Source organism: Gavia stellata, chromosome 9 (assembly GCF_030936135.1).
Source record: "Gavia stellata isolate bGavSte3 chromosome 9, bGavSte3.hap2, whole genome shotgun sequence".
In the NCBI taxonomy this organism is placed as follows: Eukaryota; Metazoa; Chordata; class Aves; order Gaviiformes; family Gaviidae; genus Gavia; species Gavia stellata.
The window spans coordinates 33,939,657-34,011,745 of NC_082602.1; the positions used below are offsets into that span (position 1 = coordinate 33,939,657).

At 37.8% G+C, this 72,089-nt stretch overlaps 1 protein-coding gene across 1 annotated transcript; it reads right to left on the bottom strand.

Annotated features, from left to right (window-relative positions):
- Positions 1 to 15,537: 15,537 nt before the first annotated feature.
- RAB11FIP2 (RAB11 family interacting protein 2) lies at positions 15,538 to 46,562 on the bottom strand. The gene is made up of 5 exons (XM_009818441.2): positions 46,086 to 46,562; positions 34,512 to 34,954; positions 33,341 to 33,803; positions 21,004 to 21,049; positions 15,538 to 17,142 (listed from the first exon to the last, which is right to left on the bottom strand). The coding sequence occupies exons 1-5, from the start codon at positions 46,436 to 46,438 to the stop codon at positions 16,915 to 16,917; spliced, it is 1,533 nt and encodes a 510-aa protein (XP_009816743.2). The 5' UTR covers positions 46,439 to 46,562; the 3' UTR covers positions 15,538 to 16,914.
- Between the last annotated feature and the right edge of the window lie 25,527 nt (positions 46,563 to 72,089).

The window sequence follows — 72,089 nt, forward strand, 5'->3', positions numbered from 1 at the left end:
TTTTTTATGAGTACTGTGGCCAAATTCCATTCTTTTAAACCAAGATAAAATGCTTTTTACTTATCTTCATTCAGTATTAAGAAAACCGGGATTTTGCTTAGATGGAAATCAGAATACAGTTCATGTCCTCCTCATGCTTGGTTTATGTATCTTCCCATTTAGCTTTTGTTGTGCTCAATCTTCTGGTTTCAGCTTGAGCAGACTTTGCACTGGACTCTTTAACAATTAAGGAAGTCTCCAACAGCTGGATTAGATATTTTAAGTTTCATGTTCTTTGTTTTGTTTTCTACTTATCCACTATAAACTGGGATGACTCACAGAAACAATTTTAAAAAGTTAGATTTAAAAAAATCTTTCAAAAATAATTGCATTTCAGTAAATTCACAATAATTTTTGTTAGTTCTAATCTTACTATAATCTATTCACCTATTTAAAATTAAGAAATATTCATACAAGTTTTCTCTAAATTCTGAAGAAAGTCAAGCTACTGAGCTAGTTGAAGTCCTGGCTAAACATCTGTATCAGTTTGTTGAAGTCTTAAGCCAGGTTTTGTCAACACCATCCTTTTCTACTGAATAAGAATACTTTTTTTTGCCTCAGTTTATTTCACTAGTTCTGATCAGTAATTAGTTCATTCACAGCTGAAAAAAAATCAAACAGGAGTTGAAAAGTGGAAGAGAGATTATTCTCTTCTTTCTGTCTGTGTATAACAATACAATGTAAGAGGAAGAGATCTATCATCTCTAAAATTATGAGGGATAAGGATGAATGTAAATAAATGGATTCAATTTTCCCATTAAATACAATATTCCCTTTGTTTAATAATTGAATTTAGATGAATTTATATTGTTTCTTATATATATAGTCTACTTAGGGAAATTTATTTCAGCAGCATCAACAAGATTAATTCCTAGATTTTTTATCCATTGGAATTGTAATTTCCACACAAATGAGGATACAATCATTATCCAACCCATAATAAATGCAAATATAAAAAATTCTATACAAGTGCCTAAATAATAGATACAAGATATAGTGTGCCCTACATATAAGCAAACTTAAGACAAAGTTATAGCAGCCTTAAAGGTGTTCTGCTTACTTATTAATATTATTTAAATTACTTTTTTACTATTTTGGTTTAAATCAGCTCAGCTTGGCTCACAGAAACATTTTCTGTGGCTTGTAGCTTTGGTCTAATCTTGTGGTAGGTTTTTCTTGATCTTTAGGTAAAAAAGATTAATTTCATAGACTTTTTCTTTTTAGAAAAAATGAGTATTTCGTTACCTTGGATGAGCTTGATGAGCACAGTCAAAATATTTGTTTGTAAAAGGTTTATATTTCCTTGGATCTCTTCATTCCATTGAAAAAATCCCCAAAACTACCATGTGTTTTCAACCTCTGTACTCATTTAATAGAGCCATTTATTTATCCATACTGCACTTCTGTCTGTATTGTTTTATGGCAAGCTTGAATTTGCCTTCAGAGCAAAGGACGTCTCTTAGTACGCTGTCCTGAAACAGGTAGTTTCTTGAAGTGGTGACCATGCACAGAAAAAGGTGCTTTCTTCTAACACTGAACTGAACTGAAAGCTGCAGAGAATAAGAAAAAGATATATTATCTTTGAACTGCTTGCTTGGTCTTTCCAGGCTTTATTACAAGCCTCTAATAGTACGTCTTCATTCTCACCAGAAAATTGGGCTAGAGAAACCTTGGTCCTCTCAGTGTGCTTAGCTCTTGATTTTGCTTCTGCTCCTGTTGCAATAATTTCCATTTTTACCTCCTTAACCTCATTAGCTGTCATACCTTAACTATACTGTACAGATTTTGTTAATGAGTATTTGGTACATCAAATTTGGGGTTTTGGTTCATAAAAGTTCAGTAATATTATTTTGATATAAATTTTATTTGATGGTGATTTTTCCCCGTTTAAGGAATGCATTGCTTAACTTTTACATTATATCCAGAGCTTTACAGGATACAAGAATATGATTGTCTAACTTGGTTCCTGAATTTACTTATTCACTTATGTTCAAATAGATGTTATCTCAGTTCTGTCAGCCCAACTCCCTTTACCTCCTCTGACTTTTGGGTAGATACCCATTTAATGGTAACCTCACAGCATTGTAAATTCTTTGCCAAATTCTAGATCATCGTAATTTTTCTCTCTCTAATATCAGTAGATAAATCAATAGACTGAATATTCCATGTTTTATTCTACATCTAAATCTGTTTATAGGCCCTAAGTCGTTTTTAATTTTGTCTCCCTCATTGTCAATGGGAATGTTATTTGAGAGTATATTTAGATACAGTTTTATCCTTTTTACAAGCTGGTGCTTTCTAACATGGCCCTTGGAGAATACATCATCATACAGTATTATAATAATTTTTTATAAAGCTTGTGGTTGTTCTTATTCCTTCAGTAATAGTTTTGCTGCTAATATAGCTTGAATAGCTTTTGTTTTATCAGAATAAACCCATAAATTTTAATATTACCTATTATTATAGTCCATATTAGTTTTTATAAAAGGTTGCTCTTGGATTCCTAGAAGTAGCATTCACTTTTAACGTCAGCATAGAGACCATACTTACCTTCACACATCTCCAGGGAGTTCTGCAAAGTCAGTTGAAATTCATTATTATCGGACCACTGAGCTGACGAGAAGATGACCTAATCCCATACCCATTACTCACAAATGTAGTCCTGTTAACATAAATAGGACAACATAGAAGAATAATGGATTGCAAGGGGGTTTTTTTGTTTTTGCATCTTAAAAGATGTTACCCAGTTCAATTCGTCATTTCGAGATACAAAACCATGAGAGTTGGTTAGATTCCTGTGCAGAAACTACTTAATTACCACAGATTTCCTGGAAAGGGGATGTTGCCTGAAGATATGTAAAGCTGGACTAGATCATCCAATCTGAGGTCCCTTCCAACCTGAGTTATTCTATGATAAAAATGTCCCTATAGCACTTGGTGAAAAGAGATGTCCCACTCCAGTGAGTTATTAGGTACTTTAAAAATTGACTGGGAATTTCTTTCCTGCTAGTGCTTTGGTCGTGAAGAAATAATTCAGCCTTCTTGGTTAGACTTGCTAATAGCCTTATTGCACAGACTGTTTCTTCCAGAGTGGACATGAAGAAGATAGATGTTTGAATTCAACTTTTTCTCCTCTTTAAGGCTGTACCACTATCTTCTCAGTGGCAGCTTTTCCTAATGCCTCACCAGACGGTCTCCTGACTGCACACGGGTACTGACGGCTGAGCAGGTAGTAGAGGTAAGTGCTGTTGATGTGGCAGATCCTGGAGGGGAAGGAAAAGCTACCGATGGGAGGAAGAGCTTAAAACAGGATTTCACCTGCAAGCTGTGGAAGGCAGAATAGATGTCTTGGGGGCTAAACAACATCAAAGGATGAGAGCAGATCCCGGAGGGTGACAGAAGTAGTTAGGGTTTAGAATTTACTTCCTTCACTCAGTGGAATTTGAGTAAGATCTACAAATACATACGCTTTCCTCACATAAGAAAAGAATAGGCTGTTTGGCTCAGTAGAACTGTTACAGAGTTAATTGGACAGCAAATTCCCACGTACTCGGCTAATTACACAGAGAGATGCACAATTCTCCTTCCAGGTGCCTTAGCCCTGCCTAGTAGGAAGCGTCACTCTGTCAAAAACATTTGAACAATTATCGTAGTAAATTTGTCAGTTTAGAAACTCAATTTCTGGGGTGCTTGAAAAAGAAATGCTTTGCAGAAGCAACACATGTTTTTTTCCTCCTATTACAAGAAGATATTTACAATAACTTAACATTTGTTCAAATGGTGAAAATCCCTTTTAATTATATAAATTTTCTGAAAAGCTTCATAGCTACAATAGTTTTATGAGTCATTTATTAGAAAAGATTGAGGTTTGTAAGAGGATCCAGCTGTAACTTGCCCTGAGCACTGTAAAATTCTTCAGTAAGTACTGATGACTTTTTTTGTGTCTGCATGATTGAAAAAAATACCCAGTCGTTTTGTTTACCAATGCAAAAACTTGTTTAAACATATTCAGAACTGTGTTTCTGCTTTTATCGAACATAATCTGTTTTTCTTATTAAGAATGCTTTCATACAAATGATCAAAATTATGAAACCGTATACCTCAGATTCACATAGAAGTTGAGAAAATGTAATGGTGGTAAGTTTTGAAGTTTTCTGAAGTAGGAAGACTCCAGTGTTTTGGCTTGGGGTTAAGTACTTTAAAAGCATAGCACAAAATGTTTTCCTTTCACCCAGAAATGAGAAGTAAAGCAGATTTTTTTTGCAAATTAATTATCCTAACTTCCACACAAATCATCCAAGTAAACCGAGTCTGACCTCTCCATTCCAGCCTTTCTGGGAGCCACCGTTTGGCACCACTGCATGCTCGTGCTTTCCAATTATCTGAAAGAAAAGATAAACTAAGGCTAAGGAAAAGTTAAGATCTTGGGAAAAAAACACTCAGATGTGACGGCATTTGGTTTAACTATTAAGAATACAATCAGTAAAATCTGCTCTGCCTTAGTGGGTCACTTGCTGTCCCTCAACTGATTTATTTCTAGATTCAGAGGTGTTGCCTCAATGTTCTACCTGTGCAAACCAACAAAATGCAACAAGGTGCCAACTGCCTCCGAAGTCTCGTGCTGGGTCTGCTGCCTTCACCGAAGTGATGCGTCTACTACACATTCCTGGAATAAGAGTTTTCCTTTTGAGTTACTGATGTAAAACTGATGAGTACTGCCAGAATTGCACCATTCTCTGTCAAGATCAAGGGAGAAGCAAAAGAAAAACCCTCCCGAAATTCCTCTGATATTTTTACCTCGGCAACCTCACAGATCCCAACGGAGACTTGAGGCTGTAACTCAACACATGATTTTGCGTAATTGGATGCATCTTAAATTGCAGTCTTCTAGTGTTGCTAACCCTGGAGTCTGACCTTGGCTTTAATTTTTAAAAGTTTACTTTGCTGAAGCTTTTCTTTCTCAACTTCAGTGATATTCAAAACAATGACAGAGCAGCTAATAACTACAAAGCGGGCAAATAACAGAGCGCTCATCAAACTTTTTGTACTCAGATACCATTTTAAACACGAGCGATATTAGGAACAGAGCATGATTTAAATGTGCTTTGACATGGGAGATGATACCGGGGAAGATAAATGTTTTAAATCAAACTCTATTTAAGATAAGCACGGCATACAAAGTAGCTACTTGACTCTTGAATTTAAAAGTGCAGTTATTCAGATACATACTTAAATATACAGAACTGTATCTGGAAAATATGTTCAATGAGCAATTATATTAGTAAAGAAAATACAACGTGCTCGGGCAGTATGCCATTTTATTTATTATTATTCTTCAACTAATTTTTACAACTTGCCAAAGTGCATGCTCTATACTGATTTGAAGCCAAATTGAAAGTACAGGTGCACCAACATGTGAGAAAGCATTTCAATAGCTGAAGAAAAAGCTTATATTCAGAACTGAAGCTGTGTAAATCAATGTCTTCAACTGCTTAGCTGTGTGCCAGAGGAAGAAAAGGTCTCAGAAACAGACTGATGCTACTGCTGTCTCACAAAAATCCTGGGCTACCAGCACGCTATTTTTTGTGTAACTTTACCATAAGACAACCCAAAGTATTTCCTTCCTAGGGACCAGGATTTATACTCAAACATAATTTTTCTCTGTGTCAGCAGAGCTAATTGCTACTTTGAAAGCAGGTGTGGTAAGGGTCCACTGCCCTGGATGTGAGATAGGCAGTAAAACCAGTGCAAAGTGGGAATAACTGTTAATATTGAAATTTAGTGGCCTTTTAAGCTCATTTTGAGCTGATATAACGCCAAATTTTGGCATTAATTTCAAAGTTAAAAAAAAATTATTAAGAATTCCACAACTATCTACTTAGTAAGAGTCTAGAGACAAAAAAAGGGAAAAAAAGTTTTAAACAGGGGTGAGCCTCATGAGTTCTGCTGCTCACGAGAAGTGGTCTGAGAACAAGAGATTCATGTTTTTTTAGCAGATATGCTGCCAGCTTTTCTCACAGGCAGCACAGACAGTGTAAACTCCAGGGTCACATCTAAAATAAACACATTTTATACCTGTGGGAAGCAGGGGAGGTTGTTTTCCAATGGTCTAAATAATTAATATCCAGCAGTTGAGAGATACAAGCTGATATAATATATGGTGGTTCCATTGGGTACCGCAGCAAAAGGATGACAATAATCCAAATTTCAGGCTGAGATCTGCTACTGCGCAAACTGCAATGGCTACTGCCAACTTGCTCAAAGGTTTTCAGACACTGACTCAGCTGTGCAAGCACCAGTCCTAGGTTAGCAATGAGAAAAAGATGAAATCCTGGAAATTTTATAATAAGTGATGTTCTTATCCCTCAGTGTGTTTTTAAGTGCTCTAAAGAGAAAGCATTGCCTTCTAAAATACTTGAGAAAAAGCATCACTTTGTATTTGGGATTGCAGTGAGTGGTTATTTCAACTGTTACTTCAACTATTTCAACAGTCTTATGCTAGTAACTCTTCCCAAGCTAGAACAGCGGCTACTTTGTATGGGGATTTATTGAGGGAAGGATGTTTCCCAGGACATCGCAACAAGTGCTCCTGCCAGAAGACCACCATTTCACTGAAAGATTTTGTTTGTAAAAAGAACTCTACTAGCCTAATATATATCCTTTATAACTGCATCACTCCTTGTTTATATGTCAATCTTTGAACAAAGCATGGACTTCATTAGTCTTTGTCAGACTAAAAGCTGCAATTTTTCTTTCAAAGACAAGTCAAAGGAGGAATCAAATAAAGCAGTGAAAGATTTATTATTTTGTGTATTTGCTAATTGTCCTGTGGGTAATAAATAAACAAGATCAGAGGCTTGTGATTCAAGCAATTTACTTTGTGGGAAAATTTGTGTACTTTTTTCCAGGCACTAGGAAAATCTGAGAAATCTGTTACTATTTGTGTTCACAGCATCTAGCACACTCCTGAAGTGTGATGCTTACTGTAGCTAGTCAGTTATTGCTTCCTGTAAGGAATCAGTTATTGCTTCTCATGCCTACCACAGGAAAATTCAACAAGCTCATTCTTCACCTTTTATATTCCGAGTGAGATGCTGTTCCCTTCTACAGCTACCTTATATATTAGCATTTGATCAATCTTCAGTACAGTGACTATCCAAAAACTGCCTTCCTATCCTTCTAAAATTAACATTTCACTTTTTACTGAAACGCACAACTCCCAATCGCTGAAGACCATCATTGCTGAATGGTTTTCTCCTACTTCTTTATTTCTGAACACCTTAAAATATTGAAACATTGAGAGATACTGTGATTGTGAGAGGGGCTTTGGTTAGGTTTTTCACAGAACTCTCTTTTCTCCAATGCTAACTTTTTTTTAACACACATATTCAACCGCAAAGTACACCTATCTACTTACTCAGTTACAGCAGCTGTCTTTTGCAAGGCTCCACGTTTCTTAGAGGGATACAGGGAAAAATGTGGTCTCCTCTTTATTCAGATGAACTGGCTGTAACTAATGAATCAAAGCTGAATATCCTATTTTTAAGGTAGAGGAGAAAGACACTGAACGTATATAACAGAAACCATCTCCAAAGTTGGCAGCTTTTCAGACAAGTTAATGATGTCCCACAGGACATTATCAACACATGCTACCTTTTATTTTGAATGCTCTTTGGCTAACACACTTTTGTGTAGTAAGCCCAAACAGGAACTGCAAAGCTTTGTGGGCTTGCAGATGAAAACCACCCTGACCAACCCATCCTGATTGATAAGCATTTGGAAATTTGTCTGCTTATTTGCTTCCTTTCCCCCAAGACTAAAGTGGCTGTCCAGTCTTAGGGGGACACCCCACCCCACCCGTATTCAAGAACTCTGTTCCCACCTTGACGTTTATTTCACTATGTTTTGCTCTATTTAGACTGTGGCTTTGAGTCATCCTTCCAAAGTTCAAGATAGTTTTCCAATGAGCCCTTCAGAAACTTGCTTTGATCCCAGTTTTGGCAGTCATCTCTCGTCACATACTTCATTTGTTACTTTAGACGTAAGTCCCCATCCAAAACAGTCCAAGAGCAAAGAAGAGGAACAGCCTCCAAATATGGTGAGAGCTCAGCTGGTTTCTGGAGTAGTTTAGCACATCGGCGTGGGTAAGAATGAAGAGAACTGGAACGAATTTTAAATAATGCTCTAAATAGACTGTGGTGAAATGTTCAGGACTTAAAACTACACAGAAAATCATGAAACAGATAAAAGAATAGCTAAGTCCCCATTAGTAAATATAACTCTGTCATGATCAACTCCAGCAATAAAATGTTGCTTCAACGCTCTGAAATCATGTCTGATGAAACAAAGGTTAAGCACAAGTCCTTAACTTAATATTTGGTTTATGAAGAGCTAGTAAAATTTACACCATCAACTATGAAGGATGAGGTTTTTTCCAAAGCAATTATACTGGACAGTTATAATAAAAATACTTTCCAGAAAAAATACTCTTCAGTATTCACCAACCGAATCTTAATTCAGACCACACAATTCTTTTGCTTTTAATTAGGATTATTTTATTTCTCCGCACTGCTGTTGGGTGTTCCTTTCATTTAGTGTCTCAACTTAAAATTCACACTATTTTACAGTATTCTGTGTGCGGATTAGGAGGAGGCCAATTACGAGAGGGTTTCAAATGCCAGTAACGTTAATCAAGTGAACTGTTATATATATTGTAGCCAACAATAATCTGGCCCTTAACAATAAAGCAATAGTTACTTGTACAAGTTTTTAAATGTGAAAATATAAGAAATAGGAAGTTTTCTATATCTGATCCTGGAAACACATAAACCTGGTATTGACGCTTCTCACACACAAAGAAGTCAAGACCACATCTCACAAACTGTCAAGTATTTTTTCCCTTGGTCCGTAAGAGCAGTACCTAGCATCTGTTGTAATCTGATTCCTATTCTCTTGTCCTCCACTTTATAAAGAAAAGAAAGCAAATTTGATGCTAGTCTGTTGCATAAAGGAGTGCCTGAGGCTACACACCTAAGTTTAATTGCACTGCACTGCACTGCACTGCACAAGCACACAGGCTTGTACAATTCTTTAGGAAACCCTTAATTCTCCCAGAGCTCATTTTTAACTTCTACAATAGAGTATATCAGATACTTTGGCTCTGTATATTTTGGAAAAAAATAATGTGGGATATCACAATATTACCTTACAATTTAAAATACATAATTGTGGTAGCTTTTGAATCTTTAACTATAAAATATTTGAGCACATATCTATAAAGGAATTAAAACTATAAATTGCATGAACACTTTAAATTATTTCTTGTTATACATGTTTAATAGTTTAGTTTAAAACAGCACGTAAAAACTGCTTAAAAATAGCGTATTGAAAAATGCTTATCCAAATGCAATAGCTATGCACAAGACTTTTCTCTTAAAAAAACCTGACATTTTGCAGTCTATGGTTCAGTGTTCCTTAAAAATAAGTACTAAGTAATCCACAATTAGGAAAATATAAGCACATTTAAACTATGAATTATAAGTTAATGAAATAAGCTGCTTTAATGGGGAAAACATTTTATTAGGAAACAGAAAATACTCATAGCTGGAGAGTCAGCAGCTGCTTTTAAAAGATGCCATTAAGCTGCCACTATTTTGACAAAGCTCTAGCCTCAGAGAGGCAGGTTTTCTTAATGCATTGTAGAAGTCTGGCAAATTACATAATATTCATTAAATTTAAATGGGGACCCTTGATGCCTCCTGTAAAGATGTCCCAGGGAGTCAATTTTCAAGGAATTCATAATGTAAGCAGCAAGTTATCGGAGAAGGAGACATTCATCACCTAAGAAGTCCCTGAATGAATCATTTAGAGAATGAGGTGATATGACACATTTTGTGGTTTATTTGTTAAGACTCCACAAAAGCCTGAGCCAGACACCTACTTCAAGTAACAACAAAGGCAAACTGGCCAGCCATGTGCTGCATACACCAAATTTCCTCAGACATTTCCTAACTTTCATAGGAAAGTGGTTCATTTAATCCCCCAAGTTAATACTACAATGTCAGAGGGACTAAAAAAGCAGAGGTGACAGCTGGCTAAAGCACTCTGCTTCTGCCTGGCATCTGCCTCGCACCTAACACCCAGGGAACTAATCCTTCTGTTAAACTCCCACTTCTTTTTTGGGTTTTCACCCTGACACTGATCCTGCTAGTGAAGGAGGCTGTGTTAACTTTTCCTATTACAAAAAGAAACTGGCACATGCTGGGCAAATAGATCCCTTAAAATCCGAATCCTAGTCCTACTAACTTTTTGTCATCGGGTTTTTTTGATTCCCAACAGTGGAATCTCCCCAATGTTGCTTTTACTCATTCCATCTATGTCACACGGCAGATACTGTTAAGGCTGAAACAAAAGACCATCCCAGGAAGTTCTTCCCCTTTTTAATATTTGGCTTAATTTAAATGCTGCATGCCCCCAAAACCTTCTTAAACTGCTTACTTTTAATATACAAACATGTCAGTATTTAGCCACGGAGGGTACTTTTCTGTCCTAAATCACCATCCATTTATCAAAGCCTAATCTATGTTGCCAAATGCTGTAAAAACACATTATAAATATATTGCAATAATCTCCATGTAATAGCCATTGGCTTCCAGCATTAAATATACTGATATTTATATAAAGATTACACAGACAATGCCACACGGTTTTCAAATCGGGCTGTACTTAGTGTGGTAGCCTGCTATCATCATTACTCAGTAAGTAGTACAGGCAAGAGAAAACAGCTTCCTTTAGCAGATAGTCATATTCCTATCTCTCATAAAATGACACTATTACAAAATAATTCAACAAAATAATCCAACATGTAATTTATTAATGTAGAATAAGAGTCGGGATTTGTTTTTCATCATCATAATTTATAACTTTACTAACGTGCCCAGTGCTACACAAAAGGCCAACGTATCCCAAGTGAGCTGCAGCCACAGCTTGCACAACACTCCCATAAAAGCAAATTACACAACTTAAAATATTGAAATCAAATCCTGATTTTTACTCTGTATGGTTCCATAAAGAATTAACTTCAACAAATGTAACTGGAGAGAGAATTGTCCTTAATGATCCTTCTAGTTTACATCTAAATATTTCAATAGCTCTGTAACTGCTAAACTATATTTAAAACACCCTTGAAAACCTTTATTAGGTGGTTGAGATGTTAAATAATGAAAACTCAAAACCCAACTTCATGCTGGGGCAAGTGGAAGCTATTTAATCAAGCTGGGCTCTTAGATTGTCAATAGAATTATGGTTGGTATCAACTAACAAACATTATGCCGCTGAGGAAGGGAAATTGCACTGGCTCCATTTTCAAATGGGCACAGGAACCGAGATTAGTTACCAGATGTGAATTACAGACAGAAACTGGTATGTAATATGCAGCACAGTGCTTTCAGAAACCTGCCTTCCTCCTCTGTCCTCATTCCTCATCTACACACCCATCCAGACAGCTGCAGCCAGTGAGACATGGGGTGAAACAGCTGATGGAAACCTGCATAACAAAGCATGTGTAAGTACACGTACCTCTCAAAAATTGACTATGATTTCCCGTAACCACCACATTTCATGGATACCTCAAGGAAAAGAACCCTTTCTAAACCTCACAAGTCCATAGCCATATAATGAATGACCTAGTCACAGAGCAAGTTAACTGCAAGGAAAGGAATCGCATCCCAGTGAAATTCAAGCCTCCAAGTAACCAGGTGAACTACTCACAACATTCTTCTCCTGAGCCAGGACCACTCTTCATATCTCATTAGCATCCAGAAAAACTACTATTGTCAGGGGGCAGACTTCGCTGTCTTGCTGCCTCAAGGAAGAGGAAAAGATGACAGGCAAAAGCATTTTTTTCCTGAAAAAAGCGTGGTGAAAAACTTGTGGGAGCATTGAAAAAAATACCTGTGGGGCAGGGAGGTGGGGGAGAATGCTCCAGCTTTCTGTCATTCTGGCTGGGTTTTATTCTGTCAAGCATGAAGAGAGAAATATGCATCATGTTTTCCGTATCAAAATTTGCACAGTGTTTGTCCTTGTGCTAAACGCAGTTTTGGCCTGCAGTGCCAAACACCTCCTAGTAATATTTACACAACCACAGAATCAGAAGAATGGTGCATTTAAAGGCTGTCATATAAAAAAAAGACATACATTAAGAACATGTCGTTTTTTTCACTAAGTTTTGGATACTACTGAAGAGACTTCCCTTAATGGCTACCCTGCAAACAGCTGTGATATCATTGAGTTCTGTTCTTAAGGAAGTACACCTCTGTGGTCTGACAGTCTTAACAGCATGGTTCTTACAAACACACACTTAAGCGGAGCTTAGGAGTTACATGCTTTGCATAACACAGATTAATATCACAATTCACGAAATACTGCGGTAGTGCATTGTGGTGCTTTATTAGTGTTAGACATGCAATATTTATTTAATGAACAGAAATTAAAATATTAAGATAACATTTTAATCAAATTAAAGGCGTTGAAGTTGCAATAATGAAACAAAAATAGTCTTTCATGCATTCTAAATTTATAGTTCTCACATGTGCATATAGTTGTGATTCTGTACCATTATTAAATGTAGACAAACTACCATTGATTGCACGAGACAAAAATCAACCCTTAAGTTTAAGTAATGTTCATATCTTTTACAGACTTCCTATATAACCTGGATCTTCAGCTTTTTATAGTACATTGTAATACAAGACATCTGGAAGCTTCTAAGATGAATAGGAATGGCTCTACCATTTGTAACATACAGTGGCTTCTTCAATGTACAAATTATGAAAGATGAAGCAAATGCCCACCATGCTTTAGGAGAACATGACTTTTTCAACAGAAACAAATCTCAAAACCCTTCATAAACAGATTAAAGTGCTACCTATTGCATATTAAATACTTCCAGTGACTGTATCTACATTTAGAAGTTATAAATCCCTGAAAATAGGGTTTCATACCACAAGTGCTGACAGACCCTTAAGTCTAGCATCATCAACACAGCAGCGCTATAATCCTTCACCACGTACTTCAAAGAGAGGAAGTTAGTCAACATGCTTTAAATATCACCATTTTAAAAGCCCACAGCTAACGCCTCTATCATATCTACAACAGTAACGGATATATAAAGAGCAAAAAAGCATGAGCTTACTTTACATACTTGATGTAGGACAATAATTTTTCTTTAAAGCTGGAAGTGTAAATAAACCTCCAGTGCAGCAGTAAACATATTAAGACAGCAGTTCTGTTTGTTTTAAGATGCATCTAAGAAAGGGCATCCTGTACAGAAAGAAATGCAAACTAGTACCTAATGAGGACGAGTTTCATCAGGTCCCCAAATCATGAAACCTTTCTCATTTCCAGGCAACATTTTCACAGCTGGAAAATTACAACTAATTCTTGATACAGAGCCAACAGCAATAAATGTAGTTATGTATAATCTAGGGAGAATGCTACATTCATTTCTAGGTGGAAAACCAAGCTAAACGTAAAATACAGCAGCAAGAGATAACATATATAAATATTAAACATCCTTCTTGAATGGCAGAAAGTTTAAATTTGTTGCTTACAACATTAAAGTATGGCCTTGATATTTGTTCTTTAAAGCAAGTAAAGTACACGGCTATGAGCAGAGCTGTTTCAAAGGATAATTTCAAAATATAGCATGTGCATGGATGAACTCTTACACTAATTTTTGAGAGAAAAAAATCAAAATAATGTGGAGATGTCCAAAATTTTCATCCCTACTTTTTAAAGGGCAAGAAAGACTGACTGTAAGTGGCAAGCTATTACGGTTTAAAAATGATCTGCACGAAAGTTTACAATTTTATCCTACGGGAGAAACAGAACTTTTTTTGTTTTCAACATACAAATTACTCTGTATGAAATGTTTTCATTCAAAAACTGCATGGTTCAAAAAAATACAAGTGGGGTGAAGATGCTTTTCAAAAATAATCTCAAAATATAGCAAAATGTTAAAATTTTCTTTCTAAGCAGAAAATGACGTGCATGTAATCTTTCCAGAATTACTCCAAAAGCAGACTATATCTTTAGCTATAAGAACTCCATAAAAATATTTTCATAGTTATAAACCTCCCATTCTGCCTCTCCTAGTAACTTTACCTTTTCCTAAATTGCATTTGTCATTCTCCCCTCTTTCTTGACAAACTGTTAGAAAGTAAAGGTGCTTTTATTCACTTACAGATCAGATAGACTAGATAGCACATCCAAAGCTTCACTAAATGTCTTCACTAATGCACAAAAATTGATCTTTTCGCTACCTTTAATCTGCTTATCGTTCTTGGTATGCAAATATGTCAAATGATCTGCTTTTAGTCAATTATGCAGTTTGATATTCTACATTTACATTCTAAAAGAAGTGATTTCAGAGGTGCTAAATATAGTAGAGTTTCATTTTAATAATTATAAGTTGGCTTGCAAGTGAAAAGTCATTGGAGCATATTCTCTGGTTAGTTTACTTGTTAAACCCCATTGGTGTGTATGATTTAATCACTGTAGATACTACAGATGGTCTCATACCAGTTAGTTTGAAAATGACTGTGGAATTCAAAACAATTGCACAACACTTCCCCATTAACGATATGAGAAAACCACTTGCTTCAGCCAAACATTTGAAAATGTTTAAGAACTTTTATGGAAATACTGAGTAACTGAAATACATCTTGGTGTAATTAGGAAATTAAAATCTAATTGAGTGCAAAACCTATCTTCCAACAGTAAACGTACCATAACTTAGTACATAACCTTTGGCACTTCAAATATATTACAACAAATTTACAGTCATTTAGTTCTTAAGTGGGTCAAAAGAACATTCATGTGGTTTATGAGGTACCGAACTTGATAAACCATCCTTAGGTTGTCAAAAGAGAGACTACCTGATGAAGTGGGCCCGTTCCTGTGCTAGAAACATCTAAATGCAGACCACTAGAATTAGGTAGGGCTTGAATCACTCAGGCTCCATGCAGGCACAATGATCTATGCTAATGGATCCCAACGGTGGGTTGGGAACACTCAAACTGCGTAAGTTTTAGGACATAGCGCTAGGGGGATGGGAGATAGTTGCTAAAAAGAAGGAAGAAAATAAAAACAAGAACAAATTAAGAGAAAGCCAAAAATAAGTAAATGAAATCTGAGAACAATTGTACCAAGTATTTTTTTCTAACAAGAATAATTCTGTGCTGTCATACAATACTAACATTGTCAAAAGCATTCAGACAGTAGAACTTTTTCAACTTTTCCAGATCATAATTATGCAAGATATTACTAATTTTTGCAGTTTTAAAAATGAAAACATATTTACATCTTTTACAACAACAAAATATTGGAATTTAATGTCAAGCTTTTTTCCTTCCTCAACGACAGCTGTTATATGGTGCTGTAAGAAAAAAAAACAGATCAGGTGTAGAAAAAGAAGAGAAGGAGGAAAAGACAGCCAGTTTTCTTTAATTCAAATTTAAAATATTCTCTGTACTTTTTTTTAATACCATCTTACTGTTTCACAGCAACAGACAATCCAAGTGAGACTCTTATGAAGAAAAATAAATTAAATTCTATTTATGTTAATATTGTGAGGATTCTTCTCCTACAGTGTTTCCCCATTATAAGTTCATCACTATATTTCGCCAATTTATTGAATAACAGATATCTTTTTCATATATAATTTAATAATTGTAAAATGATCAGGAGGACTTTTACTACATTCTTCTTTCATTTGCCTCAATGAAAACTGACTTTTAGAAGTACTTACAAGGAAAACAGATTTTTTTTTAATGAAAAGCCTTTCTAAGTACTCTATATGTGTTTAAGCAACATAGCCTATATCTAAAGGCATATACCTTGTTGTCATACGATGTAAAAAACCTAAGACAGATATATATCATGTAAAAATCTTAAACTGAGTCAGTTTTATATTTTTTGAATTATCATGTCTGTTTAAGTCAGTCTGTTCATTTCTCCTACATTTTCACCGTAGTAGACTTTGACTGAACAAAGTATTTATATCTTTATTCCATACTTTTCTCCAGTCCTACCTCTGACTCTATTAACACTGTTCAAAGTACTTTAACATATAAAAAAGGCATGCAATAACTTCATACAAAAAGATCCTCAAAACAACTTTATGTCATGAGCTCATACCAAAGTTCAATCATTACACACAAAATTCAGCATTTAAGTGTAAAATAACTGATTCCGGCATGTGCCATTACTGAAATGGCATGGTATTTTTTACATTGTTATACAAAAAGCACATTGTATAGAATACAGCATTTACTCTGCAAAGATTGTGCATCACTGTTTTCCTTTAATATGTGTAGAACAAACTACATTCCATTGCAACAAACCACACTTAGGTTTAGTAAAGCGTACTACACTGGCTTGAAAACAGTGGTCTTGATGGCATGCTGTAATACCAGAATCGATATATTTGCATAATACCAATAATCATTCAAGAAAACATTCATAACGGCACAGCCTTCCCAGTTGAAACTGCCACATGGTGAACGCTAAGCTATTATATAAACTGCGTGGACATATTTAACGTGTATTATTAACTCTACCATAAGTATTCTGTACCTAAAGGTGTTTTTAAAAAGAAAAAAATGTTATTTAGGTAATCTAACAGAATATTACTTTTGGCAGTCCCTGCTAGTGTTTGGAGTAAAAAACAAACGAAAAAACCCCATGCGATAGTTCCATCCTCTGCTGATTCCTGGAATTTCTTAGGAGAAAAGGAATGAAGAGAAGTCAAAATGTTTAAGTGTGATTGCCTTCCACTAATGGATTCAGCAGAAAGTACCGTCAAGTATCGCTATCTTAGCTTTTGGAAAATTTGCCAGCTTTGCGAGAAGGTTCGTATGGCACTCTGAGAATACTAGGTGTTTCTTCCATTACTCGTACAAGAAGATTGTCAATGTAATCCTCAAGTTCACGAATATGGGTATCCTTCTTCTTAAGTTGCTCTTTATGTTTCACCAGCTCCTGCAAAACCTCTTCATAAGTAAGGTTACGGTATCCTGCAGTGGCGTCAAATGGATTTCCATCCTACAGATAAGTTTAAAAAAAACACCAGATTTTATTAAATAGTTCAGTGTTCTGAACAAGTTGATGGGTTATTGCTTTTTGTGTCTCTCGTGCACCTCTTGACAGAAGCAACATCTCTTAGACAGCATACCTCCATTTGCTCTAGAGTTTTTCCCTCCAATACCTCCACTGGAGCAGACAACTGGAGATAGGTTGCTCAGTTTAAAATAAGTTTCCCACACTGTCATCTCAGAAAAAAATATTGTTCTCAGAGAGATGTATACACAGTTAATGACCATACGAACAGCAATCACAAGAACAGCGAGCAGGTCCATTCTGGGAAACCAACTATGTGGTAACTGTAATTGTAGAACAACAAGAGAAAGCCCTAAGAATTCAAGTCCTACTGTAACTTTCCTGAGTTCTCACCTTTTAAGTGTATCATAGGAAAACATTTACTTAGCTCTAAATGATATCAACCGTCATCTGTCTTTCATATTCCATTTTTAGGCGTTAGTGGTTGTCCAGGCCTTGGCTTCTGAATCATATAATAAAACTTTCAATTTTAAATTTCAGGTGAAGCTAAAAGGCTATATCTTATTTGCACCAGAGCACTTAAGAGAGAAATGTGTACTACTAAAAGATTTTGCTTACCTGCTTGCTTGCTTTAAAGGAGGAGGGGTCCAGAATTAAGCGGTAGGGAAAACAGAATTGTTTCTGTAATGATTTCTGATGACTCAGTAAGTGCAGGTATTAGCAGAGATGGACAAATCAGTCCCCTTAACAAAGGGCAACACACGATCCAAAATTCTGTGAACTTGAATGTCTTATTCTGTGTCAAGAAGAATTAGCTGTGACCTTAAGTAACCAGATTATGAAAAATTTGGAAATGTATAACTGAGAAAAAGATTGTGAGAGTTGGTTTATAAAAGTATTAGCACTGCTAGACATGCTAAGCAGTAAGTTTTACCTGATTCAGAAATGGAAACATTTAAAAGATATGGAACCTCTAATTAAGTAAAATAATCTAACCTCTCAAATCCTGCACTTCTAACAGGGCAGAAGAACAACACAAGATAACTTTTGTTTACAGTAGAAACTTGTCTTTAAAAATGATAAAGCTTGCATAGCTAAGAAGCATACCACATAATAAAGTCATATTCATTCCTTCTCCATGCTCCATTCCTTTCCATACAGCTCCATATTTGCACATTGGCATATGTCAAATCATTGGCATGTCGACAGGACAAGAGGAAATGGCCTTACATTGCACCAGGGGAGGTTTAGACTGGATATTAGGAAAAATTTCTTTACTGAGAGAGTGGTCAGGCATTGGAATGGGCTGCCCAGGGAGATGATGGAGTCACCATCACTGGAGGTGTTCAAAAAACGTGTGGACAAGGCATTGCGGGACATGGTTTAGTGGGCATGGTGGGGTTGGGTTGATGGTTGGACTTGATGATCATACAGGTCTCTTCCAACCTTAATGATTCTGTGATTCTGTGATTAAAATATGCAGGTGGCCAAAGTTTTCAAATAAGCCTAATGAAAATTGATGGTGCACTGCAAATAGGCTGAAGTATGACAGATCAATCAGCCTCTCTGCATCAATTATATTCTAACAGTAGCTCTCGAAAATATGTGCTTTTAAGGGTTTCTCACTAAATTTGAGATATTTACTGTCACGTTTATGTATGTGTATTCAGTATTTTAAACTTACCAAGTTACAAGATTGTAAGTGATCAATAGCTCTCACTTGATTAAAATGGCTAACTTGATAAAATTTATAAATTGGTTAGTAATTGATTTCCAGCAAGTGTAGAAGAGAAAATAACTTCACTTTGTGGTCATTATATTTTTAGCACGTTTTCTTCTACAAGAAGGTATTAAAATTTTCTCTTTATGGTACTAAATTTCTGAACACATTGGAAAAGACATCATTAACACTTCCACATCTAAAAAATAGGGTTTGCCTAATTTTCTGATTTGGCAAAGGAACAGGAATTAAGATGCAATGATGTCTTTAATTATTCTGTAAAGTTTACTGGAAAATTATGTGTAATACAGATGCTTTAAAGATGTTTTGTCATACACATGCTCCACATAGATCTTTGGGGAGAATAACCTATCACATTAATTGCACAAGAAAATTCTAGTTAAAGGATGTTAGTACTTGGAAAAAGATTCTAAATAACAAGCTATGCAACAAACGATTGTCTCAGCTACAAAATACTGTTGGGGTACACACTGAGAGCCAGAGGAAATGGAGTTAGATAAAATGAAGGCCTGGCAATCTCTGATCATCTCTTTATTGTTCTAATGAGGAATTCTGCTCTGGGAATATCATCTAAGCTACTTTCACATCTTTTGTCCTACTTACTTCATTTTCCTTTCAGTTCTTAATTAGGCTTTAAAGAGCTCACGCTGCCCTTTCAACTGGCTACTGCTCCCATTTAAACACTGCTTTCAGAGACAGGTGTTGGCACCAGAGTAGAAGACATACAAACATAATTACTAAATGTGATGCACAAGGAAGAAATATAATAACCTGGTGAGGGCTATTATTGCAGAACCTAATAATAAATTACTTCAAACACCTTAGAAAGCAATCTTGAATATTTAAAAAAAAATTCAAATGGTTTCATTCAAAACTATGGTTGAGATATAGTTTGTTCTCCTCCTAATTTGTATTTTTTATTAAATGAGCACCACCTCATAATCCTACAACTGACATTTAGGATAGCTGCTATTCCAAAAGAAAAAATCATCAAGGATTTCTTTTATCACCTTTAAATCCTTTAAATAAAACAATTCACATCTTATTTCTTAAAAGAATTAAACCGATGCTTTTACCAGCAATAAATTACATGATTTGCAGTAGTGCATTTGCAAGCACATAGAACTGTAATTATGGTTACTTTACAGACAATAGCTGCTAAGTTAAATCAATTTTTTTGATGTTGCTTTTTGTCAGAGATTAAGTAACCGCCTAGTAGAATTCAGTTTACTATCTGATCAAAAGCAGCCTTCATATACTCCAACATCTCCCACCAGTTACTTACATTATAAAAACTTGGGCATTTACAATAACATCAAATATTATTACAAATAATTTACATAAATCAGCAAAAAACAAACAGTACAAAGCCATATTTGCTTGTGAAACTTGTGTTCAACATGTTTTAAAGACTGAAAACAACAAATCCACTTTTAAAGATTTCATCTATCCACAGAACAAATTCTAGTATGACCACATTTTCCTTCAAACAAAGACACTTTTGGATTTTTTTGGTCTTTTCTTAGTACACAATTTATTCTAGGTACTTTTAGAGTCAAAAGAGTATTTTGAATAATAACTTCTAGCATTTCTATTTTTAGTGTTTTCTGAGAGGCTGTTCCTTTATTATTTGTATTATTAATCCTATCATACATCCGTTGATTACTTCCATTTTGATTTGCCATCTAAAGACTGTCCTCAAGTCTTCGACTATAGTGATAGGAAACTCCTATTAGGTCAATTAATACATCACTGCCTCATGCAGAATTCCTCACCTGACTATTACTTCTCCAGAGCCATCTGAAATACCCCAAAGCAACAGTTTTATTTTAACTTTCTGTGCAAAGATCTAGTTTCTTCCCTTCTTCTCTACATCATCATACCAGAATTACACTGCCTATTGAGTGTAAAAAACTCTTCTTTATTTCCAAATTTATATTAAGAGTGTAATTTTCTAATTAGATTTTCTGGCTATGTCAAAAGAAAAAAACCAAACAACCCAACATTTCCTTGTAAGAAGTTAAACACGAATAATAGCTTATATTGTGTCAAGCACCAGTTAGTTGGCATTTACGGATGGCTTTCCATAACACTTCATAACTCACCATTGTTTTCCTGAGGTCCTCAATGCCAGAAGGATTCATATTAAAACTGTGGAAAAAAACCAAAACCCCAAATATTAGCAGTGCGTACTTATTTGACCAAAACATCTACTAGAAGACATGACTGAATTAGGCATATAGCTATAAAATCAAGAAAATAAATCATATTAAATATTTGTTGAACTTAGGAAAAGTAGGAAAATATTCAAAGTTAATGGAAATTCTCAAATATTCTTTGTTCACAATTTTTTGTATTTTCCATATTCTTTTTGTCATAGAATTTGAATAAGTAATTAAGAAATGCAAGAAAGGATATTATGGATTTGGCTTCCCTAGCTCTTATCTTATCTCTAGACTTACCTTGAGCTTCTAAGCAAAAAGAGACACTTTAAATGAAATATTGTGGAAACAGGTCCCTGGGATGAGATTGTTAAAAAACAACAACGAAACCCTGAAGACTAACATGTATTCCCAGCTTTCATGGCAGCTGCTAGATGAGAAAGGTCCTTTAGAAATTCCAGTGAGATCACCAGCTTAAGTCACAGCTGAAAAGCCATCTTCTGTCAGCGACATTTGTTTTGTACTTAAAATTGAGGAAATAATCTATTCTTTTATAAACCTAGTGATTATCCCACATATCCAAAAAGCAAAGCTATTTCATGACGTTGTTGTGTCGCGATTTTTTTCTTCCTCAATTGCAGAAGTGCAGTTGATATTGATAAAAAGCAGCCATTGTCTAAGTGTCAGGCCTACGAAATGGTCCACTGGTCTCTCAGGCTGATGTAATTATTAGCAAGTATCTTCAAAAACCAGGGCTGCTATGTTCTTATGTACTTGCTACAGCAAGTTTGGTGAGAAAACTAACTCTGAAAATGTGTTCAGAATTTGGATATGGCTCACAAATACTATTTACTTGGTAGCATCATAGCAGACATCATTCTTTCACATCACAGAATCTACTGTTTAGTTAGACTGCATGTACTGGCTGTCAAGGGTGACATTTGTTGACTGAGAATAATGCAAAAAGTTACAAAAATACGTTTACACTTTTTTTTATTTTAAAAGTAGCTTAAAGTAAGGAACGTGTATTTTGTGACTGTTCATCACTCTCTGTTATCTGAATTTATAAGCCACATGTTTCATGGTGTAAAAGTGCAAGGGACATAATTTACCAACGTAAATTAAGTAAAATGTAAAATCCAACTTTTTTCAGTAAAAAAATTTTTGGTTATATCACAATTTTTTTTTTACAGTAAAATTTTTTATTCAGTACATTATTTTTCATTTCCAAAGTAGGCAGTCTTTTGCTCATATAGAAGTCCCGTGAACCATCTGCTGGACCGAGGATATTAGATGAAGATTGGATTACACAAACAGTCACAACTAGAAATCAAGAGGTGTCTGACAAATCAAGTTCTGGCTAATTCCCATTATACCTGTTTGTAACAGTGATCTGCAGGAGTCTGCCTGGTTTGCTGGAGACCAGTTTTGAATGAGGGGCCTCTTTCATCGGGTATTGTCTAAAAACCTAAAGGCAGGAACCCTCCCTCGCAGCCCGCCTTTTAGTTTCACACTGATGTGTCAAACACATGACGAACTTGCTTCATTCATGGCTGCCTTTTGTGATCCGAGTACAAAAAAAATGAGTTAACTGAACTGGATCGAATTAGCTTGGTGAAAACCAAGAATGTCTCTATTTAACGAAGTGTGGCGTTAATTTGGGATATCTTTCTTTTGGGACTGTTTCCTCATGTTAGACAAGATATAGAATAATACAGCCTGACTGCTCAACTGAGTGACATTCTGAAAGGTTAAAAAAGCAAGATCTTTCATTGCCTTGAATGACTTTATAGTTTCTGTGAAATAAGTTCTGGGACTCTTTTTTATTGCAGCAGCTTAAAAGAAAAGCAGCAGTTCTGACTACGAAAAGTTGCGTTTGAAAATCAGAAATATAATCCCCGGCAATATGGACTAAGTTTTTTTTTTTTTTTTGCTAAAAAATCTGCAATCATTTCCGTAACATTGCAGACACTGTAACTGCAACTACAAAAGAGCACATCTGTGTATTTCACATGAAGCAATTTGAATATACTTGCAAAAAATGAAAAACGATTAAACAAAATATTCACCCATAAAAACCCAAACCGCATGAATACTCTTACTCATATTTTAAAGAGATATGTGGAAAATATACTGCTTCTCAAGGAAGAAACAGGTGCTGAGATTGCATACAACATTTTTTAAATCAGACTGTCTGCTAAGTAAGGTGGGAGCTCCATGGCCTCGCTGAGCCCCGCAGGGTTTCCTGCCAGCGCTTCCAGCCCGAGGTGAGCGTGAGCAGATGCAGGCTCTCACAGCCGTACACATAATTCACTGTCCGAGGACCAAGTAATACCTTGAAAGAAAATACTGTAAAATTATGAATGCACAGTTGGAGGAGTTGCATGTTTGGTGTATTGAAATTCATGAGTGTTTATTTTTTAATTTAAATTTCATCACAGTAACACCCCCCTAAAGTTACTATCTCACTTGATTACTAGTAATAGCTTACAGAAAATGCACCTCTAGGACCACAGCCCACACGCTGTACAACCATCATAGGCCTCCTTCAAGCAGCCATTTTCGTGACTTCCTAAGAGCACTCCGAAATCATTGATCTAAGCAATTATAAGAAATAATGTCTTTTTTTTGCTGTGTTACAATCACAGTTCATAGTGATAATGCTTGTATAGTACCATCTCTGTTTTTTCCCCAGGGTTTAATAAATTGGCAGGGAAATTTTGCTATGGAAGCATGAAAAAACTAAGTTCACAGCTTGGGAAAAAATTTCTTTTAGCTTTTTTTGAGTGCAGTTTTCTGTGAGCAGTGATTGTAAATAAAAGTGGCATTGTGGGATTCTATAATTATTGTTTCTCAGTTATGCCCAGACTAAATTTGCTCAGTTTACAAGTAAAAAGATGATTCTTTTCTAACAAATGGACTTTCTGCCAACTCATCTTGAGACCTAAAGTCAAACTGGGCTTCTCTGGCTCATCGTCATTAACACTGTGTGTACTTCCCAGGTGCTATATCCGAGTCTAATGCCTCCTTACTGGACATACCTTCCAACCTACCCGAACTGGCTTGACTACTCCCCTTTCTGTTCACTGAAAAGAGCTCATCTACTTTCTTGCTCCTGTGTCCTTCATCATCTCAAGGAACCAAGTAAGTTTCTACCTCTTCTTATCCAGACAGGGCAAGAAGCCCCCTGCTCTACCACTGTGGAGTCTCCTGTGCCTCAAGGTGATGTCCCAGGTCCCATAATAATTTTTAACACAAGCTCCATGGTTTGTCTCTTACAGCTAATAAACTTTGATTCACTCCAATCACCTTCAAGAAAGTTAGGAACTAGTAAAAGGGAGGTAAACCATACTAGCACAGATTCAAAATCAGCTGCTATAGGATCGTGCAGATGACTGACCAAGCAAGCCACCCAACGTCTACATTGCCCCTACCCCACTGTAGGTAGAATAGACTTCTTCAACCTAGCACAGAAATTAGTCGTGTCCCTCATTTAACTCATCTGGGAATTCAATTAGTTTCCTTAACAATTACCTTATATCAGATATTTTTACCAGATTAAATCTTATCCATTATTTTATTGCAAGTTTTTATTTACATGGACATTTTTACTGAATGGTAAAGTTTCTTTTAATTTCTGGGGTTTTATTAGCTTGGATTTAAATTTTAACTCATCTGAGATGAGAACTCTTCCCTGCTTCCATGTTGCTCGGGGGAGAAAAGTGATGAGAAATAGAATAAACTAATCATGGGGACAGACATACTATAATGCTAATTCTGTAGAGTGTTTTGGATTACTATTTCATAATCATAACAAGCATATTATTTTATACTTTGTTATTTTCCCTATTTAAATGCATTTCATTAGAACTACATGAAACTCTTGTCTTTCATAATACCTGTTATCTTTCATAACACCTACTTTTTATGAGGTAATTAAATACTTACATTGCGTGCTGATTATTTGCAGTTTGTATAGAAACTTCAACACAGTGGAGTTGAGTTTAGGATGTATCACAAGCTCAAGTTTATGACTGGAGCTTGTAATTTTGTCTTTTGACGTTTAATGGTAGTTAAGAACTCAAACATTAGGTCTAGTGGCTGCTTAAATATTTAGCTTCTAAATGCCTACTGATTAAAACAATGTTTAAAAAAATCTTTCCTGTAACTGATTTAAACATTTTAGTGCCTGAACCATTTACTCTGACAACATAATGAATGAGAATCAGACTCCTAAATTATGCTGTAGGGAAAGCATGTTTTCTTAAGGAGCAAAAGCTTTTTACTTATCTTTAGCTATTCATATTAGTTATACGATCATTGTACTGTATACTATCAGAAATTAAACCGACAATATTTACATTCATCTTTACTATTCAAAGTACTGAAATCTTCTTTGTTAACTTGACATCTTGTAAAATAACCATAATACCTCCATGCTCAGTGTGAGCTTTCAGGTTTTTTTTTTTCCTTTAATATGGAACATCTATGTACACGTTATTAGCAAAGCTCTACCACGTTCATTTTCCATTAGAGTTGAAAAATTATTCCTATTCTTACTTCTCAGTCTTTGGACTGATTCTCATTACATTGCTTACGCATTTTTCTTTGGATTCTCACAACACGTATCAAAGCCTTGAAATATTAGGATGCAGTTTAAGTTATTACCAATGTACTAGAAAAACAAAAGAAATGAATAAAATCAGATACAGTTAATGAAACTCAGAAACTTTGCTTTCCATAGAATATTATTAGCCTGCTGTGCCTGGCAATGCAGACATCACTTTATACTCTGAGAAGGAATGACTGTCATGTCTGGCAGCTAAGCAAGTATGGAGTAAGCATATTACCATTTATTTCCCAATCAGATTCTGGGGAACATCACTTAAGACACTTCACTATATAAATTGTCCTGTTGTCAAGCCATGCTCCAAGGCCTTCTGGAGTTTGTGCAACCCCAGGAGGACACAGAAAGAGTATCAGGTTTTGTTGCTATTACTCCATTTTCTTAATATTACTATAAAGTCTCAAGCCAAGAGTTAAGAAACTGGACCAAAACCCCTGAACGTAGAATGTAAGACACTCTTCTTGCAAATCATTTGTTCTCAACCTACGTATTCTTTACACGGACTACTTTGGAAAAGGTCTGTTCATGAGTATACTGTTGCACTCTACGAAGCCCTTTAAAGATGGCAGAAGCTTCCACAAGATAAAGAAGTTACGGTCTCAGAATACAGTGCTTGATAATGGTCCTGAACAATATGCACTTCAAGGAAGCAGCCTTTTCTCTTGTGGCTCACGTATATTTCAAATTTTGTGCAGTAGAAACATGACAATGCAACTATATAGAAGTTTTCAGTTAAAACAAATTGAAGAATTTAATGAATTTTTGCCTTTATGTATAAACTCCATCGTTTTGAAAACAGACAAGAATTTGGATCCACAACAGGCTGATTCCGAGTTGTCTGATACTGCTGGAGACATATCAAGGGAACTGGAGGCATACCAGGCTGCATTCATGAGCTCTATAAGAATGCCAGCCTTCTCCTTCCAAAAATATAAGTATCTTAAAACAATGCATGCTCCTGGACACATTACTCGTGCAAATGCACTTATTATTCAGGAATTACGAGACGTTCTAAACTCCAAACTCTTACACAGTGCACTCAACTGAATGTTAGTTTAAGTTTCTGGAAACAAACAAACAACAACAACAGTATTACATAAAAAGTTAGTATTTTTAAGCATTTAAATACTTATCCTTTTACTAGGCAGTTGTGCTGTGGCTAAAAAACTAATGAAGTTTTATCCTCAAGAGACCACTAAAGTTCTTTTATACTAAAAGTTGTGCCAGCTAAAAGACTCCACTATTAGCGATCTGTAGGTCAACCAAAAAACCCAACAATCCTAAAGTAAAATTTGGTATTCAAACTTCCGGAACCATTTTTGAATGCTTAAAAAAATAGCACTAATTCTTAGTTCTTACAATGAAACAGAAAAAAGAAAGTTCATCAATTTTACATAGCTTCTGCATTTATTAATACAGAAACTGGATATAACTATTTAATTATTTTTTAAAAAGAAAATAGAACAGGCAGTGCATTCCCCCTTGGGACAGATAATATGCCTCGTGCATCCACTCAGAAAAGTTTTCACATGCCCTAATGTGCACCAACAGGCAATGAAAGCTTGAAAAAATCTTGCCGTGCAGCCAGCAGGATGAACTTCCCAAACAATGTTCCTAAAGCAGACAGCTAATTAGGAGTAAGTGATTGCTGGCGAAGGGTCTGCAAAAGTCAAGATTAATGCTACAGTATCTCTCTAGGAATTGCTTGCTCCAAACCACCCTAGTAGTATCCCAAATACTGTGACCATTGCTTTGTAGTAGCTTTGGGCAAGATTTCATTGTTTTCTCATCACATGCAGTGATCTTTCTAAATAGGATGATAACAGTCTTGGCAGGACAGGCCAGGAGACTAAGAATCCTTGCACGACTTCTGCTTGTTCTGTCGGTTCACGTTACCTCTCACATACCTGTAATATATTTGTTTTGTTGAAATAATGTTCTACCGACAGCTTTACCATACCGAATTAACAAATATTAACAGTCTACAGTATAATTAATGCACTGTCATAGTCTATCAATATTCTACCTAGACTATAGATAATCACAGTTCACTAGAGATAAGACTAGTCAAATTTCAGTAGAGAACTGAAAAAAAGTCCTTTCATTTCAAAAGAAGCAATGCAGAAGTATGCTGTTCTTAAAATAGGACATGACAACACTGACAGAGGAAACAAAATTCTGAAAATAGCATAGTTCACCTGATGTCATTTTTTGACTAACAGAGAAATGTATGTTAAAATGTTGGAACAGACTTTATTACTCTAGCAAGCACAGTAATAAAGCTGTTAGAGATCAACATTTCTGAACAAGGCATAAGAAAAGTAAAAATAGTGAGTTGTATTGTACACTGGAAAAGGATGAGCTACTTGGTAAAGAAATACACAGCCATTACAACCCTTTGCTCTGATCAGGCAACTTCTGGGGTTCATTCCAATGGAGCTGTGGCCAGTAACTATGGCTCTGGCACATCATACGTAACAGGCGAGATTGAAACCATTTAACAGTCATTCATCTTTGATGATGTTGAAGTTATTGCACTAATAACTTATCTTCACTGAGGTTTAAGCTAACAGGTTTTACAACTGCAGTTGACTAGAGCCAGGCACCTGGTCTACTAACACAGCGCAACTGACAAGCAGTAACCTAGAAATTCAGAGTAACACCATGGTTTCACAAAAGCTTCTCTAACTAGTTGACATACATACAAAATTTTAATATTTGCTGAAATGTACAGACACCAGCTGTTCTTTACACTTAACAATTTAATATGATCTGAACACAGCGCAGTTATCAAGAGCCTCATGTTTTCATGGCACATCACTTTTTTTTTTCCAAATCTAGTAATGGACATATCAAATGTTTGAAATTGCTTATTCTTCCATTGGGAAAAACAAAACTGCAGATACTGATTTATTTGGAACCAGCATCACTGGAGAGGCAGGCAGCTCTAATGGCTATGTGTGATGACAGTATGGGGGAGAGAGACACTGAAGAAAATAACTGCATTTGGAAATGACAGACAAAGCAGAGACATGCAAAAGAGATGAGTTTAAAGGTTTTGGGTTTTCTGAGTTGCAATTTTTAAAAAAAGGTTGAAGCAGTAAAAGAACACAGAAAAAATTAAATAACATTTTTGTATTTTATACTCCAATTGATGAATAACTAATGTTATAAATACGAGCATTATTCATAATTGTTATAGTGAATGCTAGTAAGATACATATTTCTTTCTCCTCCACTATTCCATCTTCCATACTGCTTAGAATGTAATGTATTTATTGCAAGAACTTGAGATAAAGTGTAAGCAGTATGCAGGCACAAGCTTTACCTTCTTTCCTCTAAGTTTAACAATACCTGGGTCATGGAAGTGCTACTTTAAAAGGTTTTTTTTAATGTATCTCTCTCTATATGTATATATACACATGTATATACAGACATACACTTATATCATGTGTATGTGTGTATATATATGTAATATTTCTTAGAAAGCTCCCAAACACCTATCAACTCAGTTTCCCAGATCTGGAATTTGATCAGACTAGTAACAACCTGTCAGCTTTAAATATTGGACTATTTGTTTCCCTGTGTCCAGTGCCTAAGATCTTGTTAATTACCTAAACTCTCTTTCTGTAGGTCTTGTTAATTACCCGTCTCCTGTCTCAGAGGACCTTGTTAATAACTTGTACAATCTCTCTAAAAAGGTCCTAATAACACATTAAAATTAAAGATGCTTTTCTTTTAGCACTTGTCAAGTGGTGTAAATTGAGAAATTTTCACATCAGTTTATTAGCTGACTGTAGTGTATTTTCCTAAACACAAACAATTTCACAGAAATGATGCACAAAGTTTGGTCACAACATAAAACAATCTTTGTTTTCCAGGAGTACCCTGAATTTCTTTAACTGTGTTCAATACAAAATCCACGTGGCTCCTGACTCCAAATTAACCTCTTGAGAGCCATGACAATAGCAGTAATTGTAAGAATTAATGCAAATTAAGGCAATATTAGGTAAAAGTTTCAAAGCAGTGGATTAAGAAGTACGAAGACAAAACTATTATTGGTAAATGCTGACTAAAAATACTAAACGTATTGTGTGCTTAAAAAGTCTTCACTGGCTGCATGATACAAATCCTCTGGAACTAACAGATTTTGTAATACTTGAAAAAACAGTGTTTCTTGTTTCACTACGAGACTGCAGCATTTTTAAATTGTCAAGCAATCAGCTCATAAATATCTGTATTATACCTACACCAGACAATAAAAAACCCAATCTTCACACTTATGTAATACTGTAATACCATATCTATAAAACCCTTAAAAATACTAATTTATCCACTCAGCATTTGTAAGAGGCAACAAAATATCATCTCCATTTTACAGATCAGGAGCAGGGAGACTAAGTGATTTAGCCAAAGCCACAGAACAAGCCTTTGCCAGAGCAGAGATTAATAGAAATTAGGGGTCCATATTTTGTGATTTCCTGACAACTAGTATTATACACAAACCAGGCAGGTTGTTTTGCTTTTCCAAAATACTTCTTAAACCTTCTTGAAATAACAATAATAAATAATAGTAATAAAAATAAATAATAAATTTCAAATAATCCTGGGATACTTCTTGCTTTTAGGGAAAAAAAAATAATCCTACAACTGTTGCTGAACCACTTCTACATTTGCTGTATCAGCAGCTGAGAAACACTTGGTATTTATCTGCATTCTTTTAATTAGTAAACAAGTGTAATTAGTGACAGAGTATGTATACAGCCAGTTAGCACTTAAGGATTGGTTGGGTGAAGGGCTATTCAGCAACTCTGTTCTGCAACTCCCCTAGCCATCAGTTAGTGATGTTCTTATGAGCTGCTGTCCTGCACGTCATTACTGCTTAGTCAACGTTACCAAACACATTTCATTAGGATGGACTTGAGCCTGACCCAAAGCTCACCAAAGTCACTGAAAAGACTCCCACTAACTTTACAGACATAGGTTCGTTGGTGCTAAGAACCTGACCTTCACACTCTGCACATGAAGGAGTTGGGTTCAGTCATTTTTTTTGAGGGTGGTGGAAGAGGGTTGCTGCGTTTTTGTTTTTTTTTCTTCCACTTTGCACTATCTCCAGCCTGGTCCCACAGACTGAACAGCCTTTTGTGGCAACAGTGTGCTCCTGGAATACATCTTCCAGCTGGGTTTCATCAGAGGGGAATCCAGTTCACATGCCCCAGGATCGTTCCATCACTCAAATGGTTTGAGGCTTAGCTAAGTGTGCAACTGGGAGATCCACCTGCAAAGCAAACTCCTCATCCACACCAGAACACTGATTTTGGACACACCTTAATAGAAAGATACTGCGTGGTTTACTTGTGGAAATGGTATCCATCCAAAACAGCTTAATAGCATGTTGAGTAAATAAAAAGCAACTCAAACTCTAAAATCCCTGAGTATCCTTTCTGCATACTGAATTTGTTACTCAGCCTCATTTAGTTTGTGCCCACAGATTTATACAATTCTTTCTTCACAGTATTACTAGTTTGAAAAATTAAAAACGGATTCTATTCAACAAATCCTCCACAGATAAAAGGTAAACTTAAACTGTAAACTTATTAAATATGCACATTTTGTATTAGTTTCTACTTCAAAAGAAAATCATTTACAAGATACATTTGAAAGAAAGTGAACTTATTCTAAAAGATTCTCACAGAACATAATACTGGAACATATAAAAATCGAGAACATCTAACTTAAATTATTGCATGCTAGATATTGTTCCATAATAGCTGTCTTATAGAAAAGGTCAAAATGTTTACTATTTTTGGCTTTTTGAAAATAACAGAATATCTATTTGTCTTATCAAAAGTTTCTGTTTACAAAAAAGTCAAGAACTAGTAAAAGAGACTCATACAAAGAGGGGGAACAAATGACTAGAGTCCTTCTGAATGGGCACTGTCAGGAGCTTTTTAATTACAAAATAAACAAAAAAAAGTCCATCATGATTACTGTTAAAGATTTATATTTATCAAGATCTACTGCATTCAAGAACTTCAAAAGATTTCACTACTTATATCTAGCATCTGCCTAAATACATTTTTTCATTTAAGAAAAAATTAATTTAATTTTAATTGTTATTTAAATTACTTCTCTTTAAAGGAGCTTATTTAAATGGAAGTTTAACTTCTGATAAATCAAGCTACATCCTAACCTTACTCTAATCTAGAGAAATCCTTTAGTAAATAACTAATATTCTAAGACTCTGTCTGTAAACATGTTATTTAAGACACCAGGAACTGACTTGACTCGTAGAAGACAATTCATTGAAGTCTGTAAGAGCTTCTAGCAACTGAATCTCTTCTATAGCAGTTCCATTTCAGTGCATTTAGCTAATTCACATCCATGATTAGTTTTGTTGAGAAAATGATCATAAGTTTAAATCAGGACTGCATGCATTCTAACCTATGAATAAAACTGATGTGGAATACAATAAGATTAATCTGTTCTAAAATCTTAAAGAACAAGGTAACAAGAAACAAATTACTTTTTTTTTTTTAAGAAAATACTACTGTGTCTTTAATTAAGGAATTAATAGACAGGGAAAAGGCAAATTTGTTAGAACCATGTTTTCCATGTAAAACAGGGATTTATTTTACAACCTTAAAATGCCAGTTTGGAGCATTTTGATTTTAAATTCAATTTCTACCAATTTTAAGTCATTAAATACAAATTAATCATTACCTTGAAAAAAAAGGGACTGTTAATTTCTGGCATTAATATACAGAAAAAAATGAGAATGCAAATGAATAAAAGTTAAATACTCAACGGCCTAAATATTTATCTATTGGGAACAGTATATGTGGTGTGTGTGTCTGTGTGAGAGAAAGAGAGTGTATTTTCCTCACTAGCAAGCGGAAGTCAGAAAGGAAACCACCTGCAGGACACCTTTTTTTTTTCTTTTTTTTAAGGAAAACAAATTAACTGTTGATAGACAAAGAAAGATTAAAATGGATTATTTAAACCAAAATTTCTTACCAGCCCCTGTAACTTAATTCACTCTGCTTAGCACATAAACTGTTTCCTTGTGCAATGACTTGAATACATAGGAACTCCGCAAAGCTACAGCAAGCCAAATGAATTCAAGCGTGTTAAGTGCTGAGGTTGGTGCTCCCATTTAGAAAAATAATAGTCTTCAATTCCTGTGCTTTAACACATAGAAGCTAAATCCAGTTTTTTCCCCAAATGGTGAAATCCACAGGATTTGTTTTCATTACTCACATTTTCTTCACCTTTTTATTTATTCCATTTCACCTTTCCCTTAGACTTGAAATCTTTCCCTCCAAAAGCTTGACTTAGGGCAGTGTAATAATTAGCAACGAGCGTTCAGTGAAAGCAGACGACTTTCGAGAAGAACCCATTCTGAAGCACGAACAAGGTCTTCCACAAACAGAAGTACCCAAGAACATATTAGTACATATTAGTAATATAAATGTAACCTCAAAATGAAGTAAGAAAAGATCAAACTATATAAAAAATTCATAACTTTTACTTAGAAACAGATAAACAATGATATAAATGTATATAAAGCACAAAGATTGTGTTCCTCAACACTTCACATTTTCATTGATATAACATGTTCAAATATCAGATCGAAACACAGCAAAAACCTACCTTGAAGATGGCAACATGCTTGTAGGCTTGAAGTTTGTCATAAATGGATTAGTCGAATCATAATCAAAACTCTCCTGATGAGTTTCACCAAATGCACTAGGTGATTTCAAGTCAGAAGAACTGTCTGATCCCCCATTGCTAAGTTTATCTGACCTCTTGCTATCTTTTTTTCCAGTCACTCTTTCAAAAAGACTAACTTTCTCTTTTTTCTCTTTTTTAATTTCTTTTCTGATTTCGACAGGTTTGGAAAACAGACTTATGTTTTGATCCCATGTTGCTGGGCTTTCTTCAAATGGATTCTTCTGTCTTGGCAGTGTAGCAAATTTTTGGGGTAACGAAGCACTCACATTGGTAAATGGGTCATTTTGTGCTTCAAGTGCAGTTTCATCAACTCTGCTGTCAAGTTGGTTCATTTTAGAAGTATCAACACTTAATGTCCTTCTATGCGGAGATTTTAGACTCCCTGCAAACAATCTGTCATTAGTATATTATCAATGAGACACTATATCATAGCTTATGACATGCAGAGAACCCATTTTAGCTTAGGTCTAGAAGCTTTGCAACAGAGTCTCAGTTCAAAACACTGCTGAGTAACTAAGCTATTTAAAACAAAATGAACAGCTGTGGCCTTGACTTCATGGTTCAGAAACGTTTACAGATAGACACTACAGCAAACGTTTGTTTCCTGTGTGAAAACTAAGTTCTGCAAAGAAGACAGCTGTAAGTAGTGTGCCATTCCAGAAAGTGACAGTAGTCTATTGCTGCGTAATAACTTTGAACAATGCAAAGTACTTTCAGTTCTTTGTATAAATCAGCTTTAAAACTTTGTTTAAAAAGTTGAAAACTATCACTAGACTTTCATTTTTCACAAGACGTTATTTTGCCTAGAGTTCCCTCTAGAATGCAGTGCTTCACTACAACATACTCTCAAATGAGAACATAAAAAGAAAAATGCTGTATTACCATAAATTATGACCAATATAAGTTATTTCTTATGCTCAGAAACAGCAGTTATGAGTTACCACCAACTAATGGAAGTGAAAAAAAAAAATAGGCCAGTGATAATTCTTAACTTTTTGGCCTTGTAATTGCTTCATAAACTGAAGAAACAGACTTTTGAATGCTCTAATAGCCGTGAACTGTAATTATAATGGTCATGAGTTTTACTTACCACCTTCATCAACTGAACCAAAAGATTCTAGCTGACGCCTGAAAAGATGAGAGTAGCCAACTGTGCTGGATTTCATTTTTTCTGAGGAGATGTGTGATCCTGTTAAATCTGACATCGAATGAGCTGAGGATAACCGCTGAGGTCCCAAAAGGAAAGGTTTTTTTGGTTTTGATTTCATTGGTACTTCACCACTACATACCTCTATGTTTGCATCAGGTATGTGAGTACTTGGGATGATTGCAGAAGAAGTATCCAAAAACGTCCCATCATTTTTTCGACCCTTCATTTTGTCTTTTAGTTTAGCAAAAGGGGATTTGGTTTTGTCCTTCATTGACAAATCAAACATACTTGCTGTCATATTATTCCTCATAAACTGAATATTAACCTTTATTTCTCCTCTGTCTTTAGTTCTCTTCCCTTGTCTGGACTCTAGGTGAAACCACCTTAAAGGAGAAAAAAAACAAGTTAAGTTGTGTTTTCTGGAGGCTAGTCATTAAATTCTGGTTAGTTGGTTAACATATCTAGCTAGTATAATTTAGAATATGAAAACCAAATTCCATACCAAAGATTAAAACATTCCTGTATTGAAAAACTTTTTTTGTCTATGTTTGTTGTTGAAGAGAACTTAATAACTAAGCAAGCACAAAGCTCTCTGCACTGTTCACCAGTTTCGAGAACCAAAGTCAGCTCCATGGAAGCTTACTAAACTTCATCAAAGCTAACGGGTTCACATCTGCTTACACAGGAGAATTTGTATCTAACGTTAATCATAAATAGAAATACATTTTATTTTGCTATTTAAAAGAACACTTGATATTTTTCAAGTGGCCTTTATTTAGCAGTGATGTATATTACCTGAATGTACAGTATGTGGCAAATACTTCTTCTAGTAACCTTTTCTCCTTTGATTTTGCTCAGGTTTATATGCTAGCAAACATTTTGCCCCTCTGTCCCTTCCTTCTAACCACTGGTTAAGATTTATGTCAACTGCACTAGCACTGGCAAAGAAGTATTTGAGACCCCTGAACAGCCAACTATCATTTTGGTTCTGCAACTGCAACCCCTACTAACGTTGACGGTAACTCCATGAGTACTGGTGGCAGAACAGCAAGCGCATAGGTGTATCTGACACCTGTCCCTTCTTTTGCAGGTCACCAGTAGGATTAACTTCGGAAATACTTCCACAGGCTTTGGAACCACGACATAAACCCCCACTCCTTGAAAAGAGATCAAAGGTGTGATCATCTGTTTCAAAAAGCCAAGTGTGCTTCTTTGCCAGGTCCCATAAAGGCTTTATCATTATCCAAGCGTCTTATTCATTCCCTATTGTGCTCCATTGTCCTATGGAAGCATCCGCAGAATTATGGCTCAATCTTCCTTCCACAGCTTCACCTAAATGAATGACTGACAGACAATCCCTTCTCCACACCCATCATCCACTCCCATCTCCACACCCACTTTTCCTATTTCAAAAAGGGCACAAGGGCATATTTCAGATCTGTCAGCTCCAAGGAAGTGCTCTAAACCCACTGTCATGAGAAATGCACACACACATGCTAACACAACAGCGCAGTACCACAATGAAGTAACTTTTGAATTGGGGACTAAGAAATTAAATTGCCTATCAGCACAGATGCAAAATTGATTATGCAATTATACATACATTATTCAATACTGCCAAATATAGAAAACAAGGTCAGGAAAGGAGAAAAATAACCCTCAATTTCCTTTCAGATTTCACAAATATTTTTAAAGGTGACAGCTGCAATCAAATTTTCAGGCAGAGATACTATTTTCTGAGTTGAGAAAATACTTCTAAAAGTGACCCGCCATAGAAATAATGAAAGGAAAAAGAGTATTATGACTTTTTTTGTTGCTTTGTGTTGTCCAAAAGGTTTTATATCCCATACTAAACCAGAATAATTAAGAAATATCAGACCTTCTCTGTCCTGGCACTGGACAATATGAATCCAGACCAGTAGATCCAGAAGTTCAAACCAGTAGGAGGACAATTAAACCTTTAGGAAGAAAGTTTTTCTTCTGTTGTGAGGTAACTTCATTTATGTATTTTAAATGAAATGCAAAACCTGAAATATGTTATGCGCCTGAAGAAGATGGATCATTTTTCCTTTTGGTTAATAACGTTTCACTTCTTGGTAACTGATTCCAGAAACACTTTAAAAGTCATCTATAGAGTCGTTACAGAAAACACACACAACAGAACCAAGAGTAAATCTTTTTTGTGACATACAGTATCGCAAACACTGGAAGACAAGATAGCCTACTTTCTTTAAAACTCTTCTTTAAAAGAAAATATGTTCATATATTATCTTAAAAACAAAAAAAACAATGCACAGCCATAATGAGTAAGCCCTTTCTCAGGGAGATCTTGCCTGTGCAGAAAAAAAGAAACCAAACCAGAAACCACCCTGAAACTGAGAAAGTCCTCACCATGATTCCTTAGACAGACACTAAATGTAAACACAAACACAAATATAAATATAAGTAAGGCTTATGAGTGTTTTAAGAGGCTTAACAGGCAGAGAGGACCTCACTTTTTGACATTCAAATTTAATGGCTCAGCCTACACTGTAAGAAAACATATTCTCCTTCTTTCCCTCCCCTCACAGGTCTCAAACATTAATACTGTATCTCTGCTGATTTTTCATGTTTCTACTTGGGAATTAGCGAAACTTTAAACTGATGTATGACACTTGCTACCTTGTTTTAGACAATATCAAGACATATATTCTTAAGCTTTTGCTGTGTGGAAGAAAGCCTTTTCTTTTAAAACTTAATTTAACCCAATTATTGACATTCTTATCATGAATCAACAACCACTCTGTGTCACTATCAGTACTCACCTGCCACTGGCATACCTCCGCATTATTTTGACATTCACCAGGTCTGAAGGAGAGAATTCCAGCACACAACTCATACATTGCCTTTGCAGCTTCTACATTTGTTTTCAAAGTAGACTTTGAAGAACTTGACACTAAAAATAAGTTCAGCTGGAGAAACAAAGAAACTCTCCTTACCCTAAGAAGATAAGACAACGGCGTAAGGGACTGGACCTCATACCTGGTGGGACGAGGTTCAACACTACCACTGATTCCAATAGAATTTAATCATAATCTCTTTACTCCAGCAAAATTCCTCTGGACTTCAGTGGAATTTGTATTTGAATAATGATTGCTGGATCAAATCTTTGTATAAAACACAGATATTTAATTTTCATAGGCATTTCAAGGAGGTTTCTTTGTTACCTTGGAGAGTTTATCTTGTTTTAGGTTCCATATGCTTCAGCTCATAACAAGACAATATGAGAAGCAGACTCAAATCATGATTTTCTTCAAATTCAAAGGCGAATAATTACTTTTTTAAACAGATGAGAACAAATGCAGGCAATGCATTTCTGTGGAACTGCACGTGAATGAGCAACTGAGTCTGTAAATGTTTCTTATTAGAATCTGTTTCTACAACACATGGGCGTGAGCAACAAATAGAAAAAACAGCGCTGGATATAATAGAAAAAAGAATTGGAAAATGAAGTCCACCGTTTTCAGATAACAACATTTGGGTCCTAAAATACTAAATTCCACTATACCACTGCCAATTTAAAAAATTGTAATGTATTATAAAAGCCAATAAAACGTGCTATTTTGGTTTTGTTTACAGTACTTTTAGCCACAATAAATGCTCCATTTGTCAGGCTGCCATGAGCTTATTCTATAGAAAGCCTGTACAAAGTAGGAAAATAGCCAATAACATACACGAACAAAACAGGGTGGCTTTTATGAGAGCAGATGCCCTTTTATTTAATAACCAAATATTACATCCAGTCTTGCAGACAGTCTTTATTTAAACAGACCTTGTACAAAGTCTGGCAAATTTTCCCAACTTCAAAGGAAGCCCTATTGCCTTTTGAATCACATTCATACTTCTTGCTCTCACCTTCAAATGTTCTGTAGGACAACGTCCTCCATACACCCTCTAACTTCAACTCTTCCCCTATGGTTTCCATCAGAACAACCCTTGCTTCTTTTTCTCATCTGTTTTTGAGTGTGCTAATGGGCTTCGCCTGTCTTGCACAGGTTTTTGATCATTTTTATTTTGTAAGTATTATATAAATTGCCACTCTGTATGCTGACAATTTTTTTCAACATGTAAAGAGAAGATCAAGATTCAAGGCTGAATAGGAAAAATCCTGTTGCCCAGTCAGCCCTCAAGAACTAAACCCTTATCTGAAGAAACATGGCTATTTCCTAACCATGACAAAATTACTCAATTTTGGCCATACCTACAATTAGGGGGTGGAAAAAGCAAACTCCCTTATTTCTAAGAAAGACAGTAACCATCTTCTGCATACTATTAAAATGTGTAGCATTAGCAGTACTGAACCCTTTAGCTTAGGAAAGGTAGAGAGGAAGAGTGAAGGAGAAAACTGAAGTAAGTTCCTATAAAGGAGCAAGTTAGAAAATTCTGGCTTGCCTATTCCATCTAAATAGCTAGTGATCTACAAACATATTTTCAGCACAATTTCTTTGACTGTTCTTTTCCTTCCCTTTTTCAGATTTCATTTTCTTCCCATGAACTTCATTTTCCAACTCACTTTTGCTTATCTATACTATTCTTGTTGCACCCTTCATCCTGCATTCAACAAATATTTTGAAACCAATATCTTGTTTCTTTTCTCCTAATAGCAGATGTTGTGGTGTCTTATCCTCCAAACCTGCCACGGAATTTGACAGTTCCAAGTCCTAGCTCTCTCTCTTCTTTGAAGAAGCATCACTTAACCTATTCCGCTCACCATGTAACAGTGAGCAGGACAGGTTGACAGTATGGGTAAGAAAAATAATAACAGTATGGGTAAGAAAAACTACTATGTAATTTCAATTACATTTTAGTTATATACTTAAAACTTTAACAGCCTCCAAAACCACTGGGATACTTGTCTATCAATTTTAACAGGAATTAGAAGTCTTCTAGCCAGCACATTCAACCTGTGCATGACAGATGACCTTCAGACTCCATTTTCTTGCCAGTGCTGAAGATGGAAAGTATTTTCCCACTCATTTTGCTGCTTCTCAAATATGCCACTCTGCCTTCACTTTACCAGCAATTATCTGTTAGCTTATCTAATTTCGCTTTGCTGAAATCATTAGATTGCACCCAAAGATTTTTGCAAAATCTTGATTTTAATTCACAAATTATTGAAGGAATTCTGCAAAAAGCCACACAATCACAGCATCTTGATTTTACAGGTAAAAGCAGCATCCTGATCTGCTGAGCAACTTTAATCTGCTACACAGTGGTGAGGAGAATTTTCTACACCAGCAGGTACTTCAAAAATTACCCCTAAAAAGACCATCAAAATCCCAATAAGAGGACATGTCCATCAGCTGTCACGGGAAAGAAGTACCTCTTCATCTTAGACTACTATGTCCAAGCCAGATACACTAACAAAACTTGCTTCACAAAATCTCACTATACATAAACATCCACAGCTAATGGATAAAAAACCAACATCCAAAGCCCAGAAGCATCTAATATTTTCATCAGCAGCAAATGCTCTTTGAAAAATGCAGAAGTATGCTTTGTTATAAATCACTCAGATACCATACCAAGAGACTGCCCCAAAAGTCGGTAAGTAGGAAAATTAAGGCAAAGGGCAGAGAACAGACTACATCGTGTATGAGGGGAAATGAGGAAGAAAACAGATTATTTATTAAAATAAGTGATGACATTCACAAAGATGAATACTATTATATTCTGGATGCCAACTGAAAAGAGATATACAAAGCAGAGTTTAAAAATAAATATTACGGAGTGACATCGTAACACCACAAAACATATGGCAACTGACACATATCACAACATCCTTACTAAGGGGTTAGCTAACATCAACTGGAACCAAAGTCATTAAAATGGTCTTAGTTTCCTTATCATTTTGGCTACAGACTATGTGTGAATACTTTTATTTTAGCAACAAAATAACTGAAGGTATGAGAATTAAGGCCAGTTATTTCAGTTGAATGTGTATGCAAGCATGTGTGTGTGTGTGCACAGAAAATGGAGAAGTATTTCAATCCAGATGGCACTCAGACTCTGACTCAGAATTATGACTTATTCAGACAACGTGCTTGCATTTGCTGTTGAAATGTAAATGCTGGGAATATTACTAGATACTTTGAAAATATTGCTATAATCCCATAAAGCTACAACTGGGTGCAACCTTTTGTTTTCCCCCATAACCAACTTTCTCTTCTGCTCCTCACTACTAACTTTGCTTCATTTTTTTTACATTTACTGAGTGGTACCATGAAAGCAACAGCACAAATCCGTATGGATCCTCCAGGCTGCTCATTATTTCTACACCTTTAACAAATTTCTCAGCTACTACTCTTCTCACTTTTGGCTAGAGTGGAACAAGTTTTTTAATCTTACTTTAACCACAACATTTTGATAATTTCTGTTACAGCCTGTCATTTCCACTACAATTTAGTTTTATCACCTAAAATGCATTTTTCTGGTTTTAACTAAAGACTCAATATTAGTACGTAATATCTATAAAGTATTATGCTTCATAGAATTATTATTAAGAAGGCACTATTCATTAACAAGCACTGAGTCCTTGACAGTCATACTATCTGTTTACTAGTAGTTGGTTGCTTGTTCGTAATTCAAGTTGCATTTGCAGCCGCCTACTCGAGCGCCTGCCTCTTGCTTATGCTGCTACAGATGAGAGAGAGGAGAGGGCAGAGGCAGTTGGAGGGGGAACCTGCTCACATCCAAGAGGGAGGCTGCCAAGAAGGAATTCACATTAATTTGGAGGAAGTCACACAATTTTCATATCTTTCAGGAAGCTCAGCAGCACTAAAGCATAAGTGCTTACAACACAGGGGTATTGATCGTGGTCAATCGTTAATTCTTTTTGTTTGTTTGTTTGCCGAGAAGCTGGTTTTGACTATTTTATATGATCGATGTAAGCAGAGGAGAAGCGTCTTAGATAAGGCCAAGATTCCTTCATTGTATTATGCTCAAATAAGCATTTTTTACAAATGCAATTTGGGGCGGGGGTGGGTGTTGAGGTATTATAGAAACCAGGGAGAAGGGGAATTAAGTCACAAATAAAAAAATGTCTCCTCCAATAAAATTTCCATAAGAAATAATAATTCTACCATCACCTGCCCCCCTCAAATTTATAACATTCCAGACAAGTGTTGCATCTTAAATCAGCTGAATGTATAATAAAATTAGCTCTCCAGGAAAGCTATTAAAGGAATGGACAATAAATGGGGTGGAATTAGAGAACAACAAGGATGAAGCTGATGTAAAAAGTAACATCATGGTGAAAGATAATGGAAGTTTGTTATTCTATTGCTGTGTTCATTTAGCACATAGAAGAAAACTACCTAAACACAGTCATTAAAAAAAAAACTACTGAAAAATACTTCAGTAAATTAAGACATGTCAGTAAATGGATTTTTTTAATTCCATGATAATTCAAAAATTTGTTTTGATATTATGCATTGTCAGATCATCAGCAGTATTAAGGCAACTATGAATTATAACTGAATTGAAATTATTACAAATATATATATGCTTTAAAACAATACATTCATTGATCATTATTTACATTTAAACTGCAAGAGCAAAAGAGGTATATTTTTTCTGCAACAGCAGACCAAAAAATTGTCACGTATTTCTCAGGATTAATTAAAAAAAACCCACAGGTTTTTACTGCAAAAAAAAAAAAACCCAACCATTTCAGAAATCTACGATCTGAAAACTTATGCTAAATGTACTTCCAATAAAGCAGTATCTCCCCAGCTTTTGGAACTGTTAGAAAAACACAGTAAAATCTCTCAGCATCTGGAGCCTAGTTTTCAACTCTGGAGAAAAGAGCAGAAGAAGTAAAAAGAGCCTGTCCATTTCCAACTACAGCAGAGATGCCAGAGACAAATTTACAAAGTCACCACAGGGTGATGGTCACTTCTGCACCAATACAGAAAGAAAATGAACTAGGATCCTGCAGATGCTTTGGCTGAGGCCTCAGGAAGAGACCTAGTAAGGGACCATCTGAGCCACATCTGGATCTAACCGTTCCAGGAATTTTCACTTTTAAGAATTCAAAAAATCATTGGTTTCAGAAAGAAAGAGAAAGGACATTGCGTGATGGTGCGTACAAAATTTTCACTATCAAATTATAGTAAATATACTGCTTAGTTTCATTAAATATTGTGTGAAATCAAGTTTATTAGAACATACGACGCATAAATCCTACCATGAGGCCTCTGCCTGAAAACTTTACTGCGGAGAGTATTTTTCTTAAGATGTGACAAGTACAAAAAAAGCTACACAGAAAAAAGGATTATTTTTCCCTAACATAATGTTTCTGAAGCTGCAGTGAATTTTTAAATTTATTTCTTCCAAATTCTAAAATACTAAATAAAAAAAAAAATACAAAAAGCAGAATGTCACACAACCCACAGTCTTCCTAGGAATTCAAAATCAGCTGGTAGCCTTCACTTCTCATACCTCCTTACTAAAAAAGCACTAGGGAATTGCTGACAGGGTTCAGCATTGTGCAGAATATTAAATATCTTTTTTGCAATACCCTGGTGACTCTTGAGTCTGTCTCTTACAGCACCATATGTACAGCTGTGTTGGAAAGAGGAAGCTATTAAATATATTAAAAAGTAGAAATATTACCAATAGACACTTCATCAAATAACTGGATCTCATTCATCCCCAAACAAAGCAAGAAATGTTAAGGTTACATCAACATAAGAAAATAACTCTGGATTTAATAACACCACAAGCCTGTTGAACATATTTGAAAGTAAAAACATTGCTTAATAAAACAGATTAGTGTTTCTGAAACAATGAGTATAGCTTTCAACCATCAGAATGCTTTGGTAATAAAGACATTGGCCTTGGTCTTGAAAGGCACTGGGTATCTCAGCTCCCCCACTACAGTCACGGCTAGAAGGTCTTTGGGTCCAAATATATTACACTTAGTTTACTGCCAACACAGGACCAGGAATATTTTGTATCAAAAAGGATTTAATAAAAGGAAAAAAAGAAAGAGTGTTTTGTTTGAGATCGCATTTGCAAATATATTCTTGAAAGTTTGCCCTCCTCCTACATACACGTACAAATATTGCATCCACACCTCCAACTAATGCTTAAAGGAGACAGCAAAAACATACATGCATTCCGCGAAGGCAAACAAGTAGACAACCATGATAACTTTTCAAAAATATCTAAACACTTAAGGACTCTGAATTATTTTTTCAAAAGGGACATTTTCCAGGTTTCTAAGCACCTACAGACCTCAATAGGAAAACTGGACTTTCAGTGGCTCCTATCTCATAAGAATGTAAATCGACATAAGTGAGTACGTGCTGCCAAAAATCCCACTAACAGCCTATCCGCACTTTTACACGTATGTAAGACTTTTACAAGTACGGCTGTTTGGCTTGAGAAGCCTAACACCCATCAACTTTTAATCATATTTGCAATCTTAAATGCTCAAGCAAATTCTGAAAATGGGACTTAGGCTGTTTGTAAAAATTTCCCATAGGCCCCCATCTCCTGCAGTACAGCTCGCAGGCAGAGCGCAGCTTTCTCGGGGAGCCCTCGTAATTTCAGCGGTGGTCTAGGGAAGCACTGCTGCACATTTACCTAGTGTGAGTTCTTCTCTCACACTTCAAAGAAAGAAATGGAAAAATAAAGAACACCTATGAAGCCCTGCTAAGCACAACTTCCTATAAAAATACTGACAAGATCTGAAAGTTTAATTATCACAAGGACTATGTTAATCACCCCACTTACAAATTTTTGCAATAATTTTGTAAGACTCCAATACTACTTTTGCTAAAACTGCTGCAAAAGCGTATGGTTCCCCAAAGGGAAAAGAGGTTTTGTTACTCACAGTAATACATGAATAATTTACATATTTTCTTCTAGTTTCTGAATACGTATTTCTACCTAGACTTACAAAGTTTTTACAGTTAGCAGTGTTTCTGCTTCATTCATTCACCTTTTTTTCTGTAGAGCAGCTAGGTGTTTAAACTAAAGTAGTTGCCTATGACTTGCAACATGCTGTTCTGCTAAAAATTTAGTTTACAAAAAAACCCCAAACACCAGGGCAAAGTCAGCTTTGACTCGTGTTTGGTGCTCCTTCAACCTCAACCACTGCACATAAGCAGGACCAGGTTTTGAGATGGTTTCTGCAGAAACAGTTGTCTGATCAACAAGACCTGGCTGGTGTTGCTGTACTGATTTCCACCACTGACTGTCCACTCCGACTCTGCTGGAGTTTCACGCCTCCCCAGCACAGTCAGCGACAGACAAACGATGCCAGGCTCTTAGTCACTTTGATGCAAAGTCCAGCATCTTACCATAGACCTACCCTCACCAACAGAAGAAATACCAGATTTTAACAACTGAGATTTGGGCACAGGAGCCTTTCTACTCTACTGAAGAGACACTAGAGGAGGAAAGGCACCTGGGGCAGGAACTTTTTAACCACTGCAGAAAGATTTGTCAGCGCTCATACGTCACTGCCTACATATAGCTAGCTTGGAGGTCTCCATGCTGTTCTCGGACTACTTCTGTGGGGCAAGCATAGCTAAAACAAACACAAATCATGTAGTCACAGGCATGCCTGCAGTGCACTTACACCTGCAGTTTATTCCCATACACTTTGGAGGATAAATTACGCTGGTACCAGACATCTTTGTGCAACTGTGTCCCAACTAGAAATTATAAACAATTTTACTAATTTACTTGAAAAACCCAGAGAATTAGATACTATTACAGTCCAGCCTAATAAACTGCTATGATACTTATTTTTTTTTTTTTTTTTTTTTTTTTGCATTCCAGTGCCAGAATTTGCTGGCAAATGGCAATCTTATTTGACAAAAGATTATGTAGGTAACGATGGAGGCTGCTACAACAGCAGAAATTTCTCTTCATCTTCTCTGTTGAGGCCTGCTGTAGAAAGCAGTCTGCAGGATAGTGGCCTAAGACTAATCAGGATCAGAAAAGCACTGTGCTGCTGTGGTAAGCTTCACTAAGTCACAGTTCATTGACCACTAAAACATAAACACAAAATATTTAAAGACGCTTGTTTGCAGCAATTGCAGGAAAACATTTGTAAAGAGAACAACACCAGGCTTCGAGGGAGTCTGAGTCTCATACATGGTTCAAATTGAGGTAGGAGTTGAATGGAAATATGGCCCCAAGTAGAATGAAAGAAAATCTTTACAAAACCAGCCTGTAATGAGTTCGTGTTGCACACAAGAATTTGTCAAAAAATGTTTATGTTATTGACAGTCCTTCGCTGTGCAGGGTGACCACTGTGATTACAGTAAACTTCTCTCTGGAAGAGGTCAGGCCGCAATGACATAACTGTATATGTTAGGGGCTTTGAACACACCACAGAAGAGAGAAATGTCCCAATTTCATTTCAAAGTACATTGATAATAAGGCTGCTATTCCCCCCCCCCAGTGCAAGTGTTCCAGGAATACAAATGATAATGAAAAAAACCAACCATCACTTACTCTGTTTTCCTTCTTTGCTTGTCCTCAAATATATCATTCAGACTTATCGCCACCTGTCCCAAAAACTTGTCCAGCCCCACCAGCGACCTGTGCATGACAATCAGGTACAGGATGTATTTTTCTGGATTCTCCTGCATAAGTAATCCAGGGAGCTCGAAGGAGGCCTCTTCTTTCCAGACAGGATCCAGGGTCTTCTCGGCCACCGAGGTGGAGTACTTCTCCTTGCCCAGCTGTATGATGGTGTAGGCATCGTTGCTGCCATTTTTACCTTTTGGCTTCAGACCTTTGGCTTGAAGGACCGTAACTTGCACGTGAGTTGGGAACCACTTCTGGGCTTGCTCTGCCAACATCATCTTTGCAGATCGCAGCAGCAGCAATATCAAACACAAAGTCTGTAAGTCTTCGAGTTACTGCGTAAGGGCACTTGCAGCCGAGACACCTGTCAGGGGCTCAGCGTGGTCCTTCCTCCAGCGCTCCTCGCCGCGGGTGGCACTCGCCAGCCCTCAGGTTCCCCCCGCCCCACGCGGCCCTACCTGCGACGGCATGGCTGGGGGCTGCAGGGTCCCCCCGCAGCACCGACACTACTCCCCTCCCGCCCCCGGCCTCCCCCCGCCCGCCGGCCCCGCTCCCCTCCCGCCGCTGCCGCCGGCCCGGCTCCCCGCCGCCCGCAGGGCATCCCCCGGCCAGGGCCCCTCTACCGCCCGGCCCGGCCCGGAGCGCCGCAGTCCCCTCAGCGCGGCCCGGCCCGGCGCGGGCCCCGCAGGCCGCCGGCGGCCTCCCCCTGCCCCTCACAGCGCGGGGCCTGAGGGCGGCGGGCAGCGCGGTGGGGGGGGTTCGCCACCGCCCCGCTCCTCGCGGGGGTGTCGGGCCGGGCTGCCACGGCCAGCGCGGCCGCCACGGCGCTGCCCTCCCGCCTGCCTCAGCCTCTCGCCGCGCTCCCCCCGCGCCGCCGCCGCCCGGCCTGACGGGCCGGCTCCGCCGCTTCCGCCTTCTCCATGCTGCCAGCGGCGGCGGCGGCCTCCGCGGCGGTCAGAGGGCAGAGGGCAGGGTTCGCCCCCTCCCCGCCGCCGCCGCCGCCGCCGCCGCCGGGGCGGGCGGCCGCCTCTCCTCCCCTCCCTTTCGCCGCCGCGCCGTGGCCGGTCACCCGGGCCAGGCGACGCGGAGGGCACCGGCTGCCACCGCTGAGGGTCCCCCCTTCCCGGCGGTGCTGCCCGAGGACGGGGCGGGGGGAGGCCGCCGTCCCCCCCGGGGGTTACGGGAAGCTGGGCCCTCGGGGTCCCCTCCCGCCTGAGAGCCCCGTCTCCTTAATTCATCACTGTTTTCATTTCTAGTGGGGAGAGGGAGCTCTACTGGAGCTGTGGGCAGAAGGGAACTTCGGTAGACATTAACTAGTGTTGTACGAATATTGAGATTATTTATATTAATTATTAATATCACCATAGTGATAATATAATGAATAGTATTAATGATACTTAGCAAGGGAAAGAAGCCCCCTTAAATTCTGCGGCAGAGGAGGGGAAGCGCAGGGTTTGTGGCTGTCCATCTCTGCCCCGGCGCGGGGGGCTGGCGGGGGCTCCCGTGGGGCCGGCCGCAGGCTTGTGCAGCTCTGGAGGAAGCTCTCCCCCCATCCTGCTGTGAGCCACTTCAGGAACATCTTTATTTTCTACCCCATCCGCCCGCCTTGGCAATTCTGTTGGGTTTAAACGAGAAAGTGGAAATAATTGTCAGATGTTTCGAGGGCACATAATTTTGTTGATGGTACACCTGGAGGCTCTGTGTGTATGTGTGCGCTTACGTGCGCACCTGTAAGCAGAGTCACAGGTATTAACTTTGTTTCTACAAAAAAAGAAAGGAAGCTCACACGCGATTAGGGTTGCAAGGCTCCATACCCCACCCCCAAAAAACATAACAAGCAGGGAAATCAGCAGCCAAGTCAGATAATACTTCATCCACCACCCCTCACTCATGAGTCCCCAGTCCACAGCTCATCGGTTAGTGAGCAACAAAAAGCTTGGGAGACCTTCTCATACTGCTGAGACCTGCAGGAAATTAAAAAGTTTAAAGCTGAAAGCCATTAGGGAGAGTAACATATGATGGTGCCCACAACACTTAATGCTGAGCGAGTTATTGTCCAGGGTCAGAAAAGGTTGGGGATCACTGGTCTACACACAGTCATTAGTCTGAGTCCCAGCTCACGTTCTCTCTGTACACGATTTAAGTAACTACTTAAATGACGCTTAAGTTTTGACTGGGAACAGTGTTTGTCTGCATGCTGCGATAATTAGCACAGTGCTGGCACTTCTTTCCTCTTCCACCTTGTATCTGATTTTTGTTGATGTTGGAAAATAGATGGTCCAGTTGGAAATGATAACTTCAGAAGCATGTCTTGGGATCATATTTAGACAAAAGCATGTAAAGGGATTATCTAGGCTAGTAATTTCTTAAAGAGTTTTAAGTGCTATGATTACCTGCCTTGGTTTGTATTGTTGAGATCCCAATGGTCAAATTAAGGCTGCACATGAACTCTTTGGCATAAATCACCATCCCCGTCACCTGACAATCACTTCCCCTCCTCTCCAGCTGCCAGTGTCCCACATCCTCAGGTATCTTTCCCAAATGTGTCGCAATGAGTTGTCAAGGAAGCTCTCAGGGTGAACTACTGTGCTTGGGGAAGGAGTAGCAGTATTTCAGGCTGGAAGGATTATGGTGACAGTGTTCTGCAGGAGACTTAGGCCATGGGGGAAAGCCACGGGGTTCTTGTTGGAAACCAGGCAGACATATGTACATCACATTATTTCTTAAATGAGTTTTACCACATACAAATTCTGTTTTAATAGAATATTCTTCATTGCACTAAATCGAAACCAAGCACGATGCACTCGTCAAATCAAAACAAGAAGTGAATTTTAGGTAGGCAGAATGTGTTTATTTAATCAGAAATTTAAGTCAAACATCATGTCTTGCATGCTGTGTCTTAGGAGAAGTTTTATGGGTTCTTATAACAGGCAGGATTTGTGCTTTTTCCTTGTCTTTTATTGGTATTCTATCGTTTCTTATTATTGCCTCTTTCTAAATGAGATCTGACTGGAATATGTATGTATGCAGCTGAACAGGGGAAGGTGGAAGAACTTTCGTACCTCCGCATATGCTATGGCAATACAATACCCAGTCTGCCTTTCTTGCGTTCAAAAATAAGCAGATTATTTGTCCTCTACTCCTTATGCACAACTGGCATGTGAGAAGAGGAGAGTAGAGCCTTCCTCCCTTTCTCGTGTCTCTCCTCTCTGCTCAGCTGGTGGAGCGGGCATTAGGGAGATGCCCTCTCAACTCCCCCACCCCTGTGCTTGAAGTGAATTCTGCTGAAAGGTGCACCAGATATATTTCATTCCCTCTTATACCCCTCTAGGGTCAAGTTGCAATCCGGCCTTTTGATTTTGTTCTCTTTGGAATAGGGACATTGTCATCTTCTTGAATGTCACGTGTGATATAAATGACAAAACATCTCAGAGAAATAATGATATCTCCAGCAACACAGTGTCCCCTGGCACTATGTTAGAGCATTAATCCAGAAACGACTCAGATTCCCATTTACTAAACCACCGCCACCGCTCAGTGGCTGCATGCACTGTAGGTTTTGCTCATCACTGTCCATGATTTAGTGAATATTATGTTAGAAAATCCATTTTGTTCTCTAGGCACCATTTTGGTTACGAGACCATACTGTTCCTTTGCTTTTGCTTTTCCTCCCCATGTTCAGATCAAGCATTGTGGATGCAGGACAAACAGTGCGGGAATATCAGTGGTCATTAATATTAAATACTTTGCCTTAGCAGTACAGTGGGAATGCTAATGAGGATGACTAATCTTTGAGAAACCATTTTTTCTGCCTGAATTTGTAGTGGGCGCTAACCAAACAATAGTTCACGTGGGCAAGGATACCGTGAAGCTGACGGAAGTGATGGACAAATTCTGTTTTCACTGTCTCTTCGCTGATTAGAATAAGCAGACAAAAATAGATACAAGAGAAGGAAAGTCTTGGGACTCTGCAAGAGATAATTAAAACTCGAATGTCTCTTGGGTAAAGGGAGGAATTTTTCTTAGATTGGGTTTTGGCAAGTTCTGTAATTCATGCTTTCTCTGTGAAAAGCACTTATGGCTTTTTATGTATCAAGGTCACCATATTCCTTCTTCTAGCTAGCTCGCATCATCAAAATGCTCCTTAATCCCAGAAGTTTATTTATTTTGAGTGGTTTACTTAGGAAAGAATAACTAGGTCGACTAACAATGTGAGAGAAGAGAGGGATGTTATCTACAAGGAGAGTGAGTGTTTGAGCAGCCACCAGGAACATAGGATAGATATTGCAAATTGGAAACATCGAAACTTTTCTGAGGCCAGAGGTCCCAGCTTTGATGGCTTTTTGTTCAGCAGTTAGAATTCTGGGCTTGCTTTACTCAGCTGTCTTTCTCCTACCCTACACAGGTGGTGGGAAGACAGTGAAAAGGGACAAGGCAGAGAACAATACAGGAGGTACCAACCATCCTCAGAGAGAAATCCTTTTTTTCACGGTATAGTGCTCAAGGGAGATAGTTTTGACTGCCAGCTCCAAACGTAATATTTTGAGCTCAAAATCTTCTAAAAGAAAAAAAAAAGAAAAAAAAAAGGACTGGAAAATTCATAATAGAACATCCTCGGAGCAAGCAGACTTGGACAGAAAACACCATACAGTGATGAGAGTGAGTTTAAAAAAATGATTGTTTATCACAGAACAACAGTGGATATCTATGGTGTATTTAATACTGAACCTTAATCCTCATGTGTGCCATCTATCTCTATTACACGTTCTTCCAGGCATTTCTGGCCCAGGAGATCTACATTGTTTTTTAAAGAGGGAATTCCAAGAATTATGGTGGATTTTCTTCAATTTCAGTAATTTGAAATACCGTCTCAATTCTCCCTCCTGAGCCAACAGTACATCTGACTAAACATCAGGCTTGATATTCTGGCTGCCCTTGCAAAAGAGCATGCAAGAAAATCTTTTTGCCTGTGCTGCTGAGACAGTTCCATCTTCTGCTTCTCATTTCCAGTTGTGTACTTGCTAAAGAGGATCAGAGCAGTTGTGCTTACAGTGGTAAACTGTAGCAGATAATTTGGTGATTTAATTTCTCCCTGATTTCTGTTTATGAAGTAGGAAGCATTTTGTGATTTTTTGGTTTTTTTAATGCTATCTCTTCTTTGAAATTATTTGCTAAATAATTCTTTGTTGGCAGATCTTGGGCGATGTGTTTGTTTTGAACATTAGGTAGTTGTGAGGCACAGGCTGGTTTTGTCTAGACACGTAACGAGCTTCTGCTTTCTGCCTAGCTGATTCTAACTTTCAGTAGCTGTTGCAACTGTCCAGATTACACATTTTCTGGACAAACTATGCAAATTTTGAACTGAACATTGTTGTCTGTTAACTTTATCTTAGCTGTTGTTATTTTTTCAATTAGTGACTTCTTCAGGAATTCACTAGAATTAATTGATTGCAGAAATCAAATAGCTGGGCTCAAACCCACCACTGTGGGTTGGAAAGTTTTTCTCAAGCTACTGTTTTTGTCTGCTCTCTTGGTTTGAGAATAATTCTTTAAGCTGGAAGTATTTTGATGTAAACATTAAAAGCTAGGTGAATATTCATCACGTTTCTGTCCTGAACCCAAATTTTGCTTTCCAAAATGCTCAAGGTTTCCTGAGGCTGGGAGAGTTAGGCACTCTCATGCTCTGCGTGGTCTCTTTTACCTTTCACATTCAGTCTCATGGAACATCTTCTCAGAAGTGCCATCTCATCCTCCAGCTGTCTTTAGCCTTGACACTAGGGCTGAATCCTCTCTGATGGCTCTTGACAGCCCTACACACACCTCACTGGTACTGAGCTCTTGAGTCATTGTTTGCTCTAGCCAGGTATGGGTTCATCCTCCCCTCTGCTTAGGATGCAATTTGTGTCTCCCCTGCCTCATTCTTCACTGTCTTTCTTGCATTACTGCAATAAACAGGATCATACCACAAATCGCAGAGGAAACCTGTCTCTGAAGAGAGAAGGCTTGAAATCAGGCAAATGCCCATAGAATTGTCCATTGCTTTGATAAAAATCTGGTACTTTTCAACCAGAAACCTGGAGTTACAGATACAGTAGAATTGCATGCAATATCAGACTTCAAATAAACACCAGGTACCACTAAGAGTGTTGGAAGCATCATCTTTTTTGTTCATTTTTAGCTGAACTTATTTCACAGCCTTTCAACACTGTCATCCATTGTGAAGTTCAAAGAGGCTTAAATGCTGTAAAACAGTCATCAAACGCTATAATTAAACTTGCCAGTCATCCAGATTTGACCCAAACTGCCTGTGTCTCAAGATGTTAGTCAGGTGTCTGGGTTAGATTTCAATTCAGTCTTTTAAAGACATGAAGACACCCAGCTCTCAGCAGCTTTTGCACAAATCATAAGCAGGCAAGTAATTTTTCTATTCTGTCAAAGCATCCCCATCACGCAAACTCCTTGAGCACTTCTAACCTGAAATAGCCATACCTCAGGCACACTGAAAGGCCATAGCACTGCCCTAGACCTGGCGGGATTCAGACTGTCTTCAGCAATTCCTCCTTGGGGGACGGGACCAGTCACATGCAACTCTTCTAAAACTAACTGCTAAGGGCTAGATTCAGATTTTCCGTTGGCTCTCCTAAAACTGATCGTTAGAGAAGTACCCGTTCAAAAATCATAGAAACACAAACTGGAGCTCAAACTAAAGAGTTATATTAGAAATGGAAGTTGTCTATACGACGTCTATTTTCAGACTTAAATATGCACATTCTTTTCTTGTTTTCAGTACATGTCCGATGCTTGAAGGTCACTAACAACTTTTATGCATTGGAAATGGACATAAATAATATAAGGAGAGTCAAGGATAGTTTTGCCATCTCTGCAGAGAATAATCTTTTTCATGCTTGACAGAACATTAGCAATAGAAACAAACGACTTGAAAGCTGTGACCTTCTTTCTGGTTTCCTAATGAATTAGCTGGAAAAAAAAAAAAAAGGAAAGAGATTTTTATCATTGTCTGAGTATGAGGTTTCTTCAGAGGTACTTTTCTTGGGTTTAAATAACTCATGCATTTACTCTCTCTTTATAGGTCTCCAAGGATCTCAGAGAGCATTACCTCAGAAATTATCCAAACTTATCAACTCTCTTAAGGAGAATCTCAGCAAATACCAGAAAATTATGTCCTAAAAAATGTCCTAAATAATGGAAGTTCTGAAATTCTCTACTTCTTTTTTCTCCCTAGGACTTCAAAATGCTTTACAGGACCTACACATTCAACATCAGTAGACTGCCATATGAGGGCAGACAAAAGGGAATTATTTGCAAGAAGTTTAAATTGTTATCCTTCCATCATTGCTTTGTGTACTACGTTAGCGGTTGCAGCAAGCTGATAAAGTACCTACCCACCTTAAAGCATAGTGTGCTCCTTGAAAAGAGTGAAAAGTCCTCCTTGAAATTTGGTCTTCTTAACTAAAACACCACATTTAAACTTCCTGCTCATTTCCAAGACTTTTTCCCAGGCTTAGCTATCCCCCAAAATTTCTTCCCAGGGATTTTTTCCTACCAGAGGACTACCCCATGTCTCTTCTGTTGTTGAAGGGTCTAATAGAATCCACCTGTAGCACTGAGTCAGCCATGATTAATCTGCAGTTAACTTCAGAGTCTCAACACCTCCTGCATGTTGGTAACAGGAGAACCCTTCTTCCCTGATGGTATTTAAAAAAAAAAAAGTAAAATAAAATAACATAACATAAATATTTTATGAAGGAAGGAGGATTGATGTATTTGTTAGACTTAGACTTAACATGTCTCCTTTCAAGCGCTGGTAAACCAAGACATGGATTTTCTAACTCTTCACCCCACATTGCAGAGCTGGTATAAAGCCCAGAACAATATTTGGTATTTTGGGAGAATTTTTTTCTCTTGCTGAGCTGATGAATAATTCAAATTTTAGATCATCTTTGCCTCCTAGCAATATAAATTTCAATTTGGCTTCAGCAAGGTCTTAATATAAATATGTGATTAGAGAAGGAATCTAAATTAAATTGCTGTAGTTAAGTTTTATGTGCGTTAAACGTATGTACTCCAAGCACTCTTCTCCAATGTTACTTACAACCCTCCTTTCTTTGAAGCATGGTTTATTCTTAGCAAACTCAAGCTGCTCCTAAAATTCTGCTCCCAGTAAGAGACAAATTAGATAAAAACAAGTTATTGAGAGGAGAGAGCTTGCAGAGCTCATGCAAGTAGATGTGGAGTGCTGCTTGACAGCCTTCTATGCCTTTTTTCGTAAGAATTATCCAATACCTAGTCATATAACAGATAAAATTTCACTCTTCCAAAATATCTGTAGTGCATCTTCTTCCCAACACCAAAAGTTGGAAGGATTGTGAGGGCTATGGGAATACTGCAAATTTATTTTGGCACTGCCTAGTGCTTCAAGCATCCTGGAAATCAACACTGGATATGTTCTCATAGTCTGGATGTAAATTAGCCATATGTGCATTAGTGGCATTATTTACAGATTGAATTGTGCAACTATACTTAGGGCCTTAGATAAATTATTTCTATATTGGGTCCACTTTTTGCCGTCATTTACAGTAATATAAATCTAGGATCACTCCACTGAAGTCAGTGGGGTAATTACTTTGAGTTTTCTCCAATGTGACAGAGAGCAGAGTTTAGCCTCTGATTATTATTTGCAGCTCTGAAGCCCTTTCCCCTACGCTAGAAATCTACTGAGTCTCTTCTGTCAGCTTGTCCACTATCAGTTTAGAATTGCGCTTGAATGCAAAGCGATGCAGTCAAATTTAGTTCTTTTTGGAGTCTGAGTAAATAAAAATGGAAACAGTTACCTAGTGGTACAATCTCTTGTTGGAGATAAAGCTTTGCTCTTCATGCTGCTTTGTCTTTGCTTCTAAAAGAGGAATTGCTGTGGAAGTTTGCCACTGGAGCTATCTCTGGTTGAACCTCACTAAAATAGTCAATACTGAGAGTGTTAGGATATAGATGTCACCCTCTGAGCTTCCTCACCACCACTTTGAATGGACCTAGCATTAGCAAAAGTGATTTGTTTTCTTACTTTAGCCATTACCTTAGGGTTTTCACCATATCTTCATGGCTTGAGCCAATGATGCTCCCTCTTTTTCCATTGATGTTTGCCAGCATTGTCTATCTAACTGTGAAAAAGCAGTGAAGAACAGTAAAAGCTCTCTATAGCAGCTCTTTTGAAACTCCCATCTGCTAGAAAAATATGAAATCAAAGATGGAGCATACCAGTCTCAGTAGAAAAATAGAAACCATGCTAACATGTCAGCAATTGTTCTCTAGAAACACTCTCACTGATGTTGGAGTAAATATGATTGTCCATGTAAGAACACAGATGTCTCATCATCCAGCAACATATGATGTTAAGGCATACCAATGTTGGATGCAGCTTCGTAGCTGTGGTTCAAAAGCTCATGTAAGAGGAACACACTGGGATGCTGGTTATATCTTTTTCAACTCGGTATTTCTAATGAGAAGAAGATGTCTGAATGTATTTTATGTAAGTCATAATCATTTGAAAAAATGCATTAGCAGGCACAGGTCTCATAAGTGATTTTAAATCATCTCCATATTTTGTTTTCCTTCAGCTTCTCCTTTGTTTCTTTGCTGCTGCTCAATCTCATTTTTTCTCTCTCCCATACTACTGCAACAGCATGTCCACCTTCATTTACAGTGATAGAAAAGGCTGTATAATTAAATGCTCCACTTTGACAATCAGATGTTCTAGCTGATTAATTTATCTGAGGATCTTTTGTACAGTGTCCTGCCGCTACCTGGGTCCTTCCGTCCCTTGTGACAGTATCAAGAGGTCACGAAAGTTTTTAGGTAAGGCATTAATAATTACACCATTGCTGGGTTTGAGCGGCACGATAGTGCCTAGAGACTGCTGACTAAAGGGGCACAAGACTGACGTTACTGTGCAAATAACCTTTACTCAGCAAAACTCACAGGCAATTGTGAGTACTAACTTAAATTATCATCCCAGCTGAGATACCACTTTTCAGGCTCATCCCTGAAATTACTTAAATCACAGAAACAGAGATTTTCTTCAACATTTAAGTATCCAGCATGTGTTCCCAAAGAAGACATTTTTCCAGGCTTTTCTATCCAGTGGCAAGCCTGAGACTTAGGAGTCGGCGAGAGAAAAGAGGTAGAGAGGTAGATGAAAGATTAGAGCAGTTGGGTTGGCATGGCACCAGTGGGACTGGACAAAGCAGATTACCTGGCTCCTTTTTTATATTTTCTAGAGAAAAGTATGGGCATGGAGGGCATCGGGAAGGAGAGAGGGAGTGGCACATTAAGCCAAGCACAGGTGACAGGGCTTCCCAGAGCATCAGCGATCCTGTGAAGACGGGAACATTCAGGGTGTAGGTATTACCGTGGTTCGTATACGGACGTTGATTTTGCCAACTAGTTCAACTGAATAAGATTGACCTGCCCCAGCACATCCTTGGTCATAGGGTTCATGATGATTAACAAATTTGCCCTGGCCAGAATGCCTCATCTGGGAATCCTGCACCCAGCCCAGTTCACAGGTCTCCTTATCTCAAAGAGCCATCCAGTTTTGACTGAAAAGCTTCTGGGGTGAGGAACCCACAACCCTTCTGCGGAAATTTTCCTGATGACTAATTAACCTCATTGTTAATCCTGTCTGCTTTATCCATAATCAAAATTCAACCATTTTCAGCTTCTAGGTCTTGATTCATTTTTATATGCTAAATTACATAGCCTTTACAAATCTTCTCCACATGTAGGTATTAATATATCATGATCAAGTGTCTTAACCTTTCTTTTGATAAAGTAAACAGATTAGGCTGCATACATCTATCCCTACAAGGCAGATATTCCAGATCTTGAAATCATTCTTTTCTGATCTATTTTCAATTTTCCATGGCTTCTTTGAAGTGTGAACACCAAGACTAGTCATGATATTCCAGTAGTTTTCCCACCAGCTCACACACAGCTGTACTTCTTGTGCCAGAATCCCTGGCCCAGTAATTCTGCTGTTAGCTTGGGTTTAGGAAATTCAATCTAGGGTATTAAAACACTTGCTATATATTTTCCCTGCATAATTGGAAAGTAGTGAGAGATCAAGCAAAGGATCAAATCTGGGGGAAAAAAAAGTTTCCAGTTCTCAAGTTAATTGTCCTGAAAAGTTTGGAGAATTTACTGCAGAGATACTCTCCCATAGAGCAACCAAGTGCTGACTGTAAGTCTGTTTATGCTTTGGACACATCTGTATGGCAGCAGCATAAAGAGTGTGGCATGCTGTTTAATATCTGTCAGGCTTCTTTTTTAAACCACTTAATAAGCATGTATGTAAATTCTACGCAATAAAAAAGTTCTAACAACTAGAACAAGAATAACCTTTTATGTGGTGGCTCCCACCCTTAATCCCAGCTTCTACATGCCAGTTCCTCCCCCCACTTTCACAGCCCCATTTCTTGACAGGTGCCAGAAGGTTTCAGAATTTTCTTGTGGCTTCACCATGGGAACTGCCATTGCACCAGGAGTGAATTTGACCCGCTGAGCAATAAAGCTGAGGCAAAACACTTACGCTGCAGCCAGAATGGGGGAATTGCTTGTCTTTCTGTTGGCATGGTCTCCTCTGGCAATTTATTTTAGCCAAGGAGAGCTCCATGTTCATTCAACCTCCCTCTAACTTCACCTTGAGAAAGAAACAGGGCTTTGAAAGTGTCGTTTTCCCAGCAACAGCTGCTGCTTTTAGCATCCAACAGTCTTTAAATCCATAGAAGGCTAGTTTATATGGACAGGGAAGCATTAAATGCTAGGAAATGAGGGTCTTTAGGTAACTATTCCAGATCTGCTATATCTGCAGTTACAGCAATTGGTGGTGTAGGTGGTGTTCTTTTACTGGCTTTTAATGAGACACATTTATTACTGCCTTGCGATAAACCAAAGTAAAGCCATAAAAGTGACTTTCATTGAACATTTGTTTGAGTCCTGCCTGGGTCTTATAAAGCTTCATTTGTTCAAGATTTTAGTTTTTGTTTTACGTGCCTGCCACCTTTTTGGTAACAGCTGTTATCTCCTTCGATAGTTACATAAAATAGGCTTACCTTCCACGACACAGCAGAAATGTGTTTCATGACTTGTGTGAGAGAGAGCTGGGAGTTGATCCTTCGGAATCTGCTAAATTGCTTGAGTAACCCAACTTCTCCGTATGACCGGGCAGAACATGGGTTTGAAACTGCTTATGTTTTTTTGTTATAATTTCACAACAGTTGAAGATAGTAACTCTGCAGGTTGATAACAGAACTGAATTTTTAAGAAGAACAGCATCTAATCCAGCAGGCTTTGTTCAAAGGAGTGAAGTCCCAATGACTTAAGAGAGAGATCGTTGATAGACCTGAACCTTCAGCCATAGCATGGTGATAAAAATAAATATGCTTTTTTAGGTCCAGCAATGAATCCAAATTATTTAAGGCTTATGCATTTTCTTCATCTACTGGACTGGTATGTGCTTCACTAAATACGAGTTCCAATATTGCAGCTAAACTCTCTGGAAATATTCTTCAAGAAATGTTCTTAACAATTCACCTCCGTAAGTTAATACCTATTAAAACCTAAAAATGAATTAGATTTGGAATTTCCTGGATTCTTGTGTTTGTCATGCAAATTTTCAGTGCTGTTCTTTTTATGATAATATGAAATAAAGTAGTTTCTTATAGTAACATTGTAAATCATTTGCTTTCTATTACACGCAGCTGGTTTTGTTACAGTAATGATTTTGTATGGGTGCACACTGCAGTGCATATTAAAGGCAATGAGACATTCTTTTTCAGGGCTCACATGCAATTGATGTTTGTGCAAATATAACCAGATAATGACAAAACAGTAATTTATTATAATATATTAGCAAGGTTGTTTTTTCTCTCTTCTCCCAAAATGCACCTTCTCATAAGCTGCTCTCCCCCCCCAGCAAATCCTTATTTTTCCTGTTTACAGAAATGACTCCCCACCCTTGCAGATGCAGATTACAGTTTTTCAGCTCACTAGAGATCCAGAATCAAAATCTAAACCAGCTGGTGTTTTTAGGCGGGTGTCTTACTTTAGCTTACTCAAAAGAACACAAGATGAACGGTAAGAATTAAATAAACCACAAATTATTTTGGGGACTGTCTGGTTTATATTAGAAGTAGACTTTTCACTGCTGGCTGTTGTTTCAAAACTATTGCCTCTATTTTTGATATTCATCCTTGGGATCTAACACAAACTATGTCTTACTAGTTTAATCCATTGTTAGGCCATGTTTAAATATCTTTTATTATAGTCATGTGCTATAAAATAGTTCTCACTGGAGTTTGCTGGCTTGAAGCCAAAGGGTAGTACTGCTTCAAGTGGCACAGCGCAGTATTAAAAGAATTTTTTTCCTTTGGTGTTGGTTCTTACCAATTTCACACCTTGAAAAGAGCCTAACTACATCAAAATGTGATGTATCTACTTTGAGTGCAGGGACTAGAAAAATATTTTAGCGCAAAACGAGAGCAAAGAAAACATTCAACTGTATCAACAGTTTGTTCATTTTTGTGCGCGATTAGCAATTTGTGTCATTCCTTGCTGTAGAGCCTATGAATTATATACAAATATTTTTCAAGCTTCTGTTTTCAAAATTAATTTTGTTTTTAACTTGCTGCAGCAGGACCACTTACAATGACCGTGTGTTATCTCATAATTAACATTAAATTAGGTCATTTGTATTTGGAAAGATTTTTTTCCTCCGCTGAAATGATAGTTGAGCGAATGGTGTAACATCTCCCGTTCAGCTTCTGACAGCTTTTTTTTTTTTCTCATGCATAGCCACAATCACACAAACGCTACCAATAAAGTGAATAAAGAATGAGAATAATGCTTCATAATGTGGACTTTCAATTCTGCAAGCATGTTGGCTGGAGCAGATTCCTTCCCGGATTAATTTCACAGTATATCCAGGTATGGACCAGGTTTCACTGGGATGATCACGGATTAGGACAAAAAAATTGCTACCATTACTTCATCACTGTGGTTTGTACTGGCACCTTCATTCTAGCGTATTGTGACATTCAGTTCTGTTGTTTCTATTATTCATGGTGAAAACACACCCAGAGAGGAAGGAAAGAGTCTGTTAGGGGCAGTTAACCTCTGCAACTTCCAAGGAGAGCGCTAACATTCAATATATGCCAAATGCAGGCCCATTAGGTTGAATAACGAGTAAGTATATCTGAGACTTTGTACAAGACAAGATGAAAACAGCTTGGGCAGGCTATTGTACCACACTTTATTACCTAGTGAAATGTAATTTGATCCATTTGCAGGAGGAAGAACCAGAGATGCTTGTTTCAGAATTCAGTTGTTCCAGAAAGATGTAAGTGCCCTAGTGTTGTTATTTTTATATCGATTTTTATGAAACACGTGTAGTTACATTTTTACAAGGCAGTAGGTTCTCTTAACGATGGCAGCAAGACAGGCAGTGCAAATGTTAGGGGGCTGAGTACATTCTTCTGTCAAGTGACAGAGGGCAAGAATATACAGTTTAACTTCAGCCTTGTAGAAGTAAAACCAGAACCAGACATCCAACTCCAGACATGTTGCAGTCGGTTTGGTTCCTGGAGAGGTGACTTTCTGCTGTCGCTTCATTCTCCCAGTCCCAGGGTGGGGATGTTTGATAAAGTGCATCTACAGACAAAAACTTGGGCTAGATTCACCACGCAGAGTCTTTAGTGGTGGTATTTCAGCTTTACATTTGAACCTGACTATTGATTTCAAGGTGTGGTATTCTCTGCTGTGATTTAAATCTGTATTCTAGAGATTTTTATGTATTTGTGTTATTTTTGAGAGTGAGAATAATTTTGAATTTTGATTCTGCATGCTTGAATTCACAATAAGCATGTTAGTGAAAGATTATGCTTGTATCTTTAAAAGGGAAGCGCAGCATTTCATTAGCATAACTTCCACTTTTTTTTTTCCCCTGAGTCCCTCTTGAGTTGCAATAAACAAGAAAAAAAAGGGCAAGGAGATATTGTCAGAGAAAGCAAAAAAAGAGAGATGGCCCTGAACTTGGCTGTTATATAAATCACAGTAGAAATGCTGTTGAGGCTAGGCTTTGTTGTATTTGGGCAAGTAGCCATTAAGCCAATATCAAATGAGACACGTATATTTGGATACAAAACTCAGCTTCCTGCATACCTTTAGGAGAGGAGAAGACAAAAAAGTATCACGCTCCATTATCACCAACTTGAAAATATGAAACAACACGAAACAATAGACTATAAATAAATTAACCCAGGAAGTCAGACAGTAACCCAGGCATTTTAGACTGTTGCTTTATATTGAAGCTGCAAGTGTACCTTTAAATTTTATGGAGATACAGTCGTAGCTACTGGGGCTTTTCTTATGTGTTTCTCTTTCAGCATTAGATGACGCTCTACTTTTTAGGAAGCCCCTGTTGAGCATGTGGAAAGTATCACCAACATCACAGATCTTGAGGCTGATTCATTCCCTTTTCTGTCTTGTTTTACTTTTCTTTTTTTCAACATGTTGGCCTTTTTTTTTCTGTGCAGACTCTACAGTAACTCCTGAAATGTCTAAAATCATATGAACTGACACACCCCTTTTTTTCTTTTATTTCTTTTTCACCAGTATGGTACATGTACAATCTCTTACAGCAACTCTTTCAAACACTGATCTCGGCATCTTCCTCCTCATCTTGCAAACAGCAATCCTGTCCTTCTAGTAGGCTTAACCTCTTCTTGCTATCTCCTATTTTGTGTAGTCCTGTCTTGTTCCTAGAAGAAAAAGCCCCATCTTACTTTCTTCATCTTACTTGGACATGGCTATGTCTTGTGCTCCTTCAATCACCTTCTGCCTTCCTTCTGACAGAAGACCTCCTGCTTGCATGCAGCTCACTTTACCTTTGTGTCTAGAAGCAGACTTTGCTCCCCTTTCCCTCCAGTCCCAGTTACTCTGACAGTGGCTCCAGCAACCTGGGCATGAAAGCCACACGCCTCCTGTATCTCTACTCACCTCAGCGTGTACGGGTTTTTAGCTCAGTACACACTGCTCAGGCAGAAGAACAATCACATTTTGCAGGACATGACAAGCGGTGCTGCAGTTACCACTGGTAGTCGCTGGAAACTTCGTCTGTCCCTGCAGTCCAGCCCCCGAGCAGCAGTCTGGAGGCTGCAGCTGAAGGTTAGCATCCCTTCCTTCCCAGCTGTAGTCCTCAGAGGTCACTGATGTAATTTTAGTATGCAAAACAGGTCCTTACACAAAGTATTACAAGAATTGACAAACCTGTACACCTCAGCTGCAAAATTCAGGTTGTGACATAGAGCCACAGACTGGAACAGGAGCATCCAGTGTAGGGCTTTTGTTCACACCCATTCCCAATGCACGGCATTTATATGAAGAAAGAATCTTCAAATTTAAAGCTCTTTGAAATATGTCTGAATGCAAGAAGAGATTCCAAGGGTTTAAACATGTTTAAAGATCCCAAATGTGAAGCAATTGTAGTTCATTATACCTCATCACTTCCTCACTTGCATATTTTTCAGTCTGCTTTTAAACTCAGAAGCATCTGAAATCCATAAATTTTATTTCTTTATACTCATTTAAACACTACTGTAGATACCATTAAAATATCCATACATTGGAAATTTCAAGAAACATAGCTATATAATATATTTAATGATTTATCTTGCTGTAATGGTAGATAGAGGTAGAATAGCCTGAAAACCATATTTTAGAAGCCTGTAGTTATAATGAAGAACCTTACCTGCAGTAAAGTACTAGCGCACAAGTACGCTAACTAAATATGTAAATTAAATAAATGTTGGCTTCAACCTGCAAATCTGTCCTATTTTTTGTAACTTTTTATTTAGAAGAAGATATCAACTGTCTTTACACAAGAGTTGTTTTACGTGCCCTGTCCCCAGAAGCTGAGTGTTCTTGTGAACTGACCTTTCCAGAGTATTTCTGTATATAGACTCTTCATCACAGCTACTGAAGTCAGTCATAAAACCACTGTTAACCAAAGAGGGATCACGATTAGATCTAAGTCTGCTAACTTCTGTTGTCTAAGGAGGAAAAAAGAAGTGTATCTGAGGGTGTCTTTACCCCCTTATTTCCTGAGTGGAAGTACTTCAGAGACAACAGAAAGGTGATATCATACCCTAGAGCCAGATCTGGGGACACTTGCTCAAGCTAAACTAATCCTTTGCTCACACAATTATCTCAGTTTATTCTGTCCTGAGGGAGAAAGAATTCAAAGAAATAATCATGGGATCTTTATTCGATAATCTAGCTTCTACAGTGATACAGAATTTGTAGGGCAAGTGATGAGTAACAAACAAAAGCACAAGGAAACATAGCAATTATTTAGAGTTTCCATAATATTTGACTCTGCTGTAGCCGGTAAGGCTCCCTGGGGGCAAAGGAGCCTTCCCTGGGGAGCGATAGCTGGTGGCCCTCTGGTCAGAGCGGAGCAGAAGGCTCTTGGGAACAGAGGTCCTACCTGTAGCATAGCATCTGAGTTTTATCTGAACAGCAGATAGCTTTAAAACTCACCTGCGCAGTCATTGCTAAGGGTCAGATAAGCTCATAGTTCGTAGTGAAAAAAAAACCCACCCTGCCCAAGCCAGCACAACATGAACACATCTGATAGGCATATGGATGGGAGGTTGATCTGGAATTTAGCTCCTCACAGCACGAGGGTAAAAACAGCTTCCAGATGAAATCACAGGTGTTCATTGAATTCTTTTTTAAAATACCCCAAAATCTAAAGAAAACCCAAAGAGAGATTCTTAGCCCTGTCAAAATAAGGAAAAACATCTAGTGGTGTCACGACAGTAGAGCACAGAAAGGAAAGGAACTGTGAAGAGAGCAAGACTAATGGGTTAATTAACAATTATCCTGGCTATCTGGAGTGGAGAGCTTCTCTCTTTACTGAAGCCATGCTGGAGATTAATGGAATGACAACATCTTCTGAGAACTGACATCTTCTGAGATAGCGTTAGAGGCTGCCTGAAACACTGCCCTTCAGGCTCTGCTAGGAAACTGGTATTTGGTGACTCTTCCAGTTATGGATAGATTTTCCCTGACCACAAACTCCGCCTGGTTATACTGGTAGTAGCCCCTCTGTGGATTTAGTTTTACTGGTGGAGGATGTCAAGGTGCCTTAGACCAGAAGGTTCCCCAGCTGGGGCAAATTGGACCGACATAACCATTTGGTGGAGCAGACCTGTGTTAGTGCTGGGAGGAAGGTGTGTAGCATTGGACAGACGGGTCGGGTTTGCTGCTGTAACTGTTATGGCACAGTTAACACGGTCAAACTTGAACTCTGGGCAGCCTGTTTTACACATTCACATGTGGGAATGCCAATGTCTTGAGCAAATCTCAATATTTCCAGCCTATCAGTAGATTTTGCTCTGCCATCTCTGACGAGTGGAACAAGGCAGCCTGCGGGCAATGATACCTTTCCCTGTGCCCTCTTCCTGCTTCTTGTTTGATCCAACTCATTTCCCCATGTAATTGCCTCACCTAAATTTTATTTCTGAGGAGCTGCTGGTAGTTTTCGAGGTGATTTACCAATGGCAGCCCAGTGATAGGAGAGCAGATGGTGATGTGCTCAGGTAACGGTTACCGTACAATCCCTTTCCCAACCACTGTTAATCGATAACTGTATATAATGACTATATCTGCTTTACCATTCACTGTCCTGTCAGTGTGCTCGTCCCTCTACAAATGGCAGAGATCCTGCTCGCTGACCCTTGCTGCAGATCTTTGCAGTAGATCAAAAAGATTAATGGTGCGAGTTGGTAGTTTCAAGACCCAGCTCTCCAAATAAAAGATATTTTTTAATTACTGTCCAAACCTATTAGGCATAGGGTTGGATAACATGTGTTTCCTTTTAGAGATGAACTGCCCCAACGGCAGTCACCGAGCACTTTTGCATAACTCTTTCCCCCTCCCCCTTGCCCTATCTTTGTGCTGATGTGTTAATGTGCAGACATCGTGCTAATGGCTTGGATATGCCTAATCTTGAAAAGTAATTTTGACCCAGTCTTTTCTTAAGTGCTGGGTTGGGTCAGCTTACATCTCTGGGGGGGCTGTTTCCCATGAGCATCAGGGACTGCCAAGTGGCTTTGGGTTCTTAACTCCTTACTGCCAGGTCTGATCTCCATTCAAAGATAAATCTCTCTCCCTTTACCCCACCAAATACCATCCCTGTTTTGACCCAAAGGTTTGGTTTCTCTGCTGGTCAGATTCTCATCAGCTTTATCCATAGTTTTGTCTTTTGATGGGGTTTAACCACTCAAGAGATGTTAGCAGAGGTTCGCAGGCTTCTGCGGTAGGTGCATCGTCTAGAGTTGGCATTTGTCCCAACGTGTTTTAGGGTCACAGTCACCCGAGGCCACAGCATTAGGACAGTGAAATCCGTTTCTTTCCCACAGTGTGTTATTTCCTGGGTTCAAGCAATAGTTTTCACGTGGACAGAAACATTCGAAAAGGTCTCAGCCAAGCAAAGTGGGGCACGGTGCTTCACGCACCGGCTTTTAGCCATCAATTAAACTGGGATGAATCCTGCAGCCTTTACCTGTATGAGTAGTTTGGAGCCCTGTGAGTAGACTTTGAAAGATCACCCGGATAATTACAGATTTTTCAAATGAGAGATGGTTAAGGATGAGGCCAGTCGTTTTCAGTACGACTGCTAGCTGGAGCAGAGGTGGCACGCTTGAGTGAGGGTTTCAGGGTGAAATCCTCATTTCTACGTCTGAAATGGTCTAGTTTTCTGTTTCTTTCTTTGCTGTCTACCCCTGCTGCTGGTCAAGCCAAAATGTTCCACTGTTCAAATACCTGGCAACAACTATTTAATTTGACAATTTGTAGATGGTATTCCTGTATTACCCTTTAGGACCTTAATAATAGGTTTTTCTTTAGTGAAGCATTAAAACATTAAAGGCCATAAATTCCACAGTCACCTGTATCCATTTATTGCTAATTTATTATGGAACATATCATAAAACTTTGCTTGACATATAGGCCTCTTCATAACTATAAATCTTTTTTCAACTGTTTAGATAACTTATGCTTAAGTTCAAGGAAAGACCTCTACGAACAAATATTTAAAACATCTATTTATTATGCAATAGTAATATGTACAAACTATATGGCAAATAGTGAGAAATATTACTCTATATTCAGATTACTTATCACTTCAAAGTTTTGGGGGATACATCTATTATAAAAATAAAATAAAAACTATGTGTTAAATGTCTGCTTTATTAAAAGGTTTAAGAGGTCTAACTGAATAAAGCTGTTATTACAGTTAACATCAGACATATAAATGTTTCTCTTCAGATTAGGTTTGTCATTTGTAACCTGGAACCACTGAAAGGGTTGTAAGTGTGCTTCATAAAGGAGAGTTCACCAGAGGGAAAATAAATGTTTTCGGACTTTATAATTCCAGATCAAAATACAGGCTGTAACACCATTGTTGCTACAGAGCTCGATCTTGCTCTCATGAAGTCAGTTTTAAAATCGGAGTGATGCTGGATCAGAGACATACAGAGAAATAATTTGGGCATTTCATTTACTTTACCTCAAAAAAATTGTTTGGGGTTTGATACTGTTTATATTTGTTGCTTTTAAAATACCTGCTGTTGTTTCATGTGAGACAAAATGTTCTTTGTCTCAATGTATAAATTCAGAAGTTTCTTGGATATATCAAACCAGCCCTCTACAGAATACTACCTTTTTTTTCCTTCAATATTTTTGCCCTAGCTGAAATTATTAGCATATATATTTGCTAATAATACGTATGTATTATTAGCATATGTAGTAAACCAACTGGTTTTAGCAGCAATCCATGTGCATATGCCCAGCCAGCTTCTTTAGCGAGAAGTTGGTTTGTAAAAAAAAACCTGTTTGGATGTTTCTTCAGAAGAGTCTGTTTTATTAGTTCTTTTTCTGCAAATCAGTTGGTTTGCATGCGGAAGGTAATTTTAATTTTTGAAACAGATTTCCCTCTTAGTGCTGTCTCCATCATTTCAGCTTGATATGTGTTTGCATAGGCTCTGTGGCCTCAGGATTTTCTTATAAATTGTTAAACTATATGACTAAAGTCATGGTGAAAGGTCAGAATAGTACAGTAAGGACAACTCTCACATTGGTATGTTAAGGTCAGAAAAAAAGGAATGGAAATCTTCTACAAATCTACATGAAATGCTACTCTAAAGTGAGCTCATTCACAGTAAAATAATTAAGACTGCCTGGAACTTTGTGTACTTGAGAAAACCAAAAACCAGCTTACCCTAACGCAATCACAACATCGTTAGCATCCAAATGAAAGCAAAGCAACTGATTCTTCCAAAACATAACACAAGTTATTCATCAGCTTTCTGCTGTCGTTGGTTTGGTAACTAGAGCTTGTTTCTTGGGACAGGACAGGGAGGATTCATGCTGTAAACTGGTATATCCACTCAACAGCCACGCAGGGAAGAGGGTTGGTTGTCCGTTGATGCTTTGGCCCTGTCTCTACCTCCCAATCTCACTTGCTGATTTCTGCTTTTCAGAATATCTCTGTATTTCCCCCTTCCTAATTTGCTCCCTGCTTTCTGTTTTGTCTTTTTTCCTTATCCTTTTTGCCAATCCTTCCCCCCAACATCCTTCCACTCTCCCCCTGTGCCCCTGCTCCATATACAACATACAGAGCGAGCTCTGACAGCCAGATTCATGCTGTATATTTAGGGCAGTATCACACGAAAAGTGGCAGCTACCATTTTTCATGGGACTGTTTGTGCCCCAGTATCTTTTTCTGGGGTTTGTGTGTTCATAAAGGTATTCATGGTTTGAGACTCACTGAGAAAAATAATGAATTGATATATAAACCAGGTCAAGAGAAGAATGCCAGCAATTTGTAAGCTGAAACAAACCAATTATCTTTTGATTAAATTATCTATAGCAGACATCATTTTAATATTACTTATGGACTCTGTGTGTCTTTGCAACAGGGTCCCAGCAAGTCTCTAAATTCTGCAGTACAACGATAAATAACTTTTTATATTATTTCCCAACAGTTGACCCTGATGGATTGTTTAATTAATTATATTGCTGATATCTGACAGAATAAGCAACTTTCCCAGTTATTTATGGTCTTAGATTTCACTAAACTACATAATAGAATGTCTGTTTAAATGTTGTCAGGTGCTGTGAAAATTATCAGCCTCAAGCAGCGAAGCCTGGGGAACAAGACAAGGTTTAAAGCTAATATAATGAGTTTCAGTTACTGATACAATCTTACCAAAATAAGAGAATTATCTTTAATAAATATATTCCAGGACAGTTTGTGATGGGACTCAACAAGCCAATTAAGCCTTGTGTTCAAATGCTTTGTTTTTCTCCGCAGAGAAACTCCTGGGCCAGGCTTCCTTCTGGCACAAGTCTGCTTAAGTCAACAAATGGAGTTACACCCGAGATGAATTTGGCATGCTATGTTTTTCTAAATAGATTAGGGGTCATTTGAAAAGCTGTAAATAAACCTTTCAAATTCTTTAAGGCAAAAAGAAACAAATCTCCGAGAGGAAGAGAAAGAAGAAGGAAAAAAAAAAAGATTTATTCTGCTTTCCCAGAACTGCAAGTTTCCAGGTGTTCACCTTTTGATCTGGCTACAGGCAATGATTTTCTGAAGTGGTTTCTGATGGTGCCTGACATCATTTATGGCACTCTTGAACAATCTTGTAATGTGCTAAACTACACAAAATTAAGTGAGTTAGTGGCTAGCTAAGAGCACCAAAAGGGCCATGGGTATCACAAGCACTTTGCTACTTGCAACAGCATGTGTAGGTTGGAAGCAGCGTTATTTCTTTGATTTGATAATGAGAATAAAACAATGGCTGTTCTTAATTATTAATATTACAGTAGGGTGAGAGGCCCTTGGAGTCTCACTGTGCTTGATGCTGTACAAAACCAGCAAAAATAAAGAAGCATTTCCTAATAACTTACAGCCCATCTGAAGGCAAAACACAGCAATGGAGGCAGCAAACCATAGGAGGGGGAAGGACAAGCAGTGTGAAGCCACATTAAGCCAGAACAGCCGTGTGCATGGTTGGACAGCCCATGTTACTCGTGTTAGATTAAGTGTTTTTATATATCTTATTAGTAGCTTGTAATTGAAAGATAGAAGGATCCTTCCCATGAGCTAAAGGCACGGGGCAGAACTGGACTTACCTGGTAGATGCTGCGCTGCTGAGCCAAGGAGAAACTTTGCTGTTTATTTGCACGGGTGAAAGCACAAATGATGTTGTTGAGTTTCACGCAAGGAGAACAGAAGTTACCTCTGCAGTACTTATGAATGGGATCAAACTCAAAATGGCTCAGGAGTCAAAATTGGCCCAATCAGTCACCTACGGCAAGTCAACAGCATTCACTGAGCTTCACTTCTCTCCACGTGAGCTGCAGTTCATTAGCTTTTTCTCATACAAAGCCCTGTCAGAGAAAAAATTTTCTGTTGTGCCCAAGGAGGGAAACTGTTGGCGGTAGTCTGCATCTCAAGATTTGATTAATTGTTTTAGCTCTGCTGGGCTCAACTTAGCGAGCTCTTCAGAGAACACCTGAGTGGTGGTGTGTGGTGGGAGCAGAGGGCAGATCTGATATGGAAGACCTGAGGATAGGAGCTATAACTTCTGTTAGCTGGAATTTCCTCAGAGCTAAAGGCTTCTTGTGCAGATTTGTTGTTGTCCAGGCAAAGGGTGATAAAGAAATGTGATTATCTTCTTGTCTCCCAGTGTGGTTGCCAACAGGCGGGAGGTGTTTCTTGTGAATGCTTCTGTGAGACACAGAAATCTGTGCAATGCTTCAGTACCCAGAACGGAAATGAGAGTGGAATGTACTTCTGCCTTTTACAAAATATTTACTCTAAATAACTAATTAGAAGCCTTGCAGGTTTTGTCATTACCAACGTTGATTTTAAAGGTTGCATTTGTTAATGACATTTTAAATTCTTATTTTATACCAACAAAGACTGTGAATGCTTAGCCAAATTAATAGATTTGCATTGTCAATGAAATCTCTTCTCCCACTGAAAAAAATCTAAAAAGAGAAATATATCTTTGAGATTCTAACGTGATTTTGGTAAGTCTTTTCCAAGTGCTTATTCTGCAAATCACTAGATTAATACCATTTAGAAAGATCAGGCAAATGAAGCTGCAATTAAGAGAATTAGTTAAATGCATTATAGGCTGCTGGCCTTACTCCCCAACTCAGGAAGGATTAAGCACCACACCCAAAGTCTGTTTGATCCTATCTTCAGGGCACTATTTATTAATTGCACTTAATTATTCATGGCAAACCCCAAAATGAAGCAGTTGAACATTAATCCAGCTGTTACCTTTCCCTCAATTCAGGGGCTTCTTTGGGATGCTTTTCTCATCTTCTTGTCTTTTCCACCCTTAGTTTTACAGAGCATTTGCCCGAGAGTCCCCTGCTGCAGAAGCAGGCTCGTTTCTGTAAGGTGCCAGGTCACTCTTTGTCACTCGTCAGTGCTAAATCCAGAAAGCAACTTACAGCCAAGTCAAGCATTATAGAAGGAGAATAGTTATGCTGACTAATGGGCTTTGTGACCTGTGCTACTCCTGGTATTTGTGGAGACGTAGCATCTTAACAAGAGCATTCACAGCAGCCAAGCTAGCTAAAAGAGCCGTTCAGAAACACAACGAATAGGAAAGTCAGTTCTGTGGGATTCATTTCTAACCCAAGTTGGTATTTCAAAGAGCAAATCTTCCCCTAGTCCCTCTCTCCCACAGTCCAAAGGCTAGTATATGTAGCTGGAATGTGGGTAGCCTGGGACTGAAATCCTCTATCTTATTTGGAGCAGGGCTATGAAACCACTGGTGCCTCCAAGAACTAAATCCAAAGTGCCCCAAAAGCCATCTCTCCTCTCCTTTTCCTCCCAAAGGCTTGCCTTACTCAGGATCAAAGCAAAGCACAGGGTGGGTGACTGAAGGCAGCCTGGCCCTTCAGGAGACAGAATACCCCATTGCAACCCTTAGTTAGTTACCAGTAATATATTTACTAGAGTTATAGAGTAACTATAGTTAGACTCTATAGCTATATAATATAGCTTATATATTATTATCGATGCAGAATTATGGCTCAGATGCTATTCATTGCTTTAAGGATAAGAAGGTCATTCAATAACTTTAACCACCCACTTTTTGTAGCTTGTCAAAAACAAGCGCAGTGTTGTGCTGCTTTTCACAGTGGGGTCTTTCTGTACGAAGAACTGAACCAAGATGATCCAAACATTATATGTATAAAGTGTAAACAAAACAAATCAGCGAACAATGACTTGATATTTCAGTCATCCTGATCTGAGGGCAAAACAATAAAGGAAAACACTACACACCTATCTGCTTCCTATTTCCACTACATGATCAAAGCTTTTAACTTCAGTTTGTTTGATTCTTAATGATTTTTAGGCTGTTTTTTTACCGTGGAATACCAACAGACAAGTGGTAGAAAGTGTCTGAAATACAGGTCCTTCCCATGTTGTTGAACACCAAATCTCCCTTTTGAAATCAAATTCTTCAGCAATCAGATTTAAAGATGATTTAAAAACAAGAATTATAACATTCCCCACCTAAAACCATAATAATCTCTATTCCTGTCTCTGGATTTGCTGATGTACCATGGCTTTTAAGTATTTACCTTCTAGATATGAAGCTCCTTAGGACTGCGTAATGCCTTATTATTATTATTACCAGTCCCTCAAGTCATAATGAACTCTGGATTATAGCATATTCTATATTTAAGTTTCCAGGACCAACAATTATTATATGTTCTTTGTTCTGAAATGAAAAAAAAAAAATGTAAGTCACATAATTAGTT

Bases quoted from the DNA above. Each gene is read 5' to 3' on its own strand.
- RAB11FIP2 (XM_009818441.2), bottom strand. From the start codon at position 46,438: ATGATGTTGGCAGAGCAAGCCCAGAAGTGGTTCCCAACTCACGTGCAA. The intron at 33,804-34,511 runs GTAAGTAAAACT...GATTGTTTGCAG, and splicing joins TGGTTCAGTTGATGAAGGTG to GGAGTCTAAAATCTCCGCAT. The intron at 21,050-33,340 runs GTAGGTTTTTGC...TTTTTTCCACAG, and splicing joins AGCATGTTGCCATCTTCAAG to TTTTAATATGAATCCTTCTG.